Here is a 72,089-nt window from a genome sequence, read left to right on the forward strand (position 1 = left end):
CATCTGTACAGATGCTTCAATGTGTACATGGATCATCATCTCCATAGTTTGGCATCTTCACCACTAAAAAATTCATTAACTTGCCTTCAAATTCAAACCAAAACTTATTTTGTCTTCTGTGTAATTTGACGTCTTGGTGGATTTAACTTTGTCATCTATGTTTTGGTAGTTGGAAGTTTTGTCATCTACATGAATTGTCATCTCTGCCTCTGTGACTTTTAAGTTCTGTCATCTACATTGTGGGACTCTACTTCTTTCTGTAGTCTCAATTGATTGTCATCTCTAGTGCTTTTGGCATCTACAAGTTTCATTGTTTGTGAATCTCTCTTGTCATCTGTGAATCTTTCCTATCATCTCTGATCTACAAGTATAAGTATTAGGTATAACTTGGTTCTTTTATGTTATCTCTATATAGTCATCTACACATGTCAATTGTCATCTACTTTTCTCAATAACAACATAACTTTAGGCATTCATGAGTATTTTATTCTTGATGGTAGAGCAAAGAGGGTCCATAAGTTTCATTTTGTTTTCCTAAATCATTTCAAGTACAAGGATATAATTTCTTTTCTTTTTTATTTGAAATATTCTCTTCTTCAAAGCCTCCAAGCCCATAGGAAGAAAGCTTCCCACCCTGTGCTTCATGAGGGTTTAATATTACTAATAGAAAACTATTGCAAAAGTAAGGCTATTATACCCTCTCTGGTTGTGGAGAAGAAGTGGAAAGTGTCTACTAATGATCTTCATTCTAAGAGGATTAAGAGTGAGTAAGGTACTAGTGACAATAAGAGTACCAAAAAGGGTAACAAAAGGGAGAGCAAAAAGAAAAATGTGGAGGAAATTACTAGATCTGAGAATTCTGTTGACAATGATGATAAAATGGAAATGGTGGATATTAGTTCCAACCTGGAAGGTTATTTTGGAAGTAAAGATATTTCTACCCGTAAGGATAATGTGGAGGGTAGTAAGGATAGAATAATTAGGTCTAATGCATGTTCGGAAGCCTTAGGCAATGAAAAAAAGAAACAAAGTATTCACCCTTCTTCTCAAAAGAGGAATGATAGTGAGGAGAAAATGGAGGATAGTGTAAAGGAAAATGAGGATTACATCCTTGTCATGAAGGATAATAGCCTGTGTGAAGAGAAAAAAGAGGAGATTACTGAAAAATAGGATGTTAATACTAAGACCCAAGTCAATACTAAAACTTTTCCACTGATACTACAATTAGGGTTGTTGAAGGGTGTAGGGAAGAGACTCATGAAGCAAAATTATCTTTCCTTCATACTACCAAACTCAAAGTTGAGGCTTCCCTACAAGAAGACTCATGGATCTATAGTAAAATTATGGTGCTCAAGAAAAAAGTTGGGGTAATTCAGAATGAGTTGGACCATGAACATGAAATGAGAGTTCATCTAGAGAGACAAGTTGGTAAAATTCCTGATAAACTCAAAGAGTATGAGTTGGAACTCCATCATTCAATTAAGGAAAGTGGTCAAAGAATGGAATAGGTTACCTCTATTTTGTGTGCAACAATGGCTAGTCTAGGTAGGAAGAGCAATGAGTAGATAATGTCTCCAAAAAATGTTGAGGTGGGAAGTCCAAGAGGACCAAGCAAGAGAACAAGGTAGAGTATGAAGAAAAAGGTAACTATGGCTCTTGGGGCTCCTATTTCAACCACAATTGATATCATCTAGAGTATTGGGGAAGTTGGAAAAGAGGTATCAAAGATCATAAAAGAGTTTTTGTAGGTGTTGGTCGTGGTTGCTAGTGTGTTGGTTTCTGGTCCAGGTGGTTTTTCTAGTTTTTTTTATTTTTCTAGCTTTGTTTAAAACTCTAGGTTCTAGGTCCTTGTAAAACATGGTTGTTTATTTTTGTTTAAATTGGTAGCTTCAAGTCCCTGTAAAACCTAGGTTTTATGTGTTTTTTTATTTGAACTTTAGGTTTCAAGTCCTTCTAAAACTTGGTGGTGCTTAATTCTTATTTATGTTTTTTGTTAAAGGGTTTCAGGTCCCTTCAAAACCTATTTTTACCTTAATCTAAAATAACATAATTTTAGGTTTTGTTTTTACATTTAGTTTGAGGTTTTGGGCAAAACTACTAACAATTATTATTTTAAAATTTTATTTTATTTTTAAAAAATATAAAATGAAAAAATGAGTTTCAGCGGTTCTGTAGGATATGGGTTATTCTAAGTTGATTTATGTATATAAAAAATAACTTAAAAAATTGAACAAAACCTTTCATTTGAATGAATTTTGTTAAAACATAAACTTGAATGCCATAAGGGAATGCAAATCTTTCATTGGAATGAATGTTCTCCAACACAATCTAACATATAATTTTTTGCAATATCATAAAATCTTTATCTACATCAAGGTTATCTCAAACCTTCATCCAATATCAAATCAAATTAAACACAAAGTCCAAACTTTCTCCTAGTCCCAAGTTCATATTTCATTTCTCATCAAATCTCTCACCACTCCTCATCTAATCTCAATGGATAAGAATTGGCTTAACCAAATGGTTGTGGACCTTTAAAGGCAATATGGAGTTATAACTCCCATTCAACCCACATACCAAATCAGTCCTCAAAATTGCATGTCCAATCCTAATTCATCTCACATTCATTACTCTTCATCTACCTTTGACAAGGTAAATCCACATTATTATCATTCATCCACATGTGATTCCATTCATAGCCCACATAATTCATCAAACATAAACTTCATTGCCAAATAAATTGAAGAACTCAAAATTTATGTCCTTAACCTACAAAATGTGGGTCAAAAGAAAACATCTACCTTTCAAAACATATGTCCTCTTTCCCCATGTTTCCAAGTCCATAATCCTTGTGTCCCATCCAACCAAAATCCTCCATATAATTCCCCATACTTTCAGCTTAATGTCCAAAACCATCATCCCAATCCCCTACCCATACCTCAATCACACAATCCTAATCCTCCAAAGTCACCATCATCTGTGGCTTGTAATACACCCATTTTTCCCAAATACAAAAATGAGGTGATCCAATCACCCAAAGTCGTACACCCAATACCATGTCAAGAAATTGTTCCAAAGTATGTCATTATGGATTCCTCCTCTCCTTTAGGTCCAAGCAATTACCCATCCCATAATTCATATATCACTCAAAATCTATTTATACCTCTTAATCCATCTCATAATACCCTTTCTAATAAAGATCAAGGCATTCCCTCTACTACACCCATTTATGATTCCATTCCATCTCAAGAGCTAGCATCCATAGATTCTCCACCTCATGAAGATGTTCCTTCTACATAATCCACTAGCTCTCCTCCCAATCAAGATCAAAATGACCCATCTCATAATTCAATTCCATCCACTCCATTATATGATCCTATCCCACTAGATGATCCAATCATTCCTTCCATTCCACCACATGATGCTCTTATAAGTCAAGATCAAAGTACCCCTTCATTTACATTTCATGATCCCAATACATCCCATGATAATATTATCCCTCATGATTCCTCTCATGATACCAATCCTCCACAAGACCTTTCCACACCTATCTAATCCACTTATGAACCCCCTAAACATGGAGTCACATTTGGTATTAAAAATGATAAGTATCCCATTGAAGAAATAATGTCTCAAGATATTGGTGCACCTTCCCCTCCTTCCATATCCAAAATTCCTCCATCCAAACCTAAATATTCCCATCCACCACATTCTCAGTCAATTTTGGGCCATTATATCCATATTCCCATTCCTTCCTCATTTCTATCCATTTTGGGTCCTTATGTTCCAAAGAAAAACCCTTCATCCCTTCCATCCATTTTGGGTCCATACATACATCCATACACCATATCCAATTCTTCAACTTCATCCCCTCATGCTCCTAATAAAGATCAAGAAAAGAACACATCCTTGAATTCCTTCCAATGTTCACCATCCATAATTTCATCCATAATCTCTTCATACCATTTATCCTCATATACCCATACCATGGCCAATGGAAACAAATTGGATGCCAAAGATAAAGTGAAACAAGCCAAAAATCTACAAAAATCCAAGGATCAACATGCCCCTGTAAAAGACATGTTCAAGAAAAGAAAAATAAGAAGCAAAAGAAGGAAAAAAAAAAAAAAAAAAGCCACAAAGGCTCAAAATGCAAAATTCAAAAATCACGTGGATTCCAAAGGTACTTAATGAAGCAATTATTCTCAAAGAAAAGTTCAAAATGGCATCCAATTTTGTTAATCCAAAGGCTTCCTTCACCCATAAATTCTCAAATATTCCATCTTCCAACTTCATTTTGGGTCCTTATGCCCCAAAATCCACCATCCTAAATCCATCATCTCCTTTGTCCATTTTGGGTCCCTATATCCCAAAATTTTCTCATGTCAATCACCCTTCAAGGTTTGTGCCAATGATGATATTTCCACCTCCTTCATCCACTCATTCAAAAATCTTCCAACCTAGCATCCATCAACCATGTCTTTCTCCTAACCACTCCACCCTCTTAATCCAAAAAAATTCATAAGTCCTTGTCCACCATTTCCCAACCCATTTCATCCTTCTTTTCACTATCCTACCAACATCTATGAGAAAATAGTTAAAATTCTAAGAAAATAATAAAGAAAGAGAAATAAATATTAGGGGTTATCATCCATTTATCTAGATGCTTGAGCTCTCCCTTTGTTTTCCTATCATGTATCCAGTGTCTTCCAATTCCACTTATCCATCCACTCACTTTTTCTCTTCCACTTGCACTCTACACTGGGGGGAAGCTCCAACCATATGCACTTATCATTTTAATTATCCATCCTCGGCACATTATCCTACATACTCCCACCATCCTTTCACATATTTAATCTTGACATCATATCCATATCTTGTATGCCTCATCCTTGTTAGATTCATTTCCTCCATCCTCCATCTATAGTCCTATATAATACCATCCTCCTTTCATATGTCCTTGATCTTGATTATTCCACTCATTTCATCCCTTTCATATTCATACCCTCCCTCTTATGTCTTGTATTCATATCTCTTCCACTTTCATACCTTTACTTGTGATCAAAACTAGAGGAACCAAAAATTTACAAAGAAAAAAGTAATCATATCCATGTATGCTATTGAAACAATTCATGAATATCCATTTCCTCCATGTGTATCCTTTACACACCATCTTTCCATTTCCATGCATCCTTTCCCACCATATTTCCTTCCAATTTACTATCCTTGGTATGGGGCATTTTAACTCCTTTGAAACATGGTCCTTGGCTCCCCATTATCCGATACCATATCCTTTGGTCCCCCATATTCTTTCAACGTTAATTTCATCCCTATATCATTGCATCCATAAAAGTCTCCCCACCCTTCCCATCCATTTACCAATCCTTTGTTCTCCCTTATCATTGGTTATAATCTATTTTACCTTCCATCAATTTTTACTTCTTCTAATTCATGCAATCAATTCATTTATCCTCTAAACTAATCACATTCCCTTCTTTCAATCAGCTCATACAAATCAATTTCCACCTTATCTATCTTTTTCTTCTAGCCCAAGATTATCACAATCAATCTATGAATTCATTCAAGTTCTTCCTTCATCCACCATCTTGTCCAAATTATTCTATTCATCATCTCTCATGACACTGGGCTTCATCTCGTCAAACTAAACTTATCAAATAAGTGATTGCAAATAAAACTTACAAAAAATCACATGGAGACTAAATGGTTTGAGAAACTTGTTCCTTTCACAAAATTTCCAGTGGAAAATCACAATCATTTCAGTATAAATTCAATAAAATAATTAATTTTTCACTTATAGGCTACATCCTTCCTACACAAGCTTAACATATTCACCATCAGAATAAAGTTCATGGCAAGAACTGTGGACTGAATGACTACTTGGTCATAAGGTCTTTTGTTGATTTTATCTTTGTGTGTTAGCGATAGCCTCCCCAACTGTGCCTCGCTCTTCAATATCTTGGTATCATTTGAACAACTTAACTCGATTACATGGGTCATTTTGTGATATGATCTTTTCTCTTGATTCTTTGGCACATCTATGCCAATTTTTGAGTTATGGTTATGCATTGCTAACTAGCAGCAGTGGGTTAGCACACTTTCCACCAAGACCCCTAAAAAGACTTTGGGTGTGCCCAAACCTCTCTAGTGTGTATATGTCATTTGTTCCATTATAGCAATGAAATCTACATTGTATTTGAGAGTCTAGTCTACACAATGGAACAATGTCATTTATGCTACTATAGCATCTAATGCATAACTCATTTTGATAAATCAAACTAGGGTGTGCTCTCCAATATGAACACAATTGAATCCCTTATTATCATGTAGTTAGGATGCATTTAGATTCATTATCCATCTTTTTGGTGCAAGTGATCATTGTTGTGTTTATTCCTGTCTATCCCACAAGTCATGCCAAATAATGTTTTAAGCCTTTTCCTTCATTTTCTTCTACTCATTTTTTTCAAGAAAATTGGGCACAATTTACCCTTTTTGCCCCATTTTCTTGAGGGGGCACCATCCTCCCTTGTTGTCACTATGACATGGCTCCTAGGACTCCTCTCCTCTCCAGGGCAACCTGTATTGTTCCTCTACTTATTTAATTAAATTTATTTAATTAAACTGGTTCACTTCCCTAATGTATTTAAATCTAATTTAAATATTCACCAATAATATATTGAATTCATTTAATACAAAGTGCTCCATAAGTCCTCTTTTAATATATTTATTTATTTATTTATTTCCATCCACTTTATTAAATTCTCTAATCCTATGATTAAATCAAATCCTATTTGATTTAATCATAATCCCACTTAAAACCAAACCCCTACCACCCATCACTCTCATCCTTCTAAGCCTACCCACTTGATAAACCCACTTTATTAATCCTAAGCTCCCTTTTAAACACCTTTTAGCCCCTAAGTGGTTGCTCACACATGTGTGAACAACTCAATCCCTAGGAGCCCCTCTTTCATTAGCTTCTCCAAAATTACTCTTACATATTTTCTCCCCCCTCCGATCCCCAAGGTTTCTCACACATGTGTGAGCAAACCTTGAGCACTCAAATCATAAAGGTTCCTTTTGACTTTTTCATGGCTTGTCCTTTAGCCCATGTGTCTCCCTTATGGAGCGTATGTGGATTCCACATAGATGCCACCTCCTCAAGGTCTCCCTCAAGCCTATAAATAGAGCTCTTGTCTCAAACATTTTTCTCTCCTCCATTGCATTGTTATCATGCTAGTTTGTGCTTAGAGTTTTCTAGTAATTTTAGAGATTTTAGTACTAACCCTTTGGTAGTTGTTTACTTCTTGCATTTTTTTGCATGTTCATGGTAGAATTGCATTTTTAGATTTATTTCTTACATCCATCTCCATTATCCTTGAATGCTTTCAAGAATGGTTGCTTCCATAGCCATTTCTTGAAGTTTTCTTCACTCATTTAGCATAGGTTCATACTCATTTTCATATTTTTGTCATCTTGGGATTTAATAGTTATGTTTGAGGAGAGCACATTCACATCCCTCAATCTTGAGCACACCAATAAGGTCTCATTTGGGTGCCCTTGTTGAGCTACTCCAAGGTTGTGTGGGACTATTTTTTATTGGTTGCATTAGTGTACTAAAATACAATAGTAGTTAGTAGTATTTTGTTTGATTAAAATCTTGCTCTATGAACATGCTACTAACATTTGCTTGTTTACGCATGCTCCCAAAAAATTAGATTTTCATGTATAAAATTGTTTTAACATCCATTTGATAAACTATGGACTTTTTATAAGTGGCACATGCAAGAGAGATTATGATGGATTCCATTCTTGTAATTGGTGCAAAAGTTTCATTGAAATCAATACCTTCCTGTTGAGCATAACCCTTACATACAAATCTAGCTTTTTTCTTTACTACTTTTTCATCTTCATTCAATTTATTTTGAAACACCTATTTTCCACCTATGACATTCTTCTCATCAGGTTTAGAAACAATTTCCCATATTTTATTTTTCTCAATTTGATTTATTTCATCCTACATAGAATTCAACCAACAAGGATCAATCAATGCTTTAGTCACATTTTTTGGATCAAAATTTGATATCAGAAAAAAATGTTTAGCAATATGAGCATGCTCATCTGTTTTGGCTTTCCTTCTAGTTGGAATCCATCCTTCTACGTCTCTAATAACTTGAGACTCGGGGTGTCTTTTAGAAATAATTGTAGATGGAGTTTTAGTCATTTTTAAACCAATATTTGTTGTTTTAGGAGTTGAAAAATTTTCTTGCTTATTTGCATCAAGTGTTTCTAAATAGGTATCATCTTATTTTTTATCATTAGATATGGCTTTTATTCTTTCAAAAGAGACATTTTCAAGATCTGTACTATTATTGTTGTGTAATAATGAATTGTCATAAAACACCACATTTATAGCTTCTACAATCTTATGCAATATTTTATTGTAGTATTTAAAAGCTTTACTATGTGTAGAATACCCAAGGAATATTCATTCATCAGATCTTGTGTTAAATTTTTCTAAAGAACAATTGTCCTTTTTAATAAAATATTTACAACCAAAATTTTTGAAATTCTTGAAATTTGTTGTTTTACCACACCATAATCCATAAGGAGTGTAAGAAGTCCTTACTCTAATCTGAGCCCTATTTAGAATATATACAACAATATGAACAACCTCTTTCCAAAATTTATCAGGTAATTTTGCTTCATTTAACATTATTCTTGCCATTTTCTTAACAGTTCTATTTTTTTTTTTTCCACAAGTCCATTTTGTTATGATGTACATGTAGTTGAATATTGTGTTTTCATACATGTTTTTCACAATACTCAATAAATTCCTGAAAGGTGAATTCACCACTCTATCTAACCTCAAACATTTTAACTTCAACTATGTTTCCCTTCCACCATTTTTCTAAATATTTTAAAATGTTTGAATGTTTTAGATTTGGTTTTCAAGAATGTTACCCAAATCATTCTTGAATAATCATCTACAAATAACATGAAGTGTTTTTCCTCATTCAAGGATGGAGTTTTAATTGGTACACATAAATTAGTGTGAACAAGTTCTAATGGTATGTTTGACAGATGTTCTTTTATTTTGAAAGAAGTTCTAGTTTTTTTACCTTCCACACATTCTTCACAAAAAAAATTTGGTTTGCTGATTAGAGGTAAACCACTAACCTTTTTAACTTGACTTAAAAGACAAGTATTTATCAATGATGATTCCCTAACTGTAGAATCAATCAAATTATAGAAATTTCCTCATGTTCTCAATCCACTAAAAATTACTTTATCCCTCTTATTTTTTATTGAGCATCATTTAGCATCAAAATAAATGAAATATCCACTATCACAAATCTAACTTACACTTAGAAGATTATTTTTTAGGCCTTCTACATAGTATACATCATGTATAGGAGTGTCTTTGTTAAGAGAAATTGAACCACAACCTATGATATAGGCACCTGAATTATCCCCAAAAAGAACAAATCCTCCATCAAAGTCTTCTAGGGTTTTAAACTTGTTTTCACAACTAGTCATTGTCTCTATATTTGTCTAGACTTGAAATTTAGTTTACATTGATTTGCAAAATGACCATAATGAAAGCACTTGAAACATTTGATTAATTTCTTCAAACCATAGTTGGTACTACTTAAACTGCATTGATATATGCCTTATCACCAAAAACATTACAACTGAAGCAATAACCCTTAAAAGAATTATTTTTCTTATTTTTTGAAGTCTCTTCTTCTTTTATGTTTAAATCAAATTTATCGATTAGGTTTTGCAAAGAAATCAATTTCTTGTCTTTTTCATCAAGTAACAACTTTTGATTTTCAATTAACTCATTTTCTTCTTCTAAATCAACATGAAATTTCTTGTTATCAATTTCATGATTTGAAATTAGTTTTTGAAATCTCTTCAATTCTTGTAAAGATTGGAGAAGTTATTCTTCAAGGTCAACTTCTTCTTCTAAATCAGATGAAGATTTAGATGGACTTGTTTCTAATTTAGGAACATTTATTATTTTAGCTATTAATAATCTTGCTATAAATAATCTTTATTCTTCCTCATCAGGATCACTTGATTGTTTCTTCATTTAAGTCTTCTTTTTAGAAAAAAATTCATCTTTCTCATCAATATCATCTTGGACTGCATAGTGACACTTTGCAAAAAAATGTCCTACTTTCCCACAACTAAAACATTTTGGTTTACCTCGGTATTTCTTTTTCATTTTCCTAACAAGTAATGCTTCTAAGGCTTTAGCTAAATCTGAATCACTCTCTTCTTGCTTCTTAGCCTGAAAGGTTGTCTCTTTTGATGTAGAACTAGCCAGATTGCTAATTCTCATTTCATAGGTAGTTAGGATTCATTGTAATTGATGTAGAGTCATTTTAGAGAAGTTCTTCTTCTCTTCCAAGGTTGAAATTTTAGTTTCAAACTTAGGTAAAACAAACCTTATAACTTTTGAAACTCTATCTCATTCTTTGATTTCTTCTCCTAGACCTCGTCTAGCATTTATTGTTTCATCAACTCTTAAAATATATGTTGCTATATTTTCGTCTTCATTCATCTTATGATTATCAAATTGAGTTTTAAGAGTAATCAATTTTGACTCTTTGACCTTCTCATCTCCTTGGTATATGGTCTCTAGTTTTACCCAAATGTCATTAGCAGATTGTATATTACTTTGGCAAAAACATCTTTAGTAAGACCACATAAAAGAGCATATCTAGCTCTTTTATCTAATTCATATGTGAGTTTATTAGTTGGATCAATGGGTATTGTTGTTGGACTAGTATCCTTTATAATGACTACATCCCACATTCTAACATCCAAAGAATGTATGAGAGCTTCCTTCATAACATTCCAAAAAATATAATCATTCCCATCAAATAATGGAGCTTGATTAAGGAAAGCTCCTTCAACTCATGCCATTTTTACTTCCAAAAAAAATCCCAAGAAAAGTTCCTATAGACAAACCTATGAGGGAACCCTTAGCTCTGATACCACTTGTTGGAAGTCGATATTGTTCTAGGGGGGTGTTGAATCAGAACAACATGCTTTTAATCTTTAAAAACTCTAACCGAAAATGAAATATGAATATAATATTCAATTAAATGATCTCAAACTAGAATACTAAATATTAGAGAAAAATAATATAACTCACAAGAGAGAGACACACACAAGATTTATGTCAAGTGGAAAATCCTCGAAAATCCTTGCAGTTTACTCATAGGGAGAAAAACTACTCCATTTAAATTTGAACTTTATTAAGCACTAATTTTCTTTTACAACACTAGCTTCAAACCTTCTTCCTTATGATGTGTTTGAAATAATAACCTTTACATGCATAACAGTATGTTTTTTACATACACACACCCATGCATATAAATGAATCAATGATTTTTCTTTTAGTTCTTCATAGGTATTCTAAATACAAAATATATATATGTATAGCTTCACACTCTTTTTCTTTTCAGACATACTCCCTTATATAGGAATATAAAAAATTTACAAGCAATAGAGTGATGTCAGTTACAAATAGTTTTTAATTGTTATGAAATGTAAAACTATCACCAAAATGTCCAAAAGTACCTTTTCTATCAGTCTTCTACAAGACATTGTTAACTTGTGAAAGTGTCCACTAGAAGAAAACAAAACTTTAACTGAAATACAATAGTTTACAACTTATTTCCCAACTGATTTAACCTCTCAAATTATCAAGAAATTTTTGGGAAATATTTTATTTTACAAGTTGTTTACAAACCCTTGCAAAGCATGTATATCACATCTGTAGAAGCAATTGTCAAATTCCTCAATTAGGGTTTTCAATAAACAAAATTTGGTGATTTTAAAATGATTATTCACACAAGAGTTAATCATCTTTTATTTCCAAAAGCTTACGAAAATGATTAGAAGTGTTTGCTGAAATATTAAACCATAAATCTTTTCATCTTTTATTTCCAAAAGCTTACGAAAATGATTAGAAGTGTTTGCTGAAATATTAAACCATAAATCTTTTCATATAAGCCTCACAAGAGAGATAGTGTCTTCAAAAAACTTTGTTTGCTCTTACCATTTAAAAAACAATTTGAAGAAATTTATCAATTTTCTTCGAACCCTTAAATAAATGAAACTGGCATAGTATTTCATTTTCCTAAGAAAATGGAAATCAAGAAACACGACACATACATGTTGTAACATTTCAAATACCTTTATTCTTAGTTTAATTCTTTGACCAAGAATGTTGTTGTTGTCCGCCCCAATACTATTTTGCTTATCATTTTCGAAAACCATTTTTGTTATTTGCCATGTTCATTATCAAAAGAGAACTTATATTAGCACATATCAAAAATGACAATACGGATAGAAGAGAAAAGAATCAACCAAAACCTGTTCATGATTTTTCTTCTCAAAAATACCTTTCTAAACAAAGCATATCCCTAAAAAAAATCATTTTTATCTTCCTTTCAAGTAGCACAACATCATAGTAAAATCCCAAAATGAACTACAAATTAGAGCAAATTTCCTCTCATAGCGGCAACCCTCAAGATAGGGTTTACAGAAAGAGCGAGCACAAACCTTTCCTTTCATAAAATGTATAAATTATTCCTTAACTCAAACATAATCATATTTGGAATCCGCTATCAGGTGTTATGCTAACAGCCAAGTGTATTAAACCAAGTTTGTTAAACCACAGTCAATGACAACCATCATAAGATAACTCAAACACAATTGACATGTGTAAAGGAAATAAGCTCATCACTTTATGATGTGTTGCATCAAAGATAAAGACTCTTGATCAACACAAAATACTATCAAGATCAACTACTATATATTGTTACTCTAGATTCTCGTCTATGGATAACAAACTGAAACTAAAGCAGTCCTATTTATTGATAGACTCTCAACGCCTATCTCAAGAGAACAACCTTTATATAGCAATAACCCTCACCCCTTAAAACCCCATTAAAAACCTAAGCTTGATCTCTTTAGACATCGACATGGGATTGCAAAAATATCAAATTTCAAGCCTCTAATATTTCTCGTGAGAAACAGTGAATAGCATCAAACTAAAAATTAAACTACCACACCCCTTTGCTCAATGGATCCATTAACACTTAAATTGCAAGACCAAATTAATAATAGGAAATGTCCATAAAACTAATTAAACCAAAAAAAGAAGATACAAATAAAATAGGTGTTCAATTTCAAATTAGTTGACATTATTCCAAATACTGCAATTCACACTCAAAGATTCAAATTGGTTTTTTACTTGGCAAGTAGTTCAAGATAATATGAAAGTAGGGGATCAAAAATAAGTTAATAAAATACCAATGAAGTTTGAAATAAAAATTGTTACAAAATAGTTTTTTAGTATTAAAAGCTAATTCAGTTAAATCCAATGGTTTCCTTATTTTCAAATACTCCCTAATTATAAATTTCATGTTGGGTTTAACACTAACAATTATAAATAAGTTAGTTTCTGGTAGACTCAGGGATTCAAGGGAGAGCTTGAAAAGCTCCACATCTCTCAAAAAAAAAAAAAAACTAGAAACCATCAAGACTTGCATGAAGACAAAGCTCCACATCTCTCGAATTAAAAAAGACTAGAAAACATCAAGGCTCGCATGAATACTCAATTTAAAACAAACTTAAAAAGGAAGAAAAGTCCTTTGAAGACCTCGAAGTATGAAAGAGGAGATTATATATAATCATGTTAAATTAAAATAATTATATGACAAAAGGTGTCAATTAAAGTAATCACATCTTCATAAATAATGTAAGCTGGGTATGCCCTTTTAAAATTCACTAATGTTCTAGACAAGAATGGAGGTTTTCTTCTTTGTTCTTTCTACTAGTACCTATTTGAAAGGAGAGACCTTAGCTAGCATTTTTTCTGTTAAAAAGTGTTACTACTATCGTTTGCACTTGAAATGATAGTTTTCTCACATTTATCAATTAAAAAGCAACAAATTCTCTCTAAATTTATGTTACAGATATGTAGAAATATATTTGAATTATATTAATCCACATTATCTCATCTGATGATCATAATGTATTGACCAATTTTTTCAACTTATTTACGGTCAACAAACTTATAAACTTGTCCTTTTAATAGAAAGAGAATTTACATAATTAACCCCATATACCCTAATGAAATTTTATGATGATGTATTACAAAAAAGTAAAATAACCACAACAACCTTATTGCAAAAAGTGTACAACTACAACGCAAGATTTGTTCAAGAAAAATTAAGTCTTAGCATCAATTCTGCATACAAATTTTTAATTTTAAAAAACTATGCAAAAGAAATAAGAATCAAGATAATTTTTTATTCAAAATTGGTTGAAAAATGCCATAGTGAACAGTGCTGCTTGAGCAGTGTTACAGGTGAACAGTTCCATGGTGAACAATGTCATGTGAACAGTGCTATGGTGAACAGTGTCACGTGAACAGTGCCATGGTGAACAGTATCATGTGAATAGTGTTGCGAGTGAACAGTGTCGTGAGGTGTACAATGTAGGTAGCTAGGGTTTGCATGTCAATTATTTGATAGAATGAATCTAATAGAGGGTGAGTAGTGCCATGGTGAACAGTCCCATGATGAACAGTGTTGTAGGTGAATAGTGTCATGGGGTGTATAGTGTAGGTATCTGGGGTTTGTGCATCAATTGTTTGATAGAATGAATCCCTCACTTGATCCTGTCGCATTTCAACAAATTCTTGATCATTTAACAAAATTTGAGAAGGATAATATAGCATTGAAAGATATAGTTTCTTCATTAGCCAACCTCTCTCAAAAGTTAGTCACTCAAATGCCTCAACTTGAAGAAATATAGACTAATTTGAAGAAACAATTCGACTTCCAGTTGGACACAGTTATTACTTCACAAATAGCAAAGCTCTCAAAGGAAATGGACACGTACATGTGCCAACTATTTGATTTCAAGTCGCCATTGTCTAATATCCACACACTAAAGGAGAAACAATTTGAACTTGATAGGAAACATTGTTAGATTGAATTAGAATAATAGCTAAAATCTTGGGCATCTATTTGCAAAAACCCCAACCCAGTGTCTCTCTGCGGGGTGGAGAAGTTGGTCCAAACCAAAATGGTTGATGAAAGGATTAGGCATGCCCATTGATGAGACTAAAATTTGCCTTTATTTTGTGGTGTTTAAGATACTTTGTTGATACTCTATTTGTGTTTGTTAAAACACTTATGGACCTATGTTTACTGAACCTTTGATGAATCTATGGGGTAGAAACTATGTCATCTTTTGCTCATATTATATCTAGTATGCAGTATTTCATATAGTTATCAAAATGTGTGTTCTTATGTTTGAATTTAATTTGGTAAATGTTTATTTGCAAACATGATTTGTGTCATAACTAACCTGTTAATGAAGACTGAAAGATGATTGGAGGGATTCAAAAGTTAGGCATCAACAACATTTAAGGAGAAGTGAGCGCTAAGGAGCAACCATGGTGGAGAAATTTGTAACGGTTCTAGAAAACACGACAGTGAGTAAGGAGCTACAAAGATTCATTACCTTCTCTGGATTTACTCTGTGGCGTGCAGATGTTAAGACTTTATTATTCCTGCCTTAAGCCATTATTTCTTCTTCCCACCATCAGTTGTTCTTCCTATTTTCTCTCATGCAGATTTAAAGCTAGGACATTTACTTTTCTATTATGGAATAAAGTGTTGATCTCCTATATATGTAGGAATCGACCCCAGTGTGTTAAGTTTTTTTTAGGGAGTAAGAAGAAAAGTTCTAAGAGCAAACTATTAACTTTTACAGTTGTGTTTTATAGTTCTATGTTATGTAATGAATATCTAAATGGAATGAAATAGTTTTCTTTGGCTTCTATCATATGTTAATAGTTTAAAGAAGCCAACAAAGGGGGCCCACTTGGGAGGTGGATTAGATTAGGATAGAATAGATTTATTTTCAAGAATTAGTAGTATATTAAGTAGAAATAGTAAGTTCCTTCTTGTAGCATCACAATCTGTGAATGTTCTTGCAACATATGTGAGAACAATTTTAGTGGATGAGTCAAGTTGGAATATCTGTTATCTTTTCCATTGTATTTCCAGTATTCATTGAGTTAAGTGTTTTACCTTCCTGCAGCAGTAGTGTAAGTTCTTTTCCTTGCATTTTTACTTTCCTCCAACATAAGCTTAGTGACTCATTAAGAGACCTAATGCACATATTATGCTGACCATTTCAAGTATACGTCCCTGGGTTGATAAGATTAAATGCATCTCATGCTAGGGTAAAATAGTCCTTAGTTTGAATATATTATTCCTAAGCAAGGCCTAGTGCATGACTATGATACACCTATTGTGAGGTGGTTCACCCATGAACTAAACTTGAGTGTTTGTGGTCTCCCTCTTTCTTATTCTTCTGAGCCTCTTGTAGTGGGCTATTCCTTCCTTAAAGACCAACTAGATATCACTAATATTTCAATAGATTGCACCTAGGTCAGGTATGACAATACCCTCTTTATTCGGTTCCTCTCACTTGCTAACTGCCTTCGGGCTCTTAAGGAAAAAAGGAAGCTCTTCTCTCTCCCCACCAAGGTTTATCTTGATGAGGATCTTACTAGATCACAAGTGACCAAACTTAAGTAGGCTCGGGCTCTTATTGTGGCTGCCCAACAGGAGGGTAAATAGGTAGCGATCAAAAACCTTAAGGCGGTGATTCGAGACACTTTTCCTACTAGCTGGGAGTGGAGATCAGCCTCTATGATCAATTCCAACAGGTCTTAAAGGTTGGATTCTAGGACACGTACCTAGTGGCAGTTCTTAAGTAGGCTCAGGTTCTTGTCTTAATTGCCTGACTGGATGATTTGTGGGTGGTGATTTGAAACCCCATGGGAGTGGTTGGAGATAGTTTTCTTTTCTTTCAAGTTGGGAGTCAAGGTCGGCCTCTATGGCCTCTAAGGCCAATTGACATGCAAGTAGCTTCACCACACTATCACGACCCCCTTCTTCTTCTCACCCTTTTCCCTTCTCTCTAGCTTGGGTATGATGATGCCCTACCATCAATCTCTCTAGTTCTAGGTGACCCCATGGTGTACCTCTTCATTAGTGACACTCCTCCTATTACACTCATCAACATCACAGTGTCCCTAGTCGCCTCTATCCATTTCGTTGTTGGACCTTTTCTTTCTTTCTTTCTTTTACTTGTGTTCTTGTCTTGGGCCCTCTTTGTTCTATGCAAGACTTATGTGTACCAAGAAAGGATTGTTGATCCTTCTCTCTTTTGTGTTGCTTGTTTTCTTTCTTTTCTTTCCTATTCACTCTTTTTTGGACACCGTTTGGTGCTCCCACTGGATTGCTCTTCTTCCCTATTGTATTTTTTAGTCCCTTAGACCCCTTTGTTGGTCTCTTGTTGGATTAATATCATTTTCTTATCTTATCTTATCTCCTCCCTCTTTTTTGTGATGATCAAAAATATTGATAATAAAAATTATTTATACAATCAATTTTTAAAAAGAGAATAATAATACTAAGAGATTTTAGAAATTTGATAGCTCTAATCTAATATATTTGCTATATTTACTATCTTAAAATAAATATAATAATCATGTTTCTAAATCTCTCATTATTAATCTGCGTAGCCATGTAAAAGAATTTGTGGAAAGACAATGGATTTATTGTAAAAAAATCTCGACAAGACAACCAATTTAAATAGGAGTAAATTAAAGTAAGAGTTAGAGAGTTGTAATTATTCCCAAACACCAAAGACCTAAAGCCACTCTTGATGATGGATCACACCAGTCTACAACTTCAATGAATAGTTACGATCCAACAGGACCGATGTGGGCGTAAGAGTAGGGGAATTGAGAAATCATTTGATTTTAAAAATCACATAATCAAAATTTTCATCAGTATAATAATTTCTAAATCACAAGCTGTACCATAAATAAATCCGATAATACCGTGCAGTTTATGATTGTCAATTTCAAATAACTCCAACCTTTAAGTACAAATTGTATATGTATACAATCTGACCCTAAACATGTACCTACTTAACAAACATTTATGGTGTGAGCTTAAATAATTAAATTGCTACATCTAAATCCCTTCAGGCAAAGGGATAAGATTCCCCATTGTAACTCAAAATCCCAATATATATATATATATATATATATATATATATATATATATATATATATATATATATATATATATATATATATATATATATATATATGAGTTTGCAATCCATTCAAATACATCGATAAGGTTTTCCCAAAACACATCAAAGCAAGTTCCGTAAACAAAGGATAAATATATCAAATTCTAATAATTATTCAAGTACAAAATAAATGATTTTTAAATTTGATCTATATTATTTTATTAGTTTAGCTATAACATTCAATGCAATTTTACTTTTTAATTTGTTTGTCCAATTTCAATATTTTATTATTCAATTATTTTTTGAACTATAAAGTTATCATATTTATTGTATTTAAAATAATTCAACACAATATATTTATTGATAATTTGAGTGATTGTTTTGTACTACGGTAGGTAGTGCAACTTTTTCTTTTATTTGTTTGTCCAATAGAACAATTTATTATTCAATCACCTTTTGCAACTACAAAGTTATAATATATATTATATTAATGGAACAAATTATTGTAGACTTTCTTAAAAAAATTCTAAACAAACATTTGTTTTAATTGTTACACAACACTTTATATTAATAGTATTTCTTTATATTGAACTCAACAAAAATCAAAATTACAATCCTCAACACAAATCAAAACTACTAAACTACTATCTACACGAACTAGACTACTATCACCAGGGGCTAGATGCATTGCATCCTTGTTTCACATATTTCAGATCATCAAAAAAAACGACAATGAAAGATATAAATTATAATATTAGATGAAAGGACAACGCCGGTCTCAAACTCATAAATGGAGTAAACCTTACACTGCAAATGTCTTACAGATTTGATTTTCACCACCCACTAAACTCGAAAAGAGAGAATTTACATTAGCGTCCTGAAATACCCAGGGAAATTATTACTGTGCTACATTACAAAAGAGAATAAATCAAAAGCTATCTACATAAGAAACAGGAAGTAATCACAAAATCCTAAAACAGTAAAATATAAATTTATGCAGCATTCTCCGTGCAGAACGGTTATAACTGAAACACAAACAAAGTTTATGTGCAATCTTAAGTCTTCACATCGTTGGCTCCACTTCAACTGCAGTATCAGCTAAATTTCTAAAGAGGGCCAACCAATCCAAAAAAAAAAAACTGATATAATAATGTCCCAGCCAGTTTATGCCTCAAAAGATATAAGCAATGGGGGAGGCTTGCTTTTCTTGCTGGCTCAGCTTATTCCACCACTTGACAAAAGTGGAATCTCCCGCCTTAACTTCCTTCACAAACAACTCGTTCCTCGCCAATAGTTGCTTCACATAGTTCTGGAACTCGCTGCACTTTGTACTCTTAACATTTGGATTCTCCTTTGGACTGCTCGTAATCCACGAAACTTCTTCCACATGAGCCCAGAAGCACGAACCCCTTGTTATATCTTGCGGACCACTAATCACAACAATCTTCTTTTCTTTGGGTTTTATGTTTGCCAACCACTTTTCAAGAGCCTTATAACGACGAAGCCTTGCATTTTTCATATAATGCCTCGAATCGTCGTGCTTCCCCAGCCTGTAAGAATTAGCCACATCAAGAGGTTCTACGAGAAGCCTGTACTCTGTTCCTTCTTTTATCAGTTCTTCAATGAAGTGGAAGTCGTCAGGCACCTGGTGTGTTTCCACCATCTCTTCAACTTTGTCATAGGTGGCAGCAAGGTTCAGGCGATTGAGGTTGGCTTGAAAATCTGCCTTCTCCTTCTATTCTCTGAAAGCGTCATAGTATCCGATGTTTCTCTGGGTTAAACACTTGGATCCGTAGTCTTTCAGCTTTGTCATGTGTCCCGCTTCCTTCCCACGTGCTCCTTCTGCAAACAGCTTTGCCAGATCCTCCTTGAGTTTGTTGAGGTTGTCAATCAGCTTCTGCTCTGCCTCTCTTGCAGCGCTCAGGGCAAGTCTGGCTCCCGTCTTCTGCCAATAAGGGCCCGTTTGGCAAGCGGAATAGGACTGGAATAGGCATTTATCTATTCCTAAAATCATCAAATTTTCCGTTTGGTTGTGGCAGGTAGGAATAAAGAATAGGCATACGATTGGAATACTTATGTCATTTTGTACCAAAAAAGGGGTATTTCAATTCCACCCAAAGAGGTGGAATTGGAATAGGGTGAACCCACAATAATGGGTTTCACTTTAGTGGGACGAACAAAGTTAGAAAATTTGTCAAATTTTCGGATTCATAATTGCTAACTGTTCGCGCGAACAACAAAGCCCTGTTCACACGAACACATGTCTTGCACATGTTCGCGCGAACATGTACACGCGTAAAAAGGCATGTTCGTATGAACATGCGCAGTGTACATGTTCGCGCGAACATGTGTAGTGCCGATTTTCTCACTTAAATTGCCTCTTTTGACTTTTGGAAGTCATTTTCATGGCAACTGTTGATTGAGCGAACATTGGGGCGAACATGCATTTTGTGTACCTCCATCAGCGTCATCCAGTCGTTTTCCTTCTCATTCTCATCATCAGGTATGTGTAAATAGTATTAATTTAATGTTTTTAAAGTATTTTTTAATGTTATTAAAGTAGATTTTAATGTTTTCTATTCATTTTTTTAATGTTTTAAAAGTATATTTGAATGTTATTTACGTTTTTAATGGTTTTGAAAGTATATTTAAATGTTAATTTAATATTTTTATTGTTTATTTATATTAATTTAGAAAACAGAAAAATATAATATAGAAAACACATTAGAAAACCATTTTAGAAAACATTAGGAAAAATAATAGAAAATTTAATTTGAAAACAAATTTAGAAAAAAACATTACAAAAACATTAGAGAATTTATAATTTAATATAAAATTTAGAAAACAATTTTTTTTTTAAATTACAAAAACATTAGAAAAATTAGAATTTAATATAAAATTTAGAAAAAACATTACAAAAACATTGGAAAATTTATAATTTAATATAAATTTTAGAAAAAAAATTTAGAAAAAATAGTAGAAAAATGTTAGAAAATTTATAATAATATAAATTTTAGAAAACAAATTTAAAAAAATATTAGAAAAATATTAGAAAATTTATAATTTAATATAAAATTTAGAAAACAAATTTATAAAAACATTAGAAAAAATATTTTAAAAAATATAAGAATGTAGATTAAAATGTATATTTTATTTCATAAATGTACATGTAAATATGTTGATGTGTTAGATATAGACGTGCATATATATGTTTTCAATATTCATGTTTAAATGTACATATGTTATTATTTTTAATGTCTTAATAATTAGAAGTATATAATTAACTATATAATTCAATGACATGTCTTAAGGGGAGATCCTAAATTATACATATATAAGAATGTAGATTAATTTGCATATCTAGGTATGAATATAACATACATGTACATCCAAACCCTAACCCTAACCTAACCAAACCCTAACCTTGATCTTAAAATTTAATTTCTAAACCCAAGATTATAAATGATAATAAATACTCTAAATCATAATCTTGAACCAAATCATAAACTTCATATGCTAAGTTCCCTCATGTATTACAACTAGCAATCGCACCTTAGTGTGCAATGGGTACGCCATAGATGTATGGAAGATCAATTATGTATGTCCTATTTTTAATCTCTTCCTCTCATCCTCTCTATTTCTCCTCATCTCTTTACCATTCTATCCTATAATCTATATCTATAATTATAGTCGTTCACAGTTAAAACATTTTCTATTTCAGATTTGTTCACACAAGTTTCATAATAATAGAACCTGGGCAATTCCCACAAGACAACCCACTGCACATTGCACTGCATTTTTAATCTCTTCCCGAGAATTGAGTCAGCAACTCAAGAATTGAACCTAATAAGTCTTCCATACAATGGAACCCACCCTATCTCTAAAACACATTGCTCAAATTCTTACAGTCTCAAAAAATACCTCTATAAAACCGTATTAAATATAATATAAAAGAGAACAAAGAAAAATGAGACCTGGTTTGCATTTGTAGAAAAATCTCCGTACGTAATTCTGGGAACAAATTTTTCATTTTCAATTTTGTCGGGAGCTATTTGTCTTAGAGGTAATACTTGGTGAATTTGAAGGCTGTCTTTTTGGGCAAATTCTCCTTCCTCTTCACTATCTTCATATTCTACCAGATTTTCGAACGCATACAAATATACATAATTATAAATTATTGTGAGAAATAAAATACACAGATGCAAAATAAAATCTGTATAATACAATGAATCATATGCCACACTCGGCATACCATTTTAAATTAATAGCAAATTAACGTAAATCTTGGCAAGCTAAGAAATTTTTTCACTACGAAAGTTTCTGGCTGCCAAAGAGTGATGAGAGAATGAATTTATGCTCGCTCTAACATTGAGGTCCATGTAACTTGTTGGCACTCAAAATTGCATTCCCGTTTTGAGTGCATGTTTGTGATTTTGAGTCAGTTTTGCCCCCTATACACGCTTTTCATGCTTGTGTCTCGGCTGTTGTCTTGTTAGTCAATGTGGTGTTTTATGTTTCTAACACCTTTCTTTCAGCCTATGCATACGTTTCATGATGATAAACTGACATTCTGAGCCATTCAGCGAAGTTCCATTTTGAGCGTGTGTCATTTTGCATTTTCTGCCCAAGTGTCAAACAGTGGTCAGAAGCCCAATTTGCCTTTGAATATCTTTTACCTGGTTATGTTTCATGGTTCACCACTTTGAGTATTTTTAATATGCATAACAAAGAACCTATGTTTCAATTTTCAAGTCGTTTCAACATGTTTTGACTAGGTTTCAACCTCTCAAAGTTGGTCAGTTGCCTTTGTTGTAAATCTGCAAATTGTGCATTTTTCCAGGTAGCCCTGTTTGATAGGTAATAAATTTTGACCAGTTGACCCAAATGAGAAAATTCTTTTTGCATCATTTTCTAGGGGTCAAAGACTTACTATGCTCTAGTTTTGAAGTCATGACGAATCCGTTTGATCAGTTTTCAAACTCGATTCTGAATGTAATTTATAGAGTTTCACTGGTAATCAGAGATGCAGATTATTCAGGTGCCCTGTTCATGATGCTATATCTTTTGATTAGGGATCTGTGGGATTGAATGGTTTGTTCTCCTGCATTTTACTCTAAAAATAATTTAAGTGTGCCAGTTTATAGACCTTAACAAATCCGTCTTCACACTTTTCCAGGGCCTTTCCATTTGCCAAAAATGTTATTTTGTTGTTGTTCCCTGTCCTGCAGTTCTAGGTTGCCAACTACAGATTCTTTCCAAACGTGCCCCATGATTCTTCATGAGCCCAAATCACAAAATCATACTCTTCTCATGGCAAAGTACCAGTGCCCTAGTTTTTAGAATCCCAAGTTCTCGTTTATTCAATTTTTGAAGCTCAAACCAAATGCACTTTGTGGTTTTCTGACTTGTTTAATCTGCAGATAGTTTTAATTGGGCATGTTCGGAGGTCGATATCTTTTGACTCCGATGTCGTCATGTGATGAGATTTCGCAGGCCTGTTGAACATGTCAGAGAGATGATATATCCAAGGTTTTAGAGCTCGATCACATGTTTGAATCAGTTTTTAAAGCCAGGCAACAAGCCTCCTGACACAGTTTTCTCAATGGTACGAAAATGTTTTTAAATGGTTTTTAATGATCAATCAGCGGTCAAAATTGGTGAATAGCCCCGCTGCCTTTATCCCACATTGGTGAGGATGGGGGACTCTTAGTCATTTTAATACCCAGAAGCGCAAAGGCTTAAGTGTATGAATCGTGATTCAATCGATTCTATGGTCGTCGAAGGCCTCTTCACTAGAATGCACCATTGATTGTAAAAGCTAGCTTGAGGTCTTTCATATGGAAACGCCTACAGCATAATTATAGTTGTTCACAGTTAAAACATTTTCCATTTTAGATTTGTTCACACAAGTTTTATAATAATAGAACCTAGGCAATTCCCACAAGGCAACCCACTGCACATTGCACTACATTTTTAAGCTCTTCCCAAGAATCGAGTCAATAGCTCGAGAATTGAACCTAATAAGTCTTCCATACAATAGAACCCACCCTATCTCTAAAACACATTGCTCAAATTCTTACAATCTCAAAAGATACCTCTATAAAACTACATTAAATATAATATAAAAGAGAACAAAGAAAAATGAGACATGGTTTGCATTTGTAGAAAAATCTTTGTACGTAATTCTGGGAACAAATTCTTCATTTTCAATTTTGTCGGGAGCTATTTGTCTTAGAGTTAATACTTGGTGAATTTGAAGGCTGTCTTTTTGGGCAAATTCTCCTTCCTCCTCACTATCTTCATATTCTACTAGATTTTCATACGTATACAAATTTATACATAATTATAAATTATTGTGAGAAATAAAATACACGGATGCAAAATAAAATTTGTATAATAACAATGAATCATATGCCACACTCGGCATACCATTTTAAATTAATAGCAAATTAACATAAATCTTGGCAAGCTAAGAAATTTTTTCACTGTGGAAGTTTCTAGCTGCCAAAGAGTGATGAGAGAATGCATTTATGCTCGCTCTGACATTGAGGTCCGTGTAACTTTCTCAACTATGTGTCCTTGATGGCTTTAGTTCTCATTTAATTTCTATAATTGTAATATAAATGTATATATTAGAGAAAAGGTCTCAATGGTTATGTATGTAACATTTTTATGTTTGATTTTTCTTTGATTATTTTATAATGATCACAATATGTTTAAATAATTTCACCTTATTAGCTAAGTTCTAACCAAAACAATTATAAAGTATGGAAAATGAAAGTCCTTGATGTATCAAAGTTATACTTGACACATCAAGAGTATTGAAAGAATTGCAACCTATGTATTTGTAACGGTTTCACATCAATATTTAAGAATCTTTATATAGGTGATCATAAGGTCTTAAATCTTATCCTAAAATTGAGCCTAATTACACTAAAACCCTATTTCAAAACCTAATTGAGGCCTAACTTACATAAAAATTAAAACAAGTTGACCCTAATCCTAAATTGTTAAAAACTACATTTGAGATACATGCACATACATGAAACTTATGACCCTTGTTTTAAATGATATATATGTAACCCAACTTGAAACCTAAACCTCAAAACATTATCATTTAAGAGTAATAATACAGGCCCCAAAGTATAATAAAGTCCTAGAACAATAAATTAACTCTAAGCATAACCAAAATCTCAACTTTAAAGTTATCTTATACTTATATGCAAATTAATCTAGGTCTGGATGTGTTACAAATTATCTAGGTCCATGATGTGTGATGTATGTTCAATTACATGTGTATAATTTTTAATTTTAAAAATAAAAAATTATGTGTATAGTAGGAAATTTAGCTCTTCATACATTTCTATAGATATGGCTTCACACGATCAGCTTGATGCGACTCCTAGTGTGACACTTGATGTAGTTCCTGCTGCGGCTCCTAGTGCAGCACCTCATATAGTTCCTACTCCGGCTCCTACTACGGCACAGGTTGATGTGGTTCATGTTGTAGCCCCTGATGTAGTTCCTGATTTGGCTCCTCATGCAGCTCGTAGTGGGGCTCATGCTATAGCTTCTGGTAGGGCTCGTCGTGTACCTCGACATAGGGCTCGTCGTGCAGCTCATGTTCTGGTTACTAGTGCGGCTCCTATTCCAGGTCAGGCTGCACCTGCAGCTCCTGCTGGAGGTCCTGCTGCACCATCTCACGCATCAATATCGATGCTGTATTTGAATTTTCAAAGCAGAAGGTTGCCAGACTGCAGCACTCTATATTGACCTTTGATGATGGTCTTTATAGAGACATATGTGTTATGATATGTAGGAGTTTATAGGATTTGACAGCTAGGTTCAGAGCTCACCATTCATTTACTCCTGACATATTAGCTTCCATATCTAGGGAGCTTAGGGATGAGGTTTCATGAACTATATCATTCAATGACGTCAAGAGGGTAACCCCCAAAGACGTCATCTAGAGAGATCTCTTTCCAGAGTATGAGGGGACACAAGGTAGGGTGAGAGGCTATAGAGTCACATGATGCAGAGACCCTATTATTGCTAGCATGATCTATCCACAATTTTTAGCTGCACATGGTCGTTATTCTAATAATGACCAGATACCCCTTTATTTTTTACAGCAGTTGTACGTTGTGTTTCATATACGGGTTAACGTCAACTACCTTGATATTCATGGTTATTACAGACAGGGGCGTGGTCGGATCGCAGATCGTGACCAGTATCATAGTGTAGATCGTCTACCACCTGCAGATCTTAGACAGTTTGTTGGACCGAGGATGCCTCCTATGACTCCTGCACATGCGCCTATTGTAGATAGAGTCGTCATTGCTTCCCAAAGGGAAGAAATTGACACTATTGGGTAGATTGCATCTGCGGTGGCTAGTATCACATCAGATTCTATTGGTCGCTATCTTCATAGTCGACGTTCTCGTCCACTTGGTCAACCATCTTCACAGGCATCTAGTAGCACTTCAGGTGCCTCCTTTGATGATGTATATAGAGCTGTTGGGCTACCACTGCCAGGAAATATTCGTGGTCTTTCAGGACAACAGACACATATGGATATGGCACTATATTTTTTGGAGGATATGTTGCACTTTATTAGCTATATTTTCGATACACAGAGGATTCCAATACACTCAATGATGGATGTTGTTAGACAGCATTAGAGCCCCGGCATAGTTCCACAGACACAGGCCGCCACACCAATGACAGATGATACACTTGTGCGTAGCTCACAGCATTCGGCACCAGGCTCACAACACTCTACAGATGACTCGAGCATACGAGTTGGAGATGTCCATATCACAGCTGAGGGTCTTGATGATTTTGGTGAGCAGTTGCGAGGCCTATTTGAGATTGATACTAGAACGAGCCTAGGTATTTCATCGTACATGGACCTATTGTTCGGACCTGACAACACTGATTCTACACCATTAGCCAGCCAGTTACACAATCCACTTCACTCATATTTACTAGGAGTTGGACATGGAGTTTCAGGCTCAAGTGCATCAGTATATGATACGATGGAGTCTGTTGATCATCCTCCACCTTCGGAGACCTAGGTACATATATAATTTATTTTTAATTTTAAATATATATGAAATTAAAAAATATGTTCATTTATTGAAAAATTTAGTTCAGATATATATGTAGCTTTTTAATTTAATCTTTAACTCATAATAAATCATGTAGGCACAGGTCGTTGAGCACAAGGTTACACATACTGTTGATTCAAGGCATCATGTACATGAGAGAGATGATTCTATTGAGGCACCTGGTAGTGCTCAGGTACTTGAGTTTTAAATAGTTTGTTTAAAGTTATTTAAATATTTTGAAAACTATATATATATATATATATATATATATATATATATATATATATATATATATGCAAGTTCGTATTTAATTTGAATGTACATGTACATGATGCACGTATGTATATATATGTTTTAAAGATAGAACTCTAACACATGTGTATGTATATATGTATATATGTATATATATATTTGCACGGCTCGATTGATGAGCCTCAATGAGAGGATGTACAGGAGACTCGATCAGAGGGTCGTGTTGTTCGTATGCGTCTTGAGGGGTCACTCTAGTAGTAGATCAGATTTATATATTTTTTGATGCATTTATATATTGGAGGTGCAGTTTACATGTACACATCATGTGTATTTCAGTTCCTTGATGACATACATGTACTTTCAGTATTTATTTGATTATTGAGTATTTCAGTAGTTAGATACCAGATCACATGTATGTATATATGACTTTTTATATTTTGCTACATACATGTATTTATTCGAGATTTACAGTTTGCATTTCAGATACATAGAGATATATTAGATCTGTAGATGTTTATTCTTAAGACGTGCACATATGTGTACATGTGTATTTTTTTTGCATGTTATAGCTATAGAACATGATCTTGAGACATGTGTACATGACTATCAATTATCAATTAGTAGGAAGTTAGAAAGATACATATTTCTTAAATTATCAATTACTAACCCACTAAAGATAAATATTAGTTTTATGTGGATAAAAATATGTTAATTAGGTAAGTCAATACATTAATTTAGAAAACTTTTACAAAATATAATATAAAAAAATATTAATTTAAACTAATTTAAACTTTAAGAGTACATGACTGTAGATGTAATAAAGTAACATTAAAATATATAGTTTTTTAATAAACTAACCTAAATGATAACTATGAACTTATAATCTTACAATTTTAAAAACACATTTAATTTTCACTTATGAAATTCAATCTAGTTTGAAAAAAAGTTGATAAATGAATTTAAATTATTAAATTCATCCATGGTACAATTAATTTAAATTATTAAATTATATAGTGTTTTAATAAACTAATGATAATTAAGAACATATGATCGTACAATTAAAAATACATTTAATTCAAGATGAAATTCAATAGTTTGAAAAGAAGTTGATATTCAAGAATTGTAAGATATTAAATTATTTTTGATATAAATCTATAGATAATGATTGTGTAAGTTTGAACTAACTTAAAACCTATTTATATCAAGTTGTTAAATTATTAAATTCATCCATGTGGTACAATTAATTTAAATTATTAAATTATATAGTTTTTTAATAAACTAATGATAATTAAGAACTTATGATCGTACAATTCAAAACACATTTAATTCAAGATGAAATTCAATAGTTTGAAAAGAAGTTGATATTTAAGAATTGTAACATATTAAATTATTTTTTATACATATCTATAGATAATGAAATTGTGTAAGTTCGAACTAACTTCTCGTGTATTTAAATCACTTGTTAAATTATTAAATTCATCCATAGTACAATTAATATTATAGTTTTTTAATAAACTAATGATAACTAAGACTGTGATCATACAATTAAAAACACATTTCATCAAAGTTGATATTCAAATTATTATAAAATAAATCTCAAAGGTCTAATCAACCATGATGTACACTTATAACATGTAATATCTTTTCATGATCTTCACTATCTAGTCTCCACTTGCGATGTACATGCTTAAGTTTGACTGGATGTAGACAAAGCCCGGTAGAAACGACCAAGTGGTTGTATTGTAAAACCTTGTTGTCATGTTGATAATCAACAAAGTGTATTCCATGTTGGACTATTTTGTCTTGCTTCAAATATGTTCCCTCTATCACAACAGAGCCTGCACCACAAATTTAAGTATTTTAAAATTTGATAGATATAAAGTTACCTAGATATATATTTATTTATTTAAATATGTATCTGCATACATGTATATGTATAATTTACCTATAGGGAACAACATTCCATCGCTTTCTTCAGGGTCATATAACTTTTTCCTCTCTACAGTACATCGCAATAAATAATAACTGACACCTTCATGATTTCCGAGCTTAGCAATCACTGCAAAGACATCTCCTGCATAACAAACTTATACATGAATGTATGTGTACAATATATATAACACCGTTGAAATCAATTGATAATTAATTAACAAGTTGAGATTAATTTTTATGATACTCACCCACTTTTACCAATCCAGAGATATGATTATAATCATTAGAAATCAATGGAATATCATCAAAATTTTCATCATCTTTATCAAATGTATCGGTAACATCAAGTGGTACCGGAATCCATGCACCTGTATATCCACGTGTTTGATTGATGCATTCTTCATAGTCTTCATCAATGCAACTGTCACAAAAACATGAGTATTCTCTTGTCTTCAATGTCCAATTACAATTATCTGTACTTGTGACTGAATGTAAGGAACGTGTCTTTTCTATCCTCTTGCAACCATGCATGTTTTTTCTATTAACACCTGAAAGTTTGAATTAAATTGAAAATATAGACAAATTGAATTTAAACTTCAACAAATTGAAAAATAAAACTTAACAATAAAATTTGGGAACTTAATTTCATAAAAGTTAAACAGACATACACATCCATACCTATTATCTCCTAGAAGACTCTATATGGTACCTGTCGACTCGTAGTTGATGATGTCCTAACCTCATCTAATGCAAAATGAGTCTTACACCATTCAACAACATCATGTGCATCATTTATACGAACTCCCTGATAATTCATTTGATACTTTCACGAAGCATGTTTGATGCAAGCTCCAGCACCATCATGTTCACCTTTTCCATGGCCACTCTCGAAGAAATTCCATATGTGTCTTATATTCTCATTGCGATGATATCTACACCGCATAAAATTGTCTAGATGATTTAAACTTTGCAGCACATATATCAGACCAAACATAATGTTTATCAACATTTATGTTTCTTTCTTTCAAAGTAGAAAAGAACATATTGAAGCAATGTTCTACATAGTGAATGTCATGTTCTTTATCATCACTTATATAAAAATGATATTCCTTTATAATTACTCGTGCTTGAACCGTACTCTGAACACCATCCAAATCTAACTGTGCATGTCTATAACACACATGTCCCATAATAGTGACTTGCTTATTAAAGTAATAATCTGATTGAATTTCTTTCTAATGAACAAAGGAATAGTTCTTTGCAAAATCAACAACTGATACAATTATTCCAAGTGGAAAATTATCTCTCAGAGTTTTAAACTGTTGTGCTTGCCACTTTGCAAAAAATGCATGACGAATATAAGGTTGAATCAATTTCTTAAATCTGTCCATAAATGTTAGAACAGGCAACTCCTCTTCAACATATTCCAACCTTTTTGTTTCTTTCCCCAACTTTGTTTCATTCTTAACATACTTGTAACTTTTGCAATTCAATATTTTTGTTACATCAATATTTTTAGTTTTCAAAGGAAATAGAGCCAATTCACCACATGTTTCACATAATCCTTTGATGCAATTCATTTGACCAGCTGGATCATCTATGTTGTTACACAAAATGGATGATATAAACTCACTTCTCCTACTAGGAGGAGGAGCATGAAAACCATATGTGTCTTCTACAAACTTTCAAAATACCTGATAGTGGAGATCAAACTCAATATGATGACGACAACAACACATTTCAAACACTTTGTTTGACCTCACAAAGTATGGCTTCAATTTTTCAAACAATGTTTGCCCAACTTTTACATTAGGATGTTGACTACAAAATGACACATATAACTCATGTTGTGTTGTGTCCAACCAATGTTTTGTATGATGTTCATATTGACCAGGTGTAATCCTATGCCTGATAACATCTCTACTATTTGATGAAGGATGAGTGTTATCAATCCAAAATGATATGATTAATTTTTTTAATATCTCTTCAATCCTATCAGAACGAGGTGCTCTACACATGATTGCCCAATTGCCCTCCATAGTACTATCATCCACAATTAATCTTCTCTTAACATATTCTCTCATTGTTTTCCTACTAAAACCCATTTTAGACGAAATTGAAGATATATGTCTATTTTGGGTCATATTCTTACTTACAACAGACATCAACATCACTTTTCTTGCCGCAGACTTATCTTTAGTTCAAGAGTGTTTTCCTATGTTTCTCAAACCTTGTTTAACATTTTCAATCAAATCAATTTGCATGTTAGAAATTTTTTTTTTTTTTATGTTGTGTCTACACCTAAAAATTTCAATGCCTCTTGCAACTTCTTTTGTGTAAGCAAAAGTGAAAGCAACTAAGCTTGTTCAAGTGTTCCAATGTTATCAAATTGAGTCATAATTTCTCTTATCTTCTTATTCATTGACCTTTTCTTAGACAAACTTAATGATTGAACACTAGTTGCAAGTTTTCTCAATTTATCCACATCCATTTTAAGTAAATGATCTAAATTCTTATGAAAAATATTATTCTTTACAGATTGGGCAATATTTAAGATTTCATCCATACCAATTCTTGCCCCTGATCCCAACCCTTCTCTGACTTCTGTTACTGGAATTTCTACAGGGACTAATCTTGAGCCTTCTCCAACATCCATTGTTTGAGATTCTGTAGGGAAAGATTCTGAATCTTCTCCGACTTCTGTTATTTGAATCTCTATAGGGAGTGATCTTGAGCCTTCTTCAACATTCATTTTTTGAGATTTCATAGGGAGTGTTCCTGACCTCTCTGCCATATGCACTGCTTCTACTTTTGTTGAGCCTTCTTCAACATTTCCTTCACCTAGTTTAATTCGATGATAACGTGTTGTAGTCTTCTGAATATTTCTTTGTTCTGCTTCATCAGATCTTTTCTTTGCATATTTGTTTTGCCTTCCTCTCTTGTTTCCCATTATAAAATCAAAAAAATAATAATTTATCCCTTGCCTCAAGATAAATTTCACGCAATAACCAGATAAAAAAGTCACTGTACGGATTTGTCTGTTGCTGTTAGTACTTTTAAATTATTTGATAGAAATCAATAGAATGCAGTCGTCTACAACAAGGCATAAATATTCTTCATTATATGACTAAAATTTGTGAGTCGCATTCTTTACAAGTAGTAAAGCACCAAATCCTTCTTAAGCCATCATTGAATCACAAACAAATAACATGGTATGAATACTAGAATGTTTGTCCTAAAAAATAAATTTTTCTTTCTTATAAAATATATAATTGTTTTGTCTCTTTAATTTTTTCGTTCTTATTGTAGGACTAGAAAAATGGGTTAAATGCATAACATACTATGAGAAATCACAAAACTTAATCAACATACATTAGCACCCACTAGTCTACCATGAAAGCCAAACTAATCAAAAGAAGAAAACACAAGGTTAGAAACCCCCTCTTTCATTTGTAGCTCTCATGTCCTTCTTTCTTCTGCAAATGATGTAGCTCCAAAGTTTCCTAAAATGCAAATTTTGAGTGATTTAGAGTGTTTCCTAAGGTCTTAGGATGCAATGCAAGGTGTAGAAGTGCAAATTAGGGTTTTGGAACCTAGAATGAAACACCTAATTACCAAGTGCACCCTAAAACTACCAAGTGCATCCTGAAACTACCAACTGCGCCCATGAAGTGTGCAGTTGGTAAAATAGGGTTGCAGTTGATAAAAGAGGTCAAAACTTGATAATTAAGATGTGGGTATGCAGGATATGAGTGTTTTTTATGTTTTTAAGTGTTTAGGGATGTTATGCAATGTGAGGAAATGTTAAATGACCTAGGGTTTTGATATGCAAAGTACAAATTTCCTAGGGATGTTATGCAAGTGCAAATGCAAGGTGTCATTTTGAAGGTATGCAAGATGAAGATTATGATGTGCAAAATGAAGGTTAGGGTTATGTTTTGGACTTGGTAAGGATGTTAAAGGTAGGTGTACGTAAAGTGGACTATGCAAGGGATGGTTTCCTAGGGTTGATAATGACGTTTAGGCTATGCAAAATGAGGATAGGTGATCAAGAAGACAAGTTGGTTGATGGACAATTTGATAGGGTTTGATAGTGAAAATGATGCTAGGGTTTGAAAAATGCAATATGAGGGGGATATACCACTAGGGTAAGTCAAAAATGACATTTAGGAATATGATTATGCTAATGATAGCTTGGTATACATAAGGTTTTTTGAACTTAGGTGAAATCTTTACAAGGTATTAACCTAAGAGTTTAACGTTATGACAATAGGCTTTGGATCTTGACCAAAAAAATGACAAAAAAAGATAAGATCAAAATGACAAAGCCAAATCTACCTTGACATAGGTAGCAGTTGGGAAGCTGGGCTGAAACTAAGGCAATTCTAAGAGCTATGTTTTCTAGATTTTTTGTTAAAAAATGGGTCAAACTTTACTAGTGCCTCTATAGAGAGATCCGTAAAGGCCCAAATGCTGAAACCTTAGCCTTAAGCTTTTGAGTCACCTATGGAGGTACACCATAAAATTAACATAATTCAACTTATGATTTAGGAGATCTAGGTACCCGAAGTTAGCCTAAGCGACTACTAGGTCTCTTTCCCAAATTGGTGTCGTTGTTGGTGAATGCATTGATAGGCTCCACGAAAGGACTGAGATTGTTTTGGCCTAGTCATTTGCATTATTTTTTATTTCAATAAAAATAGCTTTTCACATTTCTAACAAAATAAAATTTTATTGTTTAAATGCATTATTCATCTTCTTCTATTTTAAAATATATTATTTAATATATATTTAACCAAAAAAAAGGTATCTATGTAAATATGTATATGTATCATTATTACTATTTAATATAATTATACCTAATCTATTTAATCTATTATTAATTTTTACTTGAAAATAATAAATAAAATATATTACTCTTAAAATACATCTAAAATAAAACATGTCTTATAATATATTTTTCTTATTCAAACATAAATATTTTCTTATTATGTTGATATTTACTCAAAAGGAGATTTAAATTTGAAATATTAGTAATATAACAATGTTGTAAAAGCTTCAAAAATAATTGAAATTCTTAAATATAAATTTATTCAATTAAATAGGTTGCATTAATTCTTATGTTTATATTAATTTAATGAAAAAATAATTTACAATTAAAATGTATACTTATTAATTATATTATAATGAATGTAAATATTTACAATAGTTATATATAGATCACTACTCCAAATGATAATTAAAAGATAATATAGATAAAAAAATGTCATCTAACAAACTTAAACTCGTAATATTAAATGATTCATAATAACATATTTTTTAATTTAAATATATAATTATTTGATATGTTATAATTGACATAAAGAAATAATAATAATTAGAGAGAGAGAGAGAGAGAGAGAGAGAGAGAGAGAGAGAGATGTGGTTTGGTAGGGTGGGGGGTGGAAAGGAGATAGAAAGAGAGAATATGCAAAGGGAAGAGAAAGAGAGAGTAAGGGATTGAGAAGAAGAGGGATATGGAGATGAAAGGAAGAGATAAACAAAGATAGTGAGAATGAAATATATAACTAAGAGAAGGTAGAGAGGGAGATATAGGGATAGAGATGGATAAAGGGAGAGATGGAGAAGAAATATGGATATAGAGGAGAGGTGTATGTGGAGAAGAAAAGGGATAGGTGATGAGAGAAGCGAAAGGGGTAGACAGAGATAGAGGGATGAATATAAAAATGAGACACAAGTAAATAGTGTTTGTGTGTGTGTGGGAGAGGGAGAGAGCAGTGAGGGAGAGACACATTCAAGGAGATAATTCGAAATGAATACTCAAAATGATGTGTCGGACATCCGAAATGATGGTTAAAGTAGTCAAGATGAGGGTTGGGTATGCAAAGATGCAAGATGGAAGATGCAAAGTGATAATTTTTGAGGTGAAATGCAAAGGATGCAAGCTTAAATGCTAATGATTGCAATGTGAATATGAGGGATACTAAAAAGGTGCTATATGAAGTCTATATGATGCAAGTATGAGGCTCAAACTATGAAGAATGTAAGTGGATGCTATGCAAGAGTGAAATCTATATTTTGCCAAGCACGTTTAGGAGCACAAGTTGCCATGTTTTCCAAGGTTTGAATGTATTGAACCAAAGTTTGTGATGTTTTGACAATGTTTGATATTTTGACAAGGTTTTGAAAGTTTCCAAGGTGTAAATTTGAATGTTGGCTTTTATCTTGATTATGTTTTACACACACGCAAGACACATTAAGACAAGAATAGCTGTTGTTAAAAGTGAATAGTCACACCACAACCTAGGCTTTAGGACTATATCCACTGAATTCCTACTTGAACCAAAGTTTAGCCACGCTTATCTAGAGCGGACAACTTAGGACCTTGGCACCACAGGCTCCCCCTTACAGCGCACTCACTTCTCGGGGCTACCAAGATCCGCTTTCCAAGGGGCATGACTTCCCAAGGGACTGTTGTCTCTACTAAGGACCATGAGAATGTAGGATGTCTTCACGGGCATGGGTGACCCCTTGAACCAGTGGATAGAAAGGATTTTGGCCACTAAAACATGGTTTTTAGTAAGGGCATTTCGTTTAGCAAGTGAGTGATAAACTTCCTCAGAAGGTCTCCCAGCCTCGAGAACCGGGGTTTGATGCACCACAAGGGTACTAGAGGAGAGCTATCACTTAGCAATACCACCGACACGGCTTTCACTGTAATCGAGTTTTATATAGCGGCTAGAACGTTGACCTGGGTTTTGGCTTGTTACCACTCTGAGGTCGTCCCCTGGCATATGGCTCCTCCCTTCATAATCATTATTATTTATTATTATTGAACATTTCTGTGTTGGGTCAGTTCATCATTATTGGGTATTGTTGAATAGTTAGTTTGTGCACATACTGACTTAGTGAAGAAAGTACATGGGCACCGCTTGATTTTCTCTATGATTTCCTTTGTGCATATGCAAACAAAACAATGTTAAGGGCTTTAAGGTTAATATATTTTTTTAAAGACATTTCCTCTAGCAACTCCCAAGCTTTATCAAAAGCCCTCATTCTGACCAACATGTGGAGCATCTTTTTGTATGCCCAAGAGATGTGTTCAAGACTAGGGTTTTGTTGGGTTGTCCAGTGAAAAAATTGCAATGCTTTTAGGCCATTGGCATGGTCTGTAAATAGCCTTCCCAATATGTTTTCTATAGGCATTGGTAGGAGGGAAATGAAAGAAGAAGAAGAATGTTTGCTAAGCCATGACAGAGAGATTATTTTCATAAAGTATTAATTTTTTACCCAAGAAGTGAAGGATCAAGCACATCTCATGAGTTCAGCTAAAAATTTATAGATCGCACTCCAACTGACATGCCAAAAAAATACCAAGCCATTTGTATAGAGGTAAAGATGGACACAATATTTAATGTGTGAGCAGAGAGAGCGTGAAAGCTATTGAATTATTATTATTATTTCCCAATGCATACCTATTGCTATTACTACTAGCATGCTCTTCTTTGACTTTTGGGCCCTAGATATAACTGTTTAGAAACTGTCACTTCTGTAGCATCAAAACAATGTGGAGCTTGAGAAATTGTTTATGTATTCTGATTTTCTATGGGTGTGTAATCAGTAAGCAGGAGCTTCAAATTTGTGTTTCATACGACCAAACAGGATTTCAAATATATATAAATAGATGGCTTTTTTAATATATCACTTTTTTTTTTAGTCTTTTCCTCCTCTTCCTCTCTCTATCATGATGAGGAGGGAAATCATCTTGCTTTGATGAGTAAAGTTGAAAACATTAAGTACTTACTCTAGACATATAATTTTAAAAAGATCTAGGAACACACTAATCCCAAATTGTCTTGATATTAATTTGTATTGCTTGAGACAAACAAATTGTTTGAATCTATTGCATCTGTGTACTAATGTTCGAAGCCATACAGGAGAAGAAAAGCTTTGTGGTGATAGCTTTATTTGATTTAATCTTTCTTGAATTGCATATGGTGAGGATGGAGTGGGAGGGTTTGTGATGTGCCAAATTACTACTCTAGTGCTATTAAACCCCTTTCAAATCTAACCACACAAAAAAATTTCAATAGGCTTTGCTATATTTGAAAAACATTAATATAACTTCCTTATTGTTTATATGCTACCAGATCTAAGATGATGTGGAAAATTGGATAACTCTTGTTTCTTCTTCATGAAAGCTGGCACTCTTTTTGCCTGATACCTTGACTGTGTCACGTACCATGTTCTTTGAAGTCTTTGCAACCAAAATTTAACAAAAGCTGTGTGGGCCTTGCCTCTAGCAAAAGCCTTTTGTTTTTGAATGGTAGAGTTAAGTTATTGCCGGCCTACCACTACCAATGTGTCAGCACACCACAAGTTCTCTAATATAGCTTCCCTATGAGTGCTTCAATTCTTTGATTGCTTGTGTGGGCATCACTTTGTTACAGAGGTTCACTCATCGGCAACGTTTCTGTGAATTGGGGTTTTTCAATTCAATCTTCATCTGGCCCCGCATTCAACATTTTGCCATAAGGATTTGTTACTTATCTAGGCTTCCTCAAATTTTCACATTTTGTTTCTAAGATTCATTTAGCATTTAGGTGTCATAGAATTCTGCTCCAAAGGTTCATAAAGTACCTGGAATCCTCGGGTTATTCAGGCTAAGGAGAAAGCTTGGGTTTGAGTATCAAGTAGTGACAATAAGACCGAGTTGGGGTTTTGTTGAATTTTGTATATGAAAGCATCTAGTGTAGTAATGTTTTTCTCTCAAGACATGCTCATCATACTCATCACAACCATCATCATGCTCAAGACCACTATCACGCTCAAGACAACCCATTTTCTCTCCCTATTCCCATTATCTGTTACTGTTCTAATAATTATGCTATGTTGTGGGTGGCCCAGTTAAACAGACCTAAATGTGCTCCCCCCTGGAAGTTTTGGATTACCTATTATTGGTGAAACACACCAAGTTTTTTCACAAATGGCACATCGAAAATACCCCATTCATTACTATGTCTTGTAGTTATTTTTTTGCTTCCATGAAACTTCCTGAAATTATATATTTCTTCTTTAATTTAATAAAACTTATATGCCTTCTACACTTCCTTGACAATTATCAATCTTGACTCTTAAATTCAATTTTATTGTTTACTGATCAACTAGATTGTTTGGATATTTAATTATTTTCCAGAATTCAAAATAATTAAGTTTAGAATTCAAAATAAACCACCTAAAAAAACATGACCAATAGATGAAGCTTACCAGATGAATCCTTCCTCATACAAACCCAACTACTAAAACTACTCCCATAAGCTTTCTAATTATCAGTGTTGCTAGACCAAAATCTATGAACTGAAGAGCTGACAGACAAAGTCTTTACAAGCTTGCTAGACTAATAAAATTGAGTTCTGCTACAGATCTCAAAGACATGTAATGATCCAGTATTAAACACAAGCTAAAACCACCATTACAACATTATTTATTGAGGCTCTGATTGGTAGCATCCACCAATTCGTTCTTGCTAGGATATGATAAATGTTATTTATTCATTTTTAACAAGTTTATACATTTGGTCTGTAACCATGTTTATGTGTCTCTATTCATTAATTTAATGTGTGTATTCTCCTCGGTTTGTTATTTATTTTTCAAGTGGTATATCTGACATGCATCAATTTCCAATATGATAATATATTGACACCATGAAGAGGTGAAGCTTTGTAAAATGCTCTAGGATTATTGCTTGAGAACTAGAGTAATGACAGTCAGCTTCATAATTTGGAAATGTAATAGAGGAAGCCTTTTTGGTTTGTTTGTGGGATAGGGGAGTGGAGAGTATGAAAAATTACTATCTATGCAAGTTTCCAAATTTATTTTCTGGAGGATGAAATTTTGAACCAGTTGAGAAGTAGACTATAGGGGATATTAGCATAGGAGATCCAAATTGTGAAAGAGTGGTTTAGTTAGCTTGTTTATTAAAATCAAATAGATCTGCTGATTTTCAGCATGAAACATAAAACCGATAAGCAAGAGTTCAATTTTAATGATCATACATTTCAATAATATGAATTATATCACCAAACTAGTTGTGTATCAGATTTATTACTCACAAAAATGTGTTCCAATCTAAATTAAATCTATATATGTGTTTATAGGGCGTTTGATGGATCCTGTTGTTGATAAAAGAGTTTACAAAAGCATTGTTAGGAAGATCATGCTCTTGTGTGTACTTGCAATTTTGCTTGTAGCCCAAGCAATACTCACAGTAGCATCTTACGAAGATGCTAGAAGATAACGATGCAAGCGAAGAAGAGCTGCTTGTCCTTCTTTAAATGTATTATATATTCTAATGACATGGATTGCCATGACTAGAGGAGCTTTCTTCAAACTTGCCAATATTCTACGGGAGAGAGGGACCATTAAAGATAAGATAAACATGAAATTGGAAGAACAACTAGTCATGTTCCTACATACCCTTGGCCACAATCTAAGGAATCGTAAGATTGGCCATAACTTTGGTCACTCAGGAGAGACTATGAGTCGCCACTTCCACAAGGTCTTGAAGGAAATCATATTGCTCCATGGCAATTACTTTTTGCCCCCTTCTATAACTACCCCTCCAAAAATTCTTGGGAAGAACCATTTTGATCCGTACTTCAAGGTAAATCTCTTGGATTCATGTACTATCTTGCTTGAGTATATTGTTACATATTTGACTATAATATTTTTAGTGTTCTAGGATTGTGTTGGAGCAATTAATGGGACCCATATACTAGTTACCATTGATGTGGACAACCAAGCAAAATATTGTGATACAAAAGGCAACTTATCACAAAATGTAATGGGTGTTTCTTCCTTTGACTACAAGTTTCAATATGTTCTTGCTAGTTGGGAAAGTTTAGCTGTAGATAGTCGTGTTCTTGCTTTAGCTCTATCAAAACCAGATCCATTAATAGTCTCCTCGGTATATTTGATCATATTTCTAATGATTATATAGTAATTATTGTAAACCATAGTGTTTATGTTATTTCAATCATAATACTTATTGTTCTTTTGTATAGGAAAATTCTATTTAGTTGATGTTAGCTATCCAAATGTTCTTGGATTTCCCACCCCTTATTGGTGTACATGATACCACCTAAAAGAGTTTTCCATAGAAAACTCAATCAACAATGCGCATGAGCTATTTAACCACCAACACTCCTCTCTTAGGAATGTGATTGAGCACACATTTGGTATTTTGAAGCAATGTTTTCCTATCTTGAGGCATGTGACATCTTATAGTATCACAACTCAAACAGAGATTGTGTTAGCATGTTGCATAATACACAATTTCATTATGATAGAGGATGGTGTTCCACATGATGTGAAAATTGAAGAGGACGTTGATCGTGGAGGGATAAATGTTCCAATTCTTGAGACTTTTGGGATGACTCAAGGAGATAAAGGTGATTGGGAAATTTTTTGAGATGAACTAGCAAAAAAGATGTGGGAGGACTGTAGATCTCGACATTAGTTGATCATTTTACTTGCATTGGTACATTCTATTTCAATTTTGAATAGCTAAATATTGAAGATTTTTTATATCTCTTTATTTCAATACAAATCAATACTTTTTGTTAAACTTTGATAAGATCAAAGAGATTTTCTTTCATATTTACACAAATACCTTGGTCTAGACACAATCACTTTATTTATTTTCCAAGACACCATACTTTCAACTTCCATGCTTTCATGAGAATGTAGCACTTGAATATTTAGCAAATCCATAGCAAACATATGCTCTGCCATTTTATTGGGATGACAACGATTCTTTTGCTTTAGTCTATGTAAAGAATTCCAAATTACGGGTATTTTTTTTCTTTGATCAATGTAAATTTTTGAACTTCGGTGAAGGGATTGGATTATGCTTGCTCTTCAATTCTTTAATTTATTATCCATGAATTTTCTCTGCTAGCTAGATTTATTTGAATAAAATTTGACTACTTCAGGTTCTGTAATAAGATTTTCTTTGTATAGTTTTTTCAAAACATTATTTTTAAAAAAATCCCAATGCTTTAGGCTCTGTTAACAATTCTACAAGTAAAAGTAGTGAGAAAGTACAATCCCAGGTTGAAATTCATTGTTTCATTCTATATAGATCTATAATTCCCTGAAGCATAAGGATCTCATTCAAGCTAATCAATTAGAGGATAATTGCTATTCAAGAAATAGATGAGTGAAAAATACACAATTAATCTAATTTATAATGAGTTTTCTTTATTTTTATGAATCCTGATTGTGTACAGTTCTGAGTCAATATTTCAGATCACACTGTGTGTATTAAATATAATTGTTGATTCTATCAATTGTAGCTATTGTCTGTCAGTTTACTTACTTAAGGGTGAGTTTACTAGATTTAATGAGCCACTTTCTTTTCCTCCTGGATATGGCTTTCAAATCTTGGTGCTCTATTATCTCTCTATTATAAGAGACATTAAATGAAGTAATAGACTGTATACTTTTTGGGCCTCTAATTTTAACATGTGCCTTGTTTTTCCTCTATTCCCAAATATCTGATATTGTGAACTATCCTCAATACATAACAAGTCTCAATTATAAAAAATATTAGAACAATCAATTTTCTACAATACACCTATTCCTAACAAATCATATGCTACTGCACTCCAGAGATTTGTAAGTTGTTCAAGAGATTCTAAAATAATTCATTTCCTACCATATATGACAGTTAAAAGTAAGCCTTTAAATTATATAAGCTAACTATGGAGGAGACTTCTCTACCAACTTGACCTTGCAATTAAGGATTTCATCACAAGTCTCCTACCCTACAACACCAACATATAAAATATAGCCAGTGTTCAATATTACCACATTATTTCAATACAAATCAATACTTTTTGTTAAACTTTGATAAGATCATAGAGATTTTGTTTCATATTTACACAAATACCTTCGTCTGGACGCAATCACTTTATTTGTTTTCCAAGGCACCATACTTTCAACTTCCATGCTTTCATGAGAATGTGGCACCTAAATATTTTCTCAGATTTCATTTGAATTTCTCTAATGCCATGGGCCATTTTTCTTTCCTTTCTTTCCAAATATATGCCCTTTATTTTCACCAATGGATGAATGCTACTGTTGTGTTTCTCTAGTAACTACATTCTTCATTGTAAATGATTTTTGAAAGATTTCATTTTGGTCTATGAAAGGTCCTTTGTATTCCTTATGGAGCTTAGTTGCACATTAGTCAACTGCATTTCCTCTAAATCTCAAAACAAACTTTTAGCAAATCCATCTTCTGCATATCCTATGTGCTATGCACTTATGAAACCATATTTCTATGAAGGATTTTGTTAAATCAATTCACATGTTTGGTTTCACATCCACATTTTGCACCTATTGAAGGATTTAGTCAAAAAGCTCATAGAGAAACCTTTGTTCATGCTCATTGACTAGGCCACACTATCTACAACAATATGTGACTAAAATTCCCTTTTAGTTGATGCTTTGATAGATGAACATCCCATTTATAAGCTCCCACTTTGGCAGAGGTAGGGGAATATGTGAAAGGTTGAGGGATTCTCCTTTACACAAATCAATTGCATATGTTACAATCACATATTTACATGAAATTGTGCTTTTGTGAGGGTATATCTTTGCACTTTTTCATTGTTATTGACACGAGAATGTTGGAGTGATGTACTCAAAAAATAGAGGAAATAACATAAAAGAACACCTATTAACTAGAAACCACCCATTGAAGTCAATACTAGTTATCAGCATTTGGGTATGCCTAAAGATAAAAGGGTTTTGATTGATTCTAAGATAGAATGCTCACCCTGCATCAACATATATACCGATTTTGAGTCCTTTGGAATGAGCATGGTCTACCAAAACTTTAATGCCAGACAGAAATGTTTTCTTTTTTAGCAATAAGATTACCCTGGCAATCAATGAGGTTCTCAGTTGCTCCTAAATATCTAGAATCAAATCTAACATTACAAGAATAAAATCTCTTGTCAAGAGATCATAGAGGTTATATTCTACCATAAATTTGAGAGATTGCAAGGAATACCTATACACATAGCCATCATTATTGCATGGTAATATTGTTATATCAGATACAGAATTTGATTGTGACCTGCATTATAATGGAACCTCATAATTACATATTGTCTGTAATTTGAGTATATTTGTTAAGTCATCATATATTCTTATCTCACATCACATGCTTATAAACTCCTACATAGTTGTTACTAGAAAAACATTTTACTTGTACCAATAATTAGTCCATGTGAATGAATAAATAGGTTTTTTGAGGGGTTATTTCGGAGTATGGTTGATATTTGGCATTATATATTTTTATTTGTTGTTGACAATATATAATGTGCACTTTTATTTTATGGATGTTTTCCAACAATATAATAGTTGATTATTGTAGCAATATTCCTTTCATAAATCTTTTGACGAGCATACATGAGGAGGTTAATATGCCCCCCATTGCCACCCCTATTGCTACAGTTATTTGTACTCCTACTTCAACTTCATGTAGAAATCCAAAAGTTGTATGGACTAAAGAAATGGAGAGAAAATTGTTGGATTTGCTCCTTGAGCAAGTCAACCTAGGAAGGAAAGGTGAAGGAGGTTTTCATAGAGAAGCATGGAGTGCTATCAAGAGGAGATTCAATCAAGAGTTGAAATTGAAGCTTGGATAGGAAAATTTCATAAATAAGTTGAAAACATGGAAGATGGGGTATAGAATAATGAAGGAATTACAAAATACTAGTGGCTTTGCTTGGAATGAGGTAACTCAATGTGTGGATGCTAAGTATAGCATGTGGGATGAACTTCTAAAGATAATGTCCTCTTTAAAGTTTTTTTTCAATACTAATGTCATAAAAAATATCTAATTATTTAATTTTGGCAACATGTATAGAGAAAAGAATTTAGAACTACAAAAGTGTATAGGAGGCAGCCATTCAAATATTTTAATGATCTAGTTGTCATAGTGGGAAATGACATAGTGGAAGGAAATGTAGCTGGAACACCACAAGATGTTGAAGATGGTAACCTTTATGATGATGATGTTGATCTAGATGATGATGATGATTTGATAACAATGCTGCTGATTTGGATGAAGATTTCCTTCAGTCAAATCAGTCCATTACATCTGCTAGAAGCATTCCTTTAACACCAACAACAAGGAGGTCAAAGAGGAGGAAGGCAATCATGGTCGCTTATTTGGATGTTATATCTGAAAGCATCCATGAGATACAAGAGGGAATCAAACAGTCACACAACATCAAATTTGATAAAGAGGATACTAAGAAAGAAGCTATAGATTTGTTTGCTACCTTGAAAGCCATCCCCAAAATCAGTCAACAAACTATGACTATCGCATCTGATAATTTTATGCAAGAACCAACAAGAGCTATTTGGCTCTTAAAGATGGATGATGCAACGAGGAAAGATTATATTAGATATAAATTTGGAGGATTGTAATATTCTTAGTGATAAGGAAAGTAGTACTTTATATTATCTTCAGTCTTGTTTAGAACTATTTAGCACTCTATATTGAGTGTTCACATTTTGTTGAGCACTGTGGTAACATTTATACTTCAACATTTTGTTCATGTTTTAATACTCTACTTTGTTTCAGAATTTATAAACAAAAACTGTGTATTGTGTTTTTGGAATGATGAAATTTTTGTTTGATTTCTATATTGATTTTCATATTTCCTTGTTTACAAGATTTTTGTATTGGTCTTTTTAGAGTTATCATGAATTCTTCATGTTTGGGATGATTGCCTAGATTTCTATATAAAATCAATATCTTTCTCATTTCCCTTGTTACAGACCCAAATTGAAAAAGTTGAACGGTAAAATACTTGGGTTAAGCCTTAAAAAGGTTGAAGAGATGAATAAACATCTTGTCTATCAGTGACCTCCTTAAAAGTAACCATCAAGTACATAAGGAGCATTTCATACATTATCATCACTAGCCTCCATGAAAGCAACTATAAACACAAGGAAAAAAATCTTCAAAATTTTAGTTTCACCCTCATGACAATAAACATGGCAAAGAACAAGGACAAATAATGACACCGTAATTATTTTTCATGACCACAACACAATTATAAACCCTTGCAATATTGATTTATGTAATCAGCTGTCTACTCATTTTAAAGTTAGAAAAAAATGATTTAAGAATAGAAAGAAGAAGAAAATGCACTTTTTCTCTCTGTGCATTCGTCTTCCTTTTGCTAGTCTTGATTTTGGTACCCTTTTGCAATTTTGTCCTTGAAAAATTTAATAGTGCCTTGATCAAACAACAAGGATTTTGTAAGACATGAAAATTTGAATTGGATTGTTTGCTATTATCAGCCATACATGTATGCTAGTCTGGGTCTGTATGTTTTGTCAAGAACTACTATAGAAGTCTTGGATCTTTAGTTATAAGTACTAGTTTTTTTTTTTTTTTTGGCTCTTGATTGAATTTGGGTCTAAATCACCCATGAGAAGTGGCCTCCTTGCCAACAAACAGTGATCATTTTTAGCCATTTCAGTACAAAACTCTTTGAAAAGTTGAAAAATATGGCTATCAGCTTACTTGTGTGAAGATTGATTTGTGATTTCTTGGCATATTGTTAAACCCTCCTACCATAGAAAACCAGCTAGACGAAAAGACTCATAAATATTTTGAATAATGTGTAAAATGCTTTTGGTAACCCGTGAGCAAGATTACTATGTTGAGTAGTAGAGACATTCTCTAGACAAATATATATGCTCATAGAAGGTTCATTGATGATAGACTGGCATTGCATAAATGGGTAATAGAGTATGTTGATTTTGTTAATGCTTTTATGTATGCCTCATTGTCATTGGGGTACTTCTTTAGCAGTGTTTTTATTGATGTTAATGCTGCAACTCGATAGATAACAAAGAGCCATGGTTGGCTTGGTGGCAACAACCTTGATCACAACAATCTTGATCTATTTTACTAGTTTCTTTCCATTCTCAACATGCTTAGTGTTTTTAATTACCTTTGTTGGGTGCTCTAGTACAAGAACAAGCCAATAGTTCCATATGAGCCTTCTACAAAACAATCACACATTTAAACATAAATGTTGATGCAGGAGGATGTGATGTGAGAGCAATCTTGCATTGATAAAAAAATGTTTTACTTAATTGTTATAATAGTTTGGTTTCACATATTTTGGGGAATAAATTTAGGTCGTAATTTTTTTAAATGTTTAATCAAATATAGAAGAGAGTGTTATTCATTTCATCATAATTTTAAGTTGGTTATGTGGACTAGAAGATTTATTTTTGCAAGTGGAAGGACAAAGATTATGCTCTAGTTATAGTTAAGTGTGGGATGCATTCCTTCTAGTTTAATATTAGAATAGAGATGTTTATTTGAGGCTTTTGTTGTTAAGTGATGGTCATTCAGAAATAGTTGTCATTGGAAGGTTATATTTTAGTAGAAACTTGAGAGGAACATGATACTTTCTATGGATCATTCTTGTTTGCATATAATTTGATTTTATATGTATTATTTTTCAAATTCTAAGTCAAGCTCTTATTTGATTTGCAAATGTGGTTTATGTGAATTTTGTACATCTCCACTTCGCTAATTACACTTTTGGCCTTTTCCATTGGTAGTTATGCAATGAATTGCATAAATGATAATTTGGATCGATTACTTTTCCTCTTCTTGATGATAGATTGCTCAATGTGATCTTGAAATCTTGATGTAGAAAGCATACACAACCTATGATGATTCATAAGTAATCTTTATCTTAAAATGGAGGGTTAAAAACTAATAACAATTAAGAACCTTTTATGCAATATGTGCATTTATCTCTCCAGCTGATAATGAAGATTTCTTTTGGTTTCATTGGTTTCATTGTATATATTTACAGGTTTAAAGCTAACTAATTTTTAATAAAAGTGAGTTTTTGTTTTGCAGTTACCTTTGTAGATGTAGGTAGTATAGCTCTTAATCTTGAATACAACAAGTTCAAATTCCTCTTTCTTCTACCTTTCAAGATAATTCGGCTGAGAATCCTTTTGTATAGCAAGAGTTTTATTTTTCTATTTGGTGAGCATTGAATTTTGGATTAAGTTAACACTCAGTGAGTATTGCTTGTCCATCTTCCTACATTATAGCATTCGCAATTGAATAATTACATATAATATTTTACTTGAATAGTATTCATTCTAATTAGCCTCAATCCCATAAGGCACAAGGATTTTGTATTGGTGCGTTAAATGGTCTTAGAACATATCACAGTTTATGTACTCATTTAAAATCTTAGATGATTGTTCTCACTGATGTTCAGCTCAAAAATAAATGGTTTTTTTGTTTGACTCTCTTGGTTTCTTCTTTTATGCACTCCAAGATGAATGTGTTCTAACTCATCATTCATAAGGACTCCCCCAATGGTTGCCTCTGCTTCCAAAATGCTTTACTTGGATCACCAATAATTATTGGATAAATAGGCTAAATTTGAAGAGTGGGATTATGTGGATTATGTGAAGCAATTGTATATAAAATAATATATCTTGCTAATTGAATGTTTCATTTTATTTGTATTTGTTCGTATTTTATACAAGTTTGATGGATTTATATTTTCCTATGTGTGAGAGCAACGCTAGCATAGTAGTGAAGACCTCACACACTAATGATAATCCAGAATGTAAATTTTATTCTTGTCCAAATGCAAGAAAGGTTATTACTAATTTTTGTTGTATGAACTTACATTTTTGTACCAACTAATTGTTCTAGACACTACTAATTTAGAATTCGTATTGCAAGGGGATGGTGGTTGTAATTTCTTCCAATGGGTCGATTAGGTCCCTCCAACATTTGTCATAGCTAAATCTGTAGCACATGAAAGTACTGAGTGCAAGTTGTGCAGGATCCGAGAGAGTGAAAACATGTTTCTTCGAGGCATGTTGGGAATTATAATTGTTTCAATCATACTTGTCTTTTGGGACCATTTGCGTAAATGCAGTTAAAAGCCAAAGCAACTATTGTAATTTATTTTATGATTTTGAATAGAAATGGTGGACATATTTAATAACGATTTGACTATTTTATTGTTTGGAACTTGTTTATGATCATATTGTGGTGACTAATTCTATTAAAATGATGAATACATTATACTAGTTTCATTACTATTTCAATTGATTGACTAATTAAATAAAAACAATTCCATGTTTTAACTTGTTTCTTCATGTTTCCTTATTTTCAAGAGTTGAGTTTTGATTAAGAATTTGTTACATTGGAAAGAATGATTTTTTATTTAAAAGAATTTAATGGAGGATTTTATTTTTCATAAGGAAGAAAAAGGTTTCACGTTGAATTTAATGGAAAAATGATGTTTTTAAAAATATTTTATTAATAGAAGAATTTGGCTAAGGATTTCATTGTTTTAATATAATTACTTACTATAATGCGTTAATGAAGTTTGAATCTTACTTACAAAAATTATGACGACTAATGCTCTTTCAAAAAATCATTTCAACAATTTATTTATTAGCTTAATAGTATTTATTATAGTATATGTTGTGCACAAATGATAGGCAGCGTCTATGCAACCGACCAAATCTACCATTTGTTATTATTTAAAAGTATAATAGAAGTGTTCTGGTAATTTTAAAATAATTTTTAAATGACATTAACCAACCATTCTGTCAGTTGGATAGCCATTTCGCAAATGATAAGGCCATAAGGTTCTCATGTTGGAGAATGTATGTGATCTTTGTGACTTAAATGTAAAAATTTAAAAACATTAAAAAAAAAATTAAAAATCTTAAAAGTAATATAACTCATTCAAATGTATAATGAAAAAAATATTAAATAACAATAAAAAATAACCTTATTCGAATTCCACTTTTGCACAACCAAACATAGGCTATACATATTCCCTATCAAATCTGGGTGAACCAAACAGAGATTAGGAATACGTATTCCATTTTTGTATTCCTTGAATAACAAACCTAGAATAGGTATTCCTATTCTTGTATTTCTATTCCACTTGCCAAATGGGCCCTAAAAGAGAAAATAATATAAGGTCAGAGATCAAAAGAATACTCATGTAAGCAACTACATAGCATTATTATTATTATTATTATTATGTGTAGTGGAACTTATGAATATATTTAAACAAAATACCGAGAGTAACTATACTTCTACAAAGACTTTATTGTGATGTGGAATTTTGATATTAACCAAACATGTTGAAACTTATGTAATGCACATTCTTTTTTTTAAAAGAAAAATTAGGAGATAAAATTTAAATTTGATTAAATATAAAAGTTGTCAAAATTTAAGGACTTAACAAGAAAAAATACTTAATATCTTTGGAATCAATAAGAACAAAAAGAAATTAAAAAATTAAAAATTAAAAATGTTTGAAACATAGACAGAATTTTTAAAAATTTGATAACTAAAATAAATCTATTTTAATAATTATAGATGAAATTCTACTACCATTTTTTGCAAATTGGGATGTAATTCTCATTAAGAATACTTATAAGTGGGGGTGATATCTTCCTATATTTTAGATCATAAAACACTATACTATAGGTTTTCATAATTTAGATTTTGTTCAGCTTATTTCTACCTTTTTAAAGAATTGTAAACATTAAGATGTCTAATGAAGAAGATTTGTAGCGTCTTGAGATGCTTTAAGTTAAGTTAGGGCTTAGAAATTATGAGTGGAGATTGTAATAGAGAGGAACCCATCTCCAATGAATTTGAGAAGAAAAGGACCTCTAAAGTGTCAAGGATGAAGAGGGTTGAAATTTAAATTTCTAAGAAGTTTATATTTCAAATTACTAGCTTGTTTCTCTATGAGAAAAGGTGTCACAAGGAGGAATTACTTTCCTTTTCCTTCAAATATAAGGAGCAATTGAAGAGACTTTCGATTAGATATGCCAAAACTTAATTGGCTTGTTATTAGGACAAAGCAGTGCTCCAAATAATGAGTTATGTCACCCTTAAGGAGTCTTACCAAACCATATATAGTTTTAATTTTTGGATTGACATTGTTAAATCATTTCCTCCATTCTTGTGTTTCAAAATTTATTTTTGCTTGGTCTCTTATTTGGAACACTCAATCTTGAAGAGGTGTTCACACAATAATGTGCTCTACTTTGTGATCTAGCTAGGATGATATAAACTAAATTAGGGCATTTTTATGTGGATTCAAGCTATACTTTTTATTATTTTCATATCACACATAAATATACAAACTATCTCATGCTCTATTTCCTACTAATATTCTTGTTTTTGTAATCAAAGTGATTGGATTGCATTTGCATATATATTTTATATAGAACTTGTACCAATATCCTTTGAAAATCTGAATTGTTACTTTAGATGTATTTATATGAGTCCTACATACTTTGAGATATGGTCACTTTAAGATCCACATGCACCATCAAGTGAAATCAAAATATAATAATGAAATTTCAATACCTACACCATTTATATAATTTTTTAAATGATTTTAATCATTAATATACAAACTAGTAAATTAAATTTTACTTTACTTACCTTTATTTAAGTGATATCATCATCTGGTATTATATTAAATTTTAATTTTTTATTATTAAAAATTTACAAAATACTAAATCATCTTTTATATATAAAAGTGGTGGATCTATTTATTTTAACATAAAATTTGTCACCTCGAATTATATATATATGTGTATAAAATTATAATTATAATATTATTATTATAAATAATTAATAATAAGTTTCTAGCTGAATTTGAGAGCTAATATTAGTGAAGTCGACTCTTTCAGGCTGCACTCAAGTAATCTCATGGGTTATAAATAATGAAAAACTTTCATATCAATTAGTAAGTAATCTATATTGTTCAAATTTATGAAATTTTGTCTTTAGCGGTAAGTGAATATGGGTCCTATTTAATTATTTTTATTATAGTTATTATTAATATTAAGGTAGTTATTATTATTAATAATATTACGATTATGATGTCCTATGTAAACCAACTTGATGTTAATTTAAATTGTAAAATAATTCAATGTCTCTTATATAAATAAATTAATAAATATTAAAAATAATAATATAATTCAATTCTTGTTATATACTATTAAATATTGCAATCAAACAATAAATTTATATGTAACTAATAATAATAGAAAAAACAAGAGCTCTTTGCGAGCTAGAGTCTGTGCCTTATGAATGTTAGATGGAATATATTATCAATAATTGAAAAATTATAATAGATGTAAAATTTTGTAAGATTAATTCTTACAATAAAGATAAATGACATTTTTATAAATATCTATATAAAGTTTAAAATCATAGATAATATAAATAAAATGTTTATACTAATAAATATTGAAATGTTGTATCAAAATCTTTCTTTATTTGGATCAATAACTAAATAAAATATTTATTCTGGATTCCAATTATCTAACTATCATAAATATACAACCTTTCTAATTTAATTTATATTTGAACAGAATTTTTGAATCATGAGATTTGTAATTATTTTGACTATTTATTTTTAAATAATGATTTTTTTTATTCTTATCTAAGTTTTGTTATTAGAATAAAATATTTTAAAATTTAGCATGTTTAAGCTATATTTAATGCAAGATGACCAGTAATTAACTACATAGAGTAACTTATAAATTTTAATATTTTGTTTTTACCTATGTTAAAGTTAAATGCATTTCATTAAACTAAACCATAACATTTTTAAATTTGAACTTTGCAATATTTATTAAAAGTTAAAAATTGAAAGTAGTTCAATAATCTATAATTTAATAAACTTTTATCATATTATTATTCACAAATTAATTATTCTAATAACTATACTTTAAATTAATTAAAAATTTAGAACATGTTAATTAATTTAAAATAATTTGTAAAAATTGAAATGAGTAACATTTGACGAAGAAAATAAAATTGAAAAGTAATTAATAAAAATACAACCAAGCTAACACACAAGAAATGTTTTTACATGGTCATTTAATGTTAAAACATGCACGAAAGTAAGGAGCCATATCAATTAAATTAAATGTATTTCATCGTTGGTTATGTTGAGAACCATAGTTTTTTATTTTTATTTACTGCCTTTGTCATAGATTAACATTAATTAATTGGGCCTTTCTAGAAACTACCCGCTCAACTTCCCCTGCAAAGACTTGTCCCGAGTTCGAATCTCAGAAGACCCGAATTCTGAATGCAGAAGCTCCACCATGACATCTCTGCTCACATTGTATATCTGCGGCGCGCGAGGCAAAGAAGTCCATCTTCTTGAAATATTTGCTTCTTCCTAACATAAAATAGCGTGCAAGATGCTGATATTGTTAATCCATAGCGCCAAAATTTCTGAGAACAAACTCTTATTTTATTTATAACAAGAATGCACGGTTCTAATTTTCCATTGAATCAGGCAGTACGCATGGATAAGGTGAGACTAAGGTATTGAAGATATACTAAATCTTGGACGGCATGAAATTGCGTTGCATCGTTGCATCCGTGAAGGAAAACAAGATAAAGAGAAACTTTGGTTCTATAACTTGCGGCTGTAGACTCTCGACCCAAATTGAAGACACCCACCAATGCATACAAAAATGATTAGGAAGGTGAAGATAAAAATCAAAATCGTAAAAAGAAGTGTGCTTTTCTTATTATTTGGTTTTTGCTTGGAATCTTTTTATTCTTGTGGAGGGAATTGTTAATTTGGCTGCATCAAGGTTGAATGGCAACTGTTGATGATGGAGGCTGGGCAGGATTCCTTCTGTTCGTTCTTAATCTATCAGGAGTGGATTGGGGCCCAGTAGAGTATTAAGTAGCAATAAATGCCCTACTCTACGAAATCAATCTCTGATAAAACAGTTGCTAAGCCAGATGTCAGGTAAACTAATGGAAATTACATACCGGAAAGGGAGTATCAGCCACCGAGATTGACAGTGTTCTTCATGATGCAAATGAAAAGTGAAATATGTTCTTTATAATCCTGCAGTCTCCGTTCATCACATTTGTCTGTGGCTGTCTCAGCTTTGTATGGCAAATGGTCGGAATGATGAATCCAACCACTAGTTTGTAAACTACGCCGCCATGTATGGATTTGCCTCAGTTCGATTCTGGGGAATAATTTAGAAATGAGCAGATGCAAATAGCGTACAAATGAGGGGAAGCTTCCAGAATGAAGCTCAAGATTTTATGGAAATTTTTTGAGTCAATAAATCAGTATTACCTCAGTAAAAATCATATTGACCAATCAAAAATGAGAAATAAAGGATTGAAAATTAATTTAAAAATAAAGTTATTTTTAAACCTTATAAATTTACTAATTTTGAGCACAAAAATTAATTGTGTGCGCAACTGGGAACGTATAAGCAGACAGGGACTAATAAACGAATTGATTGTAAGAGTTAAAAAAAATTAACATGTTATTGAAAATTGATTTAAAACAATCTTAAACTACTTTTAGAGAAACTAAGATAAACATAAATATATTTAGTTTTTCTTGTTTGGCTAATTGAAAAAGCAAGATGAAGGACGTTGAGATGCTTACCTGAATGCCGAGTCCAAGTGCATCAAGCTGCATTTCCATGGGAGAAGCGAATGCTGCACCTTACGATAATGGAAGATTCTGAAGCCCTTCCAAATTCACCATGCTTGTGTTTCCATGGAAAACTCTCCCATAATCAGCGTGGTCTGAGATAGAAGCCTCATCCTGAGCACTGGCCAATGAATAGAAGAGTATGGGCAAAACAGCCTCATAGTTTTCAACAAAAAGGGCTCCTTTCTCTAAGCAGAAGAGATAAGACCGAAATGGCCTATAAGGGCTCAACTTCACTGCAGGCTTCAGGCTTGCAATCAGTTTGTTTCCAGGCTCCATATTGTTAACCGTGGTCAAGTTAACCACTTTACAAGCATGGTGCAGGACAGTGAGCACATACTTTTTGAAGTCCACGTCAGCAAGCTCCATAAGAATGTCTGTATCTCCACCGTTCATCTGCTCAACAGACCTCTGCCAGTAAGGCAACAGGGCTTCCAGAAAGGCTGAGACATGCATGGTGCCAGCAAAGTTCTGGCAAAGACATCAGTCTTTGAAACAACATTGTAGAAATGATTGTCCCACCCCTGCCTTCTAACTGCTGTTGCTAGAATTTCATCTCCAACCAGGGGAAAGCCAAATGTGATGGCATAAACAGGGGCTCCCTTGCCCCATTTCTTCAAACTTGCAAGTGTGGCCAAAGTAGCCATACCACCTCCAATGTTGTGGCCTGTGAACACAACGGTTTTTCCTGTTGCAAGTGCCTCTGCAACCTGCAGGAACAAGATAAGGGTTTAATTAATTCCAAGTACAAATTCATAAGTCTTTAGAATTGAATATACATGATAAAGCAAAAGTGATGTTGTCTGAAGATAAACTCAGCCCTCGCATGACTATCAAAGAGTATAAATGGCTTCTTGCCTAAAGAGTACTTCAAAGCCTTGTCTTCATGAGGGCTCAGCAATTGCCAAAGGTGAGTCTTGGATTTATAGATCTAAGGGTTTGGAGATAAAGGAATGATATTGCTATCAGCATTCAACTGTGTAGTTTGAGTTTGTGAAGTGTTTCATTCATTCACATTAGATATGGGTTTGTGTGAACCGCTACTCTTGAAATATGGATCAATGAATTTGATTCAAAAACAAAGGCACAATATTTCGTAGCGTTTTGCAAATGAGGTTGCAAGTAGAGCGGGTTTAAGTATGGAGGAAACTCAATAGTTAAGCATGCTCAAGCTGGAGTAGTACTGAGATGGGTGACCTCTGGGAAAGTTCAGGTGCCCCACCTCTATGAGCATCACGTAGATCCAATGAATGCTAAGTGTTCCATTCATTCTCATGAAAGATAGATTCGTGTTAACCACTACTCACTATATATGAATCAATGAATATGACTCAAAAACTACAAAGTTAAATTTTAATAGAAATATGTTACATTTTTAAGTGAAAGGACTTTTATTTATGTACTTCCAAGATTTCCCTTTACCCTTCCTCGGTTTAGCTCAATAGATATGTATAGCTGGTTACAGCATCTGAAACGAAATGGGTTCGGCTTTTTCCACCGTAAAGTCTGCTATCTCTGGCACCTGAGAGAACCACCCAAACCCACGTTGACCAATCAGTTTCTTTGGGCAAAACTTTGGCTTTTGGACTTTTTAAAGACCCCATTGAAACGATAAAGCTATCAGTTTCTTTTCTGTTCGGGGAATATAAAGTTCTGCACGGTAATCTTCATGCTCTCCTAAATGGACCTGGACATTTACTCCAAACAGTTAGGAATGGATCTGAACTGGATAAACTAACCCAGTCAAGTCTTTTCACTCTCAGGTGGATCTGGCTTAAGAAAAGGGGCAAAATTAAACCAACGCAACAGGCGTTAGACCTGTGAAACTTTAAGATCGATAGATAGATAGAAATTTCAATCAAACCCAATAAACACAAACAGCCTACATTTCCCAAACAAAAAAAGTGCGCAGCTCTCCAAAAATAACGGGGTAGGGAATAAGCAACTTCGTTGGACTGCTGCCCTAAGTAAGAAGTGTGTCAGTCCTCTGTTTTTAACGCCTCTTCATAAGAGCTGCACAGGTGTAACCCAATAAGCGGACTATCTCCTAGATTTCCAAGTATCTAGAGGAAAATTTAAGCCAAACAAGAGTGAGCATTTGTGCAAACCAAAAGCATAAACTCCCCGGCTCTGAAAACCTTTCACTTACACATGTCAAGAAGATTCCAGACCAGGGCAGTTTTCTAAAAGCTGCGATTTTTTCTGTAAAATGAGTTTAGACTTCACATTTACAGACCCGGGTTTATTCTTTTCCTTTGCAGGCCCAGAACAAGGTAATACATTGTAGATAGTAGTTTTCCACAATCTATTAGAATTCTTAGCTGTGTTTTCTGGGTAGATTGTGTTACAATTTTTGCATCAACGTTTCGGATCACACTCTATGATCCATCATCAGGATGAGAGAGCTGAAAGAAAAAGTAAAACGATTGCAGACCCAATAAGGATAAAAAGGTGGGGAAAGGAAGGGGAGGGTAGGTGCACCACAATCAAGAAAAGTTTGAGGTTCAACAATAGTGACAAGGAGGGAAGGGGACCCCAAAAAAGAAGATAAAAATACATCCAACCACAAGAGAGAAAACAACCACCAGAAATAATGACAGATCTATTATTAAAAACCAAAGTGAAAGAAAAAATAAAACAAAAGAGGGTGACCCGAAGGGTGAATATGAAGGCTGGAAACAAAATAAAAACACAGCAATAGATGAAAATGTACAAATATGCATGATATTTATTATTACCTAAAATTATTATATATATAAACAACCTAAAGAAATGCCAACGAAATTCTAAATGAATAATGACCAAATAATATAATAGAAATTATTATTATATAATAATGGTCATTATTATATAATAATAATCAATATTATATACTCGTAATCATTACTATATTATAATAAAGGAAATAATGGTAATAGACTAAAACGACACTAGAAAGGGACTATGAGACAAAAACGGCAAGGATACAACACAAGAACGCTTAAGAGTGCTTTTATGTGCGTGTGTTTCGCATGTGTCCGTGTTAAAGGGGAGTTGTTTAGCTACAATACATACCTACAAAGGAGCAGGATGCAGACATTCTGACTAAGGCATTGGGGAAGGCAAAATTTATCTTCTTCAAAGATAAGCTAGGTGTCCTACAGAACAGCTTCCTCGCTAAGAGGGAGTGTTAGCTTTGTTAGCTTTGGACAGCTGTTTGTCCATTTGCTATTATTTAACAAGTAATTGTTTTGCTAACTAATTGGTTAGATTAGAAACAAATATTTGTTAATTAATTGACCACTTTTGGAAACAACTAGAAACCGACTTGGTTAGGGTTGTTAAGTTGTTTTAATCTCAACTGTCGATTGTAAATCAATTTCGGCCGTTGGTTTACCAATAGGAGTAGTATAAAAGGAGGACAGAGGGGCATTTGGAGAACATGAAGTTTGGAGAAACGTTTGCAGTGTTAGCAAATAGTCTTGCAGTGTTAGCAAGGGCGCAGTGTTAGCGTGGAATAGCAGTGGGAAATTTCAGCGAAATAAATTAGGAGGTTGTCGGAATTCTGCCAGTGAGAGGCAAGGAATTTTTGTATCTCTTGATTTGCTGAAGTTTAATATAATTTCTCATCTATAGAACTGGTTTTCCCTTAGGGGTTTTTCCAGTGACAATTTGTTCGAAAATATTGTGTTCATTGTGTTGCGCATTTCTTTCCGTATTTTATAAGTGAAGTTGCAGTTGCGTTATTTTTCAATATTAGTTGGAAATTTATTTTCAGCAGTTTAATAATCGTTTATGATAGGAGCTTAATAATCAGTGACTACAATAGTTAAATTTTTCACAAGTGGGAGTTCCCAAATTTGCTCAATGGTTATTTAGTAAGACCAGATGTGGTGCAAAACAGCGTGATTTGAGTCTAAGGTCAATATATCAGCATTTGAGTGGATCCTCTATAAAGTTGTTCATTGGCCGTGCTAGAATTTATGCTTTAAACAGTGAAATAAGTCGTCGTACATTTTTGGAACTGATTTTGGCATAGCTTGTTAATGAAGCCACTCATTAACCAAGTGGTTGAGTTTCAAATTAGAACATCCTCCTCAACGGAAATTTATATTTGACATGCACAAATTATTGAACCTCCAAAAGTAACTTATCAACACCTTATCTAATATATGCCCAGCATAGTTACCTATTTTTCTGTTTCAAATATATGCAATCCATCAGCTGCACAAAGAGGGCACCGGCTACCCAACCATATCATATAGCTGAATGCCCCATCCATTTCCATGAAAAACATAACCGTAACTTTCATAAACTAGACTAAAATTACAAATTGGCGATGGATTGAAGGCCTTCTATATGGACAAAAATAAATTATTTTCTTACTACTTTAAATTTTCAAAAATATCTGCACATTTTAGTTCTAAAGTTGAGATCATGTGCGCTATGGTGACAGAAAATAAGAGTTAGCCACAATACATAATGCGGCCCGATCTTGTATTATAATGATGCTTAGTTCTAATTTTTTATATCACAAGATTTCATTTACCATTTTTAGTAAAGCAATTTTAATTGTGTTTTATGTGATTTCTCCTACACATTATAGAATCAATTGAAGTGCATGTTTCCTCATGTTTATATCTTGTGTTTGATTTAACCATATAATAAAATATTTTATCATAATAATTACATCACAATAATATTATGTGGAAGATATTGGGTCTCCAAGAGCTTATTTGATATTTGTGTCATCTAAAATGATATGACTATTTGTATATGCCTCGCAAGCTAGGAAAGATGATCAAAGTTTTTCTTTGATGGTGAATGTTATGACAATATGTATGTTCAGTTTCTATGATTGATCTATTGGATCAAATAAGTATCTTGAGAATCATTTCATATGTTCTAATCTGACAATATTTCTCAAGGTTCGAAAAGTGACAACTATTTTAATTGATTTGAATAAGGGGAACACCTTTTAGAAATTCATTTGAACATATAGAAGTGAATTGATTTTAAATCTATTAAATTCTCTTCAAAGAATATATTTGAATCATAAGAATAATAGATGCATAAATTCCAAAGACTTATAATTTAAAAGGAAAGAAGTTATATTTTTAGTTCCTACCATAGACAGGAAACTATAGCATTCAATGCATTTTTACTTTTTAATTTGTTTGTCCAATTAGAACACTTTATTATTCAATTGCTTTTTGAGCTATACATTTTTCATATTTATTGTATTTAAAATAATTCAAAACAATATAGTTATTGACAATTTGAGTGGTTGTTTTGTGCTATAGTAGGGAGTGCAACTTTTTCCTTTATTTGTTTGTCTAATCAAAACAATTTATTATTCAATTACTTTTGCAACTATAAATATTTCATTTATATTATTTTTGAAAGAACTAATAATTCATAAAAAATATATTTACCTTTATTTGTTTGTCCAATCAAAATAACTTATTATTCAATTTTTTTTACAACTATAAAGATTTTATCTATATTATGTTTGAAATAATTCATAAAAATATATTTGTTGAATTATATTTTTAATGATTAGTCATTTTCTATTAATAAATAATATATACTAAGATTACAATTCACAAAAAAGGGCTAGGGGATACAAGATCACCCCGTAAGAGTTCACACGACCGAAGTCGAAATCAACAACTATTCATCAAAAAAACATATAAGAAGCAACCCTCAGGTAGCTAAAGCAATTTCAGCTGAGGGGGGTGGTTCATTCTAATTATGAAATTTTTAGTTATTCCTAGGACTAGCAGGTGGGCTGGGAATAGTCCAACCGTTAGTAGCATCATCAGGGGCCTGGTCAGCATCCTTGATATTAGGCTGCAGAGGTGAGATGACCAATTCTAGGTGAAAGGGCCACTTTCTAAAAACCACATGTCAAGGACCACTAGGCCTAGGGACTAGCCTATGCTACCATGGGGTGGGGAAACTAAGCGGCAAAGCCAACTACCATCACCATTTTTGGGAGAGCAGTGGCGGGAAGCTTGGGAACACGATATGTGTGAGTGGCAGCCCAAAGAATTGTACCCCCAGTGGTGGCCTTTGGTTGGTGTGGTATCAACCAAGGCATCTGGAGGTACTTTGGCAACTATACAGGGGGCATTGCCCTAGTGATTGAGAAGCTCTTGAAGGTGGGCCACCACCAGAGCCACCTTGCTAGCTTACACTTAGATATGCATCATTACATTATTACAAATGCATGCTTTAGTGTACATGTAGCAATATTTATATCAAGAAAACTATAAGTGAAAAGAACAACATTTCTATCTTTACATAGAGTGAACAAAATCTCTATCTTGAAGGTATGCCAAATTTGGTAAATTTTCTAGGGATCTTAGGGGAATCGCCCAAAATAACCATATGCCAAGAAAAGGGTTCAGGTCGAAATGACTTAAAAAAATCATGAATCTAGTGCAAATAATTTTGAGCACGTCCACAGAACTAGAAAATATGTAGGAAAGACTCTAGTTGGCCACAAAATGGACATTGAGGATCTGGAACACCAATATGCTTAAGCCAAGGCCCAAGAGGAAGACCTTGAAAAGCCAAGCACCAAGAAAAATGAGCAATCTTGGGTTTTGCAATGGAAATGCAAATAGTGTCAAAGTGCTTTCTCTACTGAGAAAGGGAAGATTGCAAATGCCATCTCTAATTGAGGGTATCCACCATCGACAGATGGGGAGAAAGCCATTGATATTCGAAACTTGGTTTGTAGCTAGTGAAGGGAGTGGTAGGATACCACTTCTAGTTAGTCCACCAAGGTCGAATAGAATAGATACCCACTTTATGAATTAACTGACCTGGAATTGCAGAAAGCAACAAATAAAAAGTCTATCGACTTGAACAGAAAAGATAGAATTGGACTTGCATATCTTTCCAAGATCTGAGACTCATGGAGAACCTAGAGAAAAGATCTTTAGGAGTCTTGATGCCATGTTTAACAAAATTCAAAGCACTAGCACCTTGAGTCTTGGATAGGGGAATACCCTAGAGGGCAAACAAAGAAGACCACCAAATGTTCTATTGGTTCAAAGAGATCCCGTCACAGAATTCAGCACTAGACCAACAAAGCCAAAGCTTAACAACTTCTCAAGCTTTCATATGCTCTTGATAACAAAAGAACCTTGTATGTGCACATGTTATCACATGAGGAGAAGGGTTTGAAAGTCAATCCCCTTCCATGTAGATCTATTAATAGGAAACCTAGAGGAAATGCAATGGCAGACCAGAATCTTCTAAGCTTCATCTCCAATGATGGCATGAATAATCCATTTTGCACAAAGAAGAAGGCCTTGCTTCTATATGGAGAGAAGGCCAAGGCCTCCAAACTCTTTAGGGGGACAACAAAATTTCCAAGCAACTCTATGAAAGCCATGATTGCCAGAACTAGAAGCCCAAAGAAAATCATGGAGAAGTTGCTCTAATTTCTAATAGGAGGCTTTAGAAGGAGCCCAATGGGAAGAATAATAGACATGCATAGCTATAAGAACTTTATAGAAAATCTAAAATTTTCTTGAAAGAGAAAGTAGTTTCGTAAGCCAATAGTCTAGTTTCTTCATAATCTTGGCAAGAACAACATTCCATAGATCCACTGGTGAAGCTTGAAAGGAAAAAGGAATGCCCAAAAAGTGGAAAATATCCCTGTGTGTGGCCCATTTCCATTCAAACTAGTTAATCCAAGGTGGAGCTGGCAAAAAAGACTAGCAATAATAGAGCATGTTATGCCATTGAATAGTAGAGCTAGAGGATTGATAAAATGTGTCAAGGCAATTCAAGGCATTATTGATGTTTTCTTCAACCTCCAAAAGAGAGAAAAGAATCATCAACAAAATGACAATTGATCAATTGGGAAGAGGACTCTAGCAAAGAAATAGCATGAACCAAACCTGAAGATATAGAGTGGGCCAACAAGTAACCAAACCCTTTAGTATCAATAACATATAACTCTAGAGCTAGAGGGAAATGTTGGGCGTTCGTTTTGCATGAGGTCAACGGCAGGAATCCATAGTGTAATTCCTCTCTTGAAAAATAAATCTTTTTAAGGATTCGCTCCAAGGTTCAGTGTTTGTCTTGTGACATACCTGTTGGCGCTCAAAATTGCATTCCCATTTTGAGCATCCATTTGAAATTTTGAGAAAGTTAAGCCCTATGAATGCCCATAATTGAATGTGCACTCGGCTGTCCTTTTAAGATCCTTAAGGTGTTCAATGTCTCTGACACTTTTCATTCAGTTTGTCTAAGCCTTCCATGATGATAATTTGTCATTCTGAGTTATATGACAAAGTCTTATTTTGAACAAATCCTAAATCTGCTTTCTACCCCTTTTAATATGCAAAACTTAGTCAAGAACCTATTACTTTATACAAATCCACCACATCCTTTGAAATCCTTTAGCCCCTTCTCATTTTCTTGCTCAGGACATGCCTTTTTAAAACCTTAGGCAGACTTGAAATAATGTTTTGATTAAATCTGTTTCAAGTATAAGGTAATCATGGTTTACACATTTTTAAATCCAAAAAGTTGCTGTTCAAACTTACCAGGCAAGTCTCGGTGATTGTAGATCTTGTTCAGATCGACGGACCATGCATTCCCGCATTTTCAAAATGCAAGGAAGTTACAAAATGTGGGCAAGCGCATAAGCGACATCTGTCCCTTACGAAGACACAAGGAGATGTTTGTACAAGCAAAGAGGACAAGTTATGAACATCGTCAATCTATGTGAGATCGACGAATGAGGCATACTCGCATTTTCAAGATGAGAGGCAGATAAATATTGTGGGCATGCCACTTTGTGACGCGTGGCATAGTGCGACCAAAATGCGAGGAAGTAATGATCTCATGGGCGCCGAAATTTTGAATGTCGCAATCAGGTTTGTCAGAACACATGCAATAAAAGGTTTTTTCTCATTGGTCAGGATCATTGTAATGAGCTACCTATTATTGAAATTCTGAATCACCGTCGATCTAAGACAGCATCAATGGCTAGCGTTTGCCCGCATTGTTTTATTTTCGTATGATTTTATAATGCGGGTAAAAGGATTGTGGCCCCGTATCGCAATTAACCAAATCATGCCATTTTGAAGTGTCACGTGTTTTGTGATAAAGGCACAGTGCAATAGTTGTTCAGGATTTTCTTCATCAACTGTTGATCTTCTTTAGATCAATGGAGGGCGCTGGCCTGCATTTTCAAAATGTGAGGAAGTTACAAAATGCGGGCAAGCGCATAAGTGACATGTGGGGCGGACTCAGGTCGTTGATTCAATTCAGATTTGTGGTTCTTGCACGTTTGCATTTCTTAGAAGCAAGAAGCGCCCACTAAAAGATAAATTGCACACATGGCTAATTTTGATTGGGTTATTCTAGACTAGCTTGCCTAGTGGATTTCGAAGCCGTCATGCTCACAGTTTCAACTTATAAGATCTTCAAGATCGACGGTGCATATTTTACTATTGAAGGTGGTATCATTATGCATATTAATGAGACATGAAAATCTTCACGTGTGAAAGTAAAGAACAGGGTTTAACAAGTGAGATTTTCCCAATATCAACTTGTTTGAATAGAAATTCATGAGTCATCTCTGAACGGGAAAAAGTTACTGCTGAGATTGAGGTAGATTTGGCACGAGTGTCAAGTAGTTGGCTCAAGGATAAAATGCAGAAGTTACAGAGATAAAAGAAAAGGCTTCAGGTAAATTTGTATACCATAGTCTCTGCATTTCTCAGTCCTGTTGATTTATTCAAAAGATGTTTCTAAAGATTTCACTAAGTATGAGGGTATGGATAGCGGAAGGATTGTTCGTTAAAAGCAGTTGGTTCTGGGACACTGATACTTTGAAAAATGATTTATTTATTTTCAGAGGATGGTTCAGAAAAGGAAAATGGTTAGCTTCATATGCCTGTGTATGGTTTTTTGATAGAGGAAAGCCAGTAATCAGGTGTCGTAGTCAAGTCACCAAGGTGGTAAGAAGAACAAGGAATAGACTTTGTAAGCTAACAACCTTTTCAGCAGAAACATCATCTTTTAAACAAATTTTCAAAGCATCTTAGTTTGATGCCAGGGTAGCAGAAATATTTGAGACCCTATGAATAGTTTTGGAAGAGGGTGAGGAAGATTTTATACCTTTGAGTATAGTCTTTTTCACTTTTTGTGCGTGTCCCCCCTTTTTGTGTCAGTAGATGGAAAATTTTGGCAAGAAGTTGGTTAAGAAAACAGATGTGGTTGGGGATCAGAGCATCCCTATTTTGTTATTTTTAATAACCACATTGTTTTTCGGCTTCTATACTGTATGCTAAGCAATGATTCTGTTATTTTTGAAGCCTGGCATGATCAGTAAAGAGTGGGAAGTAAAGATGATTCTCATTCAGTAGTCATCTTGACAAAAGCCACGGGCCTAGGTTGGTGTGTATTCTTCAGAGTTGATTTTTTCATTAATAGGGCAGTCTTAGCAATTGCGCATACAACAAATCAGTGGTAAAGCCGAATCAGCAAAAAGTGGTAACAAAAAAGGAGCTTACGGGAGAATATTTGATCTACATAATGTTCTGTTAATCATTTTTTCTTCTTTCTACCGTTACAAACTTCTAATATCTTTTGTAAGGGACACTTGTCAATTCTTTAGGCCTAAAGCTTGTTGCATCTCATAGTATTTAAGTGAGATCCCAAGGCTAGAGTAGGGGGGAGGGGGTTGTTGGTTGGTTTTCTTTGTAGTTCTTAGAGCTCTGCTCAAGCTGTGAAAACCACATACCTAGCATGTCTTGTATGAACAACATGTGGATTCCATAGATACTTCTGATACACTAGTGTGATCTTGTATCTTGTTTTATGCATTCCTAATGTACTTATTTCAAGGAGATAAATACAATGTGCAGAAGGTTTTGAATTTCAATATAATTCTATTTCCTTTCTTGTTGAGTTTGTAATGTTATATGTTCAAGAACAAAGATCTTGAACCTATTTGCAATTGCCCGGTTGTATGTTTGAATTTTTCTTGCCTTTGACTCAAGGAGTCATATAATTTCTTGTGGTTTTAGACAAGGTTGCAGATTCAATTAAAAAGACTGAATATTGGGTTATATTGGATATTGTTGTCAAATTCATAAGGTGAATAGACTGAACATGAATGTCTTAACGTATGCCATATGTTGATTGATGTTCAAGGATGCATAATTCTGGAGTGTAGGATTGCCCTAATGGATAAGGCACTGGTCGTTTGTGGGATCATTACAATTTTGCTGCATATTGAACATGCTGTCTTTTCTCAATATTAAATCAATTTTACCTTTTATGTTGAAAGGTATTCAAAGTATAACCCGCGCTTAGCTTTCCAATTTCATTAGTCATGTCCTTAGCTATTTCATGCTTGTGATCTCCTAGTTAAGCATAGAATAATCAGGGGTTTCATCTGCTTTTATAGATCCTGAATATGGTTATTGCACTGGTCACATAGTCAGATCTAAAGAGGTTCACCCGCCTAGGTTTTGCATAGCCTGAAGAAGAAGAAGGGTCATGTCTTATAGTTGGCCTGGTGTCTGAGTTAGCATGTTGAAAATGGGAGTTAGCTGCCCCTAGATATGTTTTGTTCTCATCAGGGTAATTGGAAACGAGTAACATTTTCAAACACCAACAAAATGGTGACTCTACTGGGGAGTCATGAAGAAATTCATTGATAAAAGGACAAAGATCTCTGGTGTAATATATTTTAGTCCAAAAATTTGCATACTCAGTTTTGTATGCAAGGTTTCATGTTTCCCAGTCAAGAATGTGTTCTTTCACTTTGTTAAGGGTGTAATGTTGCAAGGTTGTGTGTGAGTTTTCAAATACCTGTTATAAATTCTGGACTAGCTTGTCATCTTATGCAAGCTAGGAAAATATTTTCTCATTTAATGAGTGGCGACTCTGAAGTATATCTTTGTACCAATGTAATTTGTGAAGTGAAAGGTATTATGAAAGTTGCAATAGTTGGAATGCAGATTTGAAGAAGTTATCTCAAGCCCTTGGCAGTGGTTGAAAGAAAAGGGTGATGTTGTGCAAGGGTTACTAAATCAAGCATGATTTGAATCTGTTGTTCTTTATAGCATTGAAGAATTTTGCAAGCATCACGGTTAAGGTATTTTCCTCTTTCTTGAATTTCTTTTTCAAGAAAGTAAGTTATATATAAGTTTTCTCCATCAAGTGATTTTAAGCACTATGTAGGAGAAAGGTTTTATGTATCTCAACATATTCTGTGAAGGATTGTTTCAAAAAGTGTATTTACATTTTGGAATATGTTTGGAGATTTGAGTTGGTAGATAAAGTTTTCAGATCTGCTGCAATCTTAAATCTAGAAAGATATTTGGTGAAGTTGTTAGTTTGCAAGAGATGGAAAAATTTTGTTCACCTAGTATGCAGTCCATTGACCAAAATCGTAGATCCTTTTCTACCAAGAGATACATGCCATTATGTTTTGATGGTATCTATGGTTTCCCGAATATTATCCCTGATGATATTAGAAAGCATTTGTCTAAATTTAATGGAAACCATAATGTTTCAGCTAGTTATCATGTTCAAGTTTTTAGTGACTTGATGGGTGACTATGAGATTCCCCATGAAGATGTACACATGAAATTATTTGTTCAGACTCTAGAGGGTGATGTTATAGATTGGTTTTCATTTTTACCAGCATGTTCTTTTTCATCCTGGAGTGAGTTGCATGCAACTTTCATGGAGCAATTTGGAGAGAGGGTGAGCTTGTCTGATTCATTTGATAAATTTTTAAGGATTCATATTGAGGAAGATGAGTTTGTTCCTCAGTTTAATATCAAATTTGTAAGAACCGTAAATGAGATCTCAGAGAAATGTAGACCAGAGGATAAAGTGTGCTTAATAGTTTACATTGGCGCATTTGATAAGAAAATGAGTTACTAGTTGAGGAATAAGGAACCTCAGACATTATATCAAGCCTTTATGACTGCTATGGACATTGAGAATAATTTGAAGTATGGAATTACTAGGATTCATTTCTTTAGGGTTGCTTGCTTGCATAATGAAGATAAAGATCAAGAGCAATATTATGTTGAGTGTTCCAATACAGTTCAAAATGTCAATACCCCTACTATAGATTTTAATCAAATTGAGATTTTAAATCAGGATGTTTGTATGAGAAAGGCTAGTCTAGTTGCAAATAGAAACATACATGTTCATGATGCTACAGTAGTGAATAATATTTCAGACTCTGATAGGTTTCAGTGACATGTTGATTTTATAGATCAGACATTGGTTACAATAGAAAGTTCTTCTCATGACGGTTATGTGTATGATGATATGACTAATGTTTCCACTTTTGAAGTTGTTGAACCTAGATCTCAGTCTTGTGCAAGTGAGAAGGCTAAAAGTTATCTCTCAGATCATGAGTTTGATGTTGTTGATCCGACATGCCATGGAGAGTTAACACAAAGTGAAGAGCGAGAATCACAATCATCTCAGCCATAATCAAAAGAACATAATGCAAATGTTGATAATGTTTCAGTAGTAAATGAAGCAATAAGTCATCTTCCAAATGATGGCAATGAAGTTGTTTATCCGATGTACAATGAAGAAGCATCATATGAAGGAGATGATGAGAGTGGTTGCTCGAATCATAGTGAGGAAAAAGACACAGTATGTTTGTCTTCATACGAATCTGATTTTGATTGGGAGGAAGAAAGCAATGACGACAATGAATATTCATCTGAAGCTAAAGATATGAATTCTTTCTCTAATTCTGATAAGGAAGGTGCAACTCAGTTTTTTCATCATACAAATCAATTAGCTAATGAATATTTTAATAGTGATCTATCCCCAAGGTATGAAGATAAAAGAATGTTGAGTCCAGTTCAGGTTAATAATTCTGAAGACTTCAGTAGAAGGTTGTCAAATGCTTTTACATCAGACAATAAAAATCCAATATGTAGTGAGGTGTTTAGGAATGAGTCACAGTTAGTTCATAATGGTTATCCTAAACAATTTGCTAAAGAGGATGTAAATATGGACACTATATGTTTGGTAGAAGAAATAGAAAAGGAGTTTTCATACGTTGAAAGTTTCCATGAAGATAGGGTGGGTAATGAACTTCAAATCTATAATAATGTTTTATATGATGATGCTTGTGAGGATGAGCATCCCATGTTTTTTCCTAATGTTCATAAAGGATCACTACATGGATTTATCAACCCATTGTTGGAAGATGACATGGAGGTTTCAAGTTTAGTGGGGTTAGATCCAAATGATGATACAATGTCATACTACTGTGGTAAATTAGATTATTGTTTTTCTATTTCTGATATTGAATCTTCTAATGATGCTATATTTGGTAAGTGTGAAGATGAAGTGTTCGATGGAGTTGTTTTTGAAGAGAAACTGACACTTCATGGTAAGTTCTACGATTATTCAAATGAGGTAAAAACCAATTAGCACTTTGATTACGAAGATATATCAGGTGGTTGTGCAGTGATGTAAAATTTTGATGATGATGTCATGGGTGAATATAAATCTGACTGCTCTTTTGACATTCAGCCGGAGATACTTGAAGAAATGCAAAGTCAAGGTGAGTTAAAAATGCATGATATATATAACTTTTTCTGTGAAGTTGAGAATGAGCCCTTTGCATTTCTGACAGACAACATGCATAAATCAAGCAATAGGGATGAGTTTCAGTTTGATGTTGGTATTCAAGAACATGTTGATTTTCTCTTTCATAGTGAACAAGATGTTAAATTTGTGCCTAGTTTTTATATGCACTATGAAAGTGAAGGTATTTATCTCATTTTACCAAGTGATTTGTTGCATGATGCTGATCTGATTGGTGAAATGGGTAGAAGAAATTTCAGTTTACCTCATGAAAGTTTAGATGAGAATCATGTTTATGATAGAGGTAAACAATTTTGTCGAAGTTCGGTGGCTCGGGGTCATCGTTTGTAAATAGTAGAAGTAGTTGTTTCCTTGCTTTCAAAAATTTGTTCGAGAGAAGTTTTGTTGTTTCAGGTATGTGGTCTGCTTCTCCCAAAAAATATGGAAAGTTACCATGCCCAAAAGGGACATGCTTCCCCAGACAGAGCCACTGCTGGCACTGAAAATTGCATTCCCATTTTGAGCATCCATTTGAAATTTTGAGAAAGTTAAGCCCTATGAATGCCCATAATTGAATGTGCACTTGGCTGTCCTTTTAAGATCCTTAAGGTGTTTAATGTCTCTAACACTTTTCATTCAATTTGCCTAAGCCTTCCATGATGATAATTTGTCATTATGAGTTATATGACAAAGTCTTATTTTGAACAAATCCTAAATCTTCTTTCTACCCCTTTTAATATGTAGAACTTAGTCAAGAACCTATTACTTTATACAAATACACCACATCCTTTGAAATCCTTTAGCCCCTTCTCATTTTCTTGCTCAGGACATGCCTTTTTAAAACCTTAGGCAGACTTGAAATAATGTTTTAATTAAATCTATTTCAAGTATAAGGTAATCTTGGTTTACACATTTTTAAATCCAAAAATTTGCTGTTCAAACTTACCAGGCAAGTCTCGACGATCGTAGATCTTTTTCAAATCGACGGACCATGCATTCCCACATTTTCAAAATGCAAGGAAGTTACAAAATGCGGGCAAGTGCATAAGCAACATCTGTCCCTTACGAAGACAAAAGGAGATGTTCGTACAAGCGAAGAGGACAAGTTATGAACATCATCGATCTATGTGAGATCGACGAATGAGGCATACCCACATTTTCAAGATGAGAGGCAGATAAATATTGCGGGCGTGCCACTTTGTGATGCGTGGCACAGTGCAACCAAAATGCGAGGAAGTAACGATCTCATGGGCGTCAAAGTTTTGAATGCCGCGGTCAGGTTTGTCAGAACACGTGCAATAAAAGGTTTTTTCTCATTGGTCAAGATTATTGTGATGGGCCACCTATTATTGAAATTCTAAATCACCATCAATGTAAGCCAGCATCAATGGCTAGCGTTTGCTCGCATTGTTTTATTTTCGTATGATTTTATAATGTGGGTAAAAGGATTGTGGACTTGTATCGCAATTAACCAAATCATGCCATTTTGAAGTGTCATGTGTTTTGTGATAAAGGCACAGTGCAACGGTTGTTCAAGATTTTCTTCATCAACCGTTGATCTTCTTTAGATCGACGGAGGGTGATGGCCCGCATTTTCAAAATGCGAGGAAGTTACAAAATGTGAGCAAGCGCATAAGTGACATGTGGGGCGGACTTAGGTCATTGATTCAATTTAGATCTGCAGTTCTTGCGCATTTGCATTTCTTAGAAGCAAGAAGCGCCCAATAAAAGATAAATTGCACACATGGCTGATTTTGAATATGTTATTCCGGACCAGCTTGCCTAGTGGATTTCAAAGCCGTCATGCTCACAGTTTCAACTTATAAGATCTTCAAGATCGATGGTGCATATTTTACTATTGAAGGTGGTATCATTATGCATATTAATGCGACATGAAAACCTTCAAATGTGAAAGTAAAGAACAGGGTGTAACAAGTGAGATTTTCCCAATATCAACTTGTGCGAGTAGAAATTCGTGAGTCATCTCTGAACGAAAAAATGTTACTGCTGAGATTGAGGTAGATTTGGCACGAGTGTCAAGTATTTGGCTCAAGGATAAAATGCAAAAGTTACAGAGATAAAAGAAAAGGCTTCAGGTAAATTTGTATACCATAGTCTCTGCATTTCTCAATCCTATTGATTTATTCAAAAGATGTTTCTAAAGATTTCACTAAGTCTGAGGGTATGGATAGCGCAAGGATTGTTCGTTAAGAGCAGTTGGTTCTAGGACACTGATACTTTGAAAAATGATTTATTTATTTTCAGAGGATGGTTCAGAAAAGGAAAATGGTTAGCTTCATATGCCTGTGTATGGTTTTTTGATAGAGAAAAGCCAGTAATTAGGTGTCTTAGTCAAGTCACCAAGGTGGTAAGAAGAAAAAGGAATAGACTTTGTAGGCTAACAACCTTTTCAGCAAAAACATCATCTTTTAAATAAATTTTCAAAGCATCTTAGTTTGATGCCAGGGTAGTAGAAATATTTGAGACCCTGTGCATAGTTTTGGAAGAGGGTGAGGAAGATTTTATACCTTTGGGTATAGTCTTTTTCACTTTTTGTGCATGTCCCCCCTTTTTGTGTCAGTAGATGGCAAATATTGGCAAGAAGTTGGCTAAGGAAGCAGACATGGCTGGGGATCAGAGCATCCCTATTTTTTTATTTTTAATAACCACATTGTTTTTCGGCTTCTGTACTGCATGCTAAGCAATGATTCTGTTATTTCTGAAGCCTGGCATGATCAGTAAAGAGTGGGAAGTAAAGATGATTCTCATTCAGTAGTCATCTTGACAAAACCCACGGGCCTAGGTTGGTGCGTATTCTTTAGAGTTGATTTTGTCATTAATAGGGTGGTCTTAGCAATTGTGCATACAACAAATCAATGGTAAAGCTGAATCAGCAAAAAGTGGTAACAGAAAAGGAGCTTACGGGAGAATATTTGATCTACATAATGTTCTGTTAATCATTTTTTCTTCTTTCTGCCATTACAAACTTGTGATATCTTTTGTAAGGGACACTTGTCAATTCTCTAGGCCTGAAGCTTGTTGCATCTCACAGTATTTAAGTGAGATCCCAAGGCTAGAGTAGGGGGGAGGGGGTTGTTGGTTGGTTTTCTTTGTAGTTCTTAGAGCTCTGCTCAGGCTGTGAAAACCACATACCTAGCATCTCTTGTATGAACAACATGTGGATTCCATAGATACTTCTGATACGCTAGTGTGATCTTGTATCTTGTTTTATGCATTCCTAATGTACTTATTTCAAGGAGATAAATACAATGTGCAGAAGGTTTTGAATTTCAATATAATTATGTTTCCTTTCTTATTGAGTTTTTAATGTTATATGTTCAAGAACAAAGATCTTGAACCTATTTGCAATTGCTCGGTTGTATGTTTGAAGTTTGCT

At 33.4% G+C, this 72,089-nt stretch overlaps 1 pseudogene; it reads right to left on the reverse strand.

Moving 5' to 3' along the window:
• Window positions 1-19,348: 19,348 nt before the first annotated feature.
• Window positions 19,349-55,701, reverse strand: LOC149540684 (protein EDS1L-like; annotated as a pseudogene).
• Between the last annotated feature and the right edge of the window lie 16,388 nt (window positions 55,702-72,089).

Source organism: Cupressus sempervirens, chromosome 9 (assembly GCF_028749045.1).
Source record: "Cupressus sempervirens isolate cs-2001-9-10 chromosome 9, ASM2874904v1, whole genome shotgun sequence".
In the NCBI taxonomy this organism is placed as follows: Eukaryota; Viridiplantae; Streptophyta; class Pinopsida; order Cupressales; family Cupressaceae; genus Cupressus; species Cupressus sempervirens.